The sequence below is a fragment of the Lissotriton vulgaris genome, chromosome 1_1, assembly GCF_964263255.1.
Source record: "Lissotriton vulgaris chromosome 1_1, aLisVul1.2, whole genome shotgun sequence".
Lineage (NCBI taxonomy): Eukaryota > Metazoa > Chordata > Amphibia > Caudata > Salamandridae > Lissotriton > Lissotriton vulgaris.
The window spans coordinates 84,139,115-84,200,840 of NC_141685.1; the positions used below are offsets into that span (position 1 = coordinate 84,139,115).

At 51.6% G+C, this 61,726-nt stretch overlaps 1 non-coding gene across 1 annotated transcript; it reads right to left on the reverse strand.

Annotated features, from left to right (window-relative positions):
- Positions 1 to 40,263: 40,263 nt before the first annotated feature.
- On the reverse strand, positions 40,264 to 40,358 carry TRNAI-UAU (transfer RNA isoleucine (anticodon UAU)). Its single transcript has 2 exons — positions 40,321 to 40,358; positions 40,264 to 40,299 (listed from the first exon to the last, which is right to left on the reverse strand). It is a non-coding gene; the product is annotated as a tRNA-Ile (tRNA).
- Between the last annotated feature and the right edge of the window lie 21,368 nt (positions 40,359 to 61,726).

Below are 61,726 nucleotides of genomic sequence, written 5' to 3' on the forward strand. Positions count from 1 at the left end.
CACACATGTCCGAGGCCATCGCCTGAGCCAGGAGATACCATTTACTGCCCTTATTGTATGAAGTCACTCCTCTTCAAAGGATCCTCTATTGGTCTTAGCCACCCCACCCCCTGGGCTATGATCAGGCGTACACATCCTACGAAACACTCAGCTGCGTGATTGCCCTCCCCTCTTATCAGCAGGTCAAGGGTCCCCATTGTGAATGTATGTGGGGTAGGATCACCACGAGGATTATAGGGATGTCTTTCTTTTGCGTCATACAGTCCTGATTGTGTTATCGAGTGTTCTGTAAGGTATAAAAGCAAGAGTCTCAGCTCACTTGTTAGAGCACCTCCCGAAAGACACTGTGTTTCGTGTCCGAAATGACTGGCTCTCCTCATGAGAATTAAACTCTGTTCTTGATTCCTGCTTCCAGCGCCCGTCTCTTTATTTGGTAATTATTCAACATGGGAACTAAGAGGCGGTTTGCGCCAGCGGCCTGGGCATCGATAGGATTATGGGCTCGTTTTCCACAGGGTTGTAAACTTTTGTGTACCATGTTGTCCTATGGGTAAAAACTGTATAAAAGGAGCGATCCACAGAACCAATTTGAAGCAGTCTCCCCAAGTTGCACGTGGTGCACTTGTCGTGACATCTGTGTTCCCTGCAGCAAATAAACCTTGAATCGTTGACGCCAAAGGAAGTGTCTCTGTGATTCGTACGCCGGAGCAGGTTACCCACGAAGGTTTCAGGTGTTGTGCCCTGGCACCGCTGGGTCTTAAAGAACCCAGTCCTTCAGTTGGCGCCCAACGTGGGGCTGCATCAGTGGTACCGGTCCAAGCCCGACGATCGTGAGGAACTTCGTGTGAAATCTCCAAGGGAAAGTGCACTCCGCTTCATCGATCCTGTTGTCGAAACAAGTGGCCCGAAGACTTTTCCCGCGAAGATTCCCGCCTCCTGACGGCTGCGACGGACTGCTGCCCTGACTGTAGACCTGTTTTGGCGCCTGGCGTAGACCTTGGTAGAGCGAGACGATTGACGGGCCTTCCTGGTGACGCCATCGATCTTTGAGTTAAGTATTTGTGGGTCGCTCCCAGAGTTCTTGGTTGTTGACACTTTAGCGAGTGTTTTCGTTGTTAACGCTGTGTGAGTGTTTTTGTCGGTGACACTTTGCTAGCGTACTCTGTTGTGTTGTTTGACGACTGCAGCCGCCAAAAACCGAGGGTTTTGTTCTTTGCTGGGACTTGGTAAATCCCGTAACCCTTGAAGTTTGTGAAACTCGGCTAGAGTGCAAGATGCCTGGTCGCAGTACTTTGTTTAGTTGTTTCAGACCTTGTGGTACGGATTCCCGACTGGAGGACTCGTGTCCGATACCTCCGGTTGGAACTCCCATTTATGAGCTCTATAGTAAGCATGGGCTAGGCCCAATTACCTTTAACGATTATTGGATTAAATATACGAAGAAGGACGGCGACCTTCGATGGCCACCTCATGGTAGCTTCGAGGCCCCGATCTTGGATAATCTAGAGATTAAATTGTTTGAGAGAAAGTCAAGGCCGGCCATGTTTGATGCCTTTCGGTTGTGGCGTAAAGAAGCCCGACAGAAAGAAATCAGACAGACTAAACGTAATCAGCGAGATAATGTTGCTACCATAGTGAAGAAAGCAGAGCAATTTCAGCGTGATAAGGAGGTTAAGGATAAGGAAGTGTTTGAGAGACTACAGCGTATGACCGTAGATAAATGTTATCCCGCTTTGCCTACGGAGTCGGAAAAGAAGGAAGAGCCAGTTGAGGATTCTTTAATGTCTTATCTTATGAAGTCACCACCTCCGTACGTACAGGGTACCGCAGCACCTGTGGTCCCTGCCGTACCTATTCTCCCGCCTATTCTTCCACTGCCTGTTCCTCAACCTGCACCTGCCCTTCCGACTGTTCCTGCTCCTTTGCCTGTTGCTATCCCTACTGCTCCTCCACTTCCACATACTCCTGCTCCCGCTATTGCTTCTGCTACTGCTCCTGTTTTGTTAACTCCTGCTGTTGCTACTGTTTCTACTCCTTCTCTTGTTAGTCCTGTGTCCTATGCTTCTCCCTCTACTCGTAGTCGTAATTCTCCTCTTGCGGCTAGCTTCTTTCATTCGCTTGGACCTGTTCATGGGTCCGCTGGTTCCGATGGTCCTCAGAGACGTAGTCAGCTTCCTGGAAACAGAGAACGCGTTGCGCTATATAATATGGCGATGGGTTGGATGGTAAATCCTCTTAGAAGTCCACCCCGTGTTGTCCTCGATACATTTTGTCAATTCAATATACCAACCCAGAGATATGTGTTTAATGAAATGTGTAAGTTCCTTTATGATCAGATAGCGGCCGATGCGCCTGACGAGGTGCTCACCGCTCTGTCTGATCTTCAGCTTCAGTTCGCAAATGGGCTGATAGTGGATACCAACGTTCGACGTGCTGTTGAGCGGTTGCTATCTTTTCGTCCCGCTCCGATACCTCATGCATTGTTTGTTGAGGATATTGAAAAACAACCAGACGACTCTGGCCAATATCCCATGCGAGAAGTTCCGCCGGTTTGGATACCAGCTGATCCTGCTGCTAACCCTGCGACAGTGGCGCATTTCCAGAGAGTGTGGATACATCTCCCATGGAAACGATCGGAAGTGTTGCAGGTGAAGCAATCTTTGCCTGATCCACGCAAAAATCCTACAGGGTATTATAAGGAATTATCGCAGCTCGTAGATGCTACGGTAATGAATCTTGCCGATATCGATATGTTATTCGGCAATGTCGTACCGCAACCGGTATGGGCTAAGATTCGGCAGGAAAATCATCCGAATGAATTAGGCGGTGATTGGGCTGCCATTGTAGCGGCAGATGCCGGACAAGTAGCTGCTACTAAACCCGACCAGTTGATTACTGCTCTTCCTCAAAGAATAATAACATTAATGAAAACTCTTATGCCAGCTATGAGGGTAAACTGGGACAAATTGTCAGCTTGTAAGCAGAAGAAAGATGAGAGTGTTTCCGACTTCTTTACGAGGTTTGAGGAAGCATTCATTGATCATAGTGGACAGGATATGGGTACTGAGGGTGGTCAAAGATTGTTTGTGGATAAATTTGTTTCGAATTTATTGCCCGATTTGAGCAATAAGTTAAAGAATTCGGAAAGTGCATGGGCCGTTTCTACCTCAGCTCAGATATTGGCTACGGCACAATACTATGAGAATAGAGAGAAAGAAGAGAATGACCGTGCTGATAAAAAGACGAAAGAGCTCAAAACTAAAGTGTTGTTGCAACAAGCGTATCCTCCGCGTTCAAATCAGAATGCGTCCCAACAGAATAGAACGCAGTCGCAATCGAATCAATCGCAGCCGCGTAATGACTCCTCCTCCCAAAGATCCTCGTTAGGGTACAATCAATGTGCTTATTGTAGACAGGAGGGACACATTAAATTCAATTGCCCTGTTTTGAATGAACGTAACAATGGTAACTCATCTAGAGGAGGTCGTGGTGGTTCGCAGCAGGCATCACGTGGTAGAGGTCGTGGTACTCAGAATGATCGCTCAGATAACTCATCCAATTCTAATAATTGTTTCGATCAACGTGGATCGTCGCAAGGGCGATCTGCGCAGTATAATGTAGACGATTATTACGTCGATCAGGGAACTGACGACAGTAATTACTAGGACAGCCAAAGACAAGGAGAGGGAGTGGTATCAGTTCCGGTTGATCAGAGAGGGCCTTACGTCGCAGTTGCTACATCGGGCGTCGTTGAGCCTTTTCTGTTGGACACTGGTGCAGCGAGAAGTTCTATCATGCATTCGAAACTCCCTGGCGCACCTTTGTCTGGCTTAACAAATGTTTCCGTTGGATTCTCTGGCGCCCCTGTTAGCAATCCAGTTTCGCGCCCTTTACCCCTTAAAATTGGGCCACGTGAGCTAGAAGCTCCGTTGATTTTGACTACGGGTTGTGGTGAAAATCTTTTGGGCCTGGATTTGCTTAAACGTTTGTACGCGACTTTGTATTGTTCTCCTGCGGGTGTAAAGCTTACGTTAGGAGAGAGGGTTGTCTCTCCTATGTATTTGTCTCTCGATAAGCTTCCACCGGAATTGAGTTCTCTTCCTGCGTCTTTGTGGGCAACGGGTCCAAATGACGTGGGCCTACTTGATATCTCCCCTTATGTTGTACAATTGAAATCTAACGTGCGTTTGCCACGTATTCCCCAATATCGTATCTCCCTTGATGGTGAACGAGCACTGTTAGCGATCATCTATGATTTGATCGAGAAAGACGTTATTGAAGAGACTCGGGGAAACGTGTGCAACAGCCCTGTGTTGCCCATTCTTAAACGTACTGATCCTTCAAAACCACCTGTTTATCGTTTTGTTATCGATTTACGGGAGGTGAATAAAATTGTGGTTCCTCAATTTCCCGTTGTGCCTGACATCACAGCGCTACTGACTCTGATTCCAGCTTCTGCATCATGGTTTTCGGTGATTGACTTGAAAAATGCGTTTTTCAGCATCCCGATTGCCGAGGAGAGCAGAGACCTTTTCGGTTTCTCTCTTGGTGGACGCAGCTTCCGGTTCAAACGCGCTCCTCAGGGCTACTGTGAAAGTCCATCTATTTACAGCCAAGCCTTGAAGGGTCAACTGGATGCGTTTAGGTTGCCGGTCGGTGCGGCCTTAATCCAATATGTCGACGACTTATTGGTGGCTGCTGATACTCAGGACATTTGCAAAATTGCTACGGTGTCGTTGCTGCAACATCTCTGTGAGCTGAATCATAAGGTGTCCCCTTCTAAACTCCAATATTGTTGTCAAGAAGTAACCTATCTAGGTCACTTATTGTCAAAGGAGGGAAGGAGGTTGACCCCAGAGAGAATTGCAGCAATTGCGCGAATGGCTGTGCCAAAAACCCAAAGAGATGTGCGTGCCTTTCTAGGTATCACGTCGTACTGCAGGCAATGGATTCCTAATTTTTCATTGCTAGCGAAACCATTGGTGGCTCTTACGTGCAAGGATGTTTCAACTCCTTTACCATGGACGGAAGAATGTCAGAAAAGTTTTTCTGAACTGCGTGATTCATTGTGTTCGGCTCCTGTGTTAGGTACCCCTGACTACAGTAAGCCGTTTACGTTATATGTTCACGAGAGGGAAGGTTGTGCTTTGAGTGTCTTAACGCAACCTTTTGGTGGTAAGCAACGTCCATGTGCATATTTCTCCTCGACCTTGGACCCAGTAGCTAGAGCATTGCCGAGTTGTTTACGAGCAACAGCGGCAGCTGCGGTCTCCATCCGACAATCAGCAGGATTGGTCATGGATAATATGCTTACGGTGATGGTTCCGCATGCAGTCGATACTCTTTTGAATCGAAAGAAAACTCAGCACTTGACGAGTGCGAGGTTGTCTGGGTACGAGTTGACGCTCTTGGCAAGCCACATTCAGATAAAACGTTGTAATGTTCTGAACCCGGCAACTTTGTTACCAATTAGTACAGAGTCAGATGAAGTAGCAGAGCATGATTGCTACTTGAGGACTGAAGAAGAAACAAAAGGTCGAGTGGACCTTAAAAACACCCCATTGGAAGATCCGGATGGTACATTGTATGTGGATGGGTCATGTTTTAAGTTGCCGAATGGCGATGTGACTACTGCTTATGCCGTTGTAACGTTGAATACTGTTGTTGAGACTGCGAGGTTGAATCAGAATTCTGCCCAAGCTGCAGAATTGATTGCTCTCACTAGAGCATGTGTGTTAGCGAAAGGGAAACGTGTGAATGTGTTTACTGACAGCCAATACGCATTTGGCGTCGCTCACAGTTTTGGACGATTGTGGAGAGAGAGAGGTTTCTTGACGTCGCACGGTACGAAGATTCAGCATGGCCAGCTTGTGAATGACCTTTTGGATGCATTGACGTTGCCTAAACAAGTAGCGATTGTTAAATGTAGTGCGCATCGTAAGGTGACGGATGATGTTGGTCGTGGTAATGCGTTTGCGGATGAGACTGCTAAGGAGACTGCCCGGAACCTTAGCACTCGGATGTATGTGACGAGTTCGGTTAGGTGGCCTACAGAATCGAGCATGTGTGAGGACACTATCGAGAGTGTGAAAGCAATTCAGAATGAGGCCACCGACACTGAAAAGACGAAGTGGAAAGAAAGCACGGGAAAGTTGGATGCGAATGGTTGTTGGATTGATTTGTCGGATCAGAAAAGATGGATGTTGCCTGATGCGTATGTGCTGGCCGTTGTGACAATGGCGCATGGATTAGCACATATTAGCGTGAAAGGTATTTGTAAATTGTTGTCTCCGGTGTGGAAGAATGATGGCATTACGAAATGTGCTGAACGCTTGGTAAAGAATTGTATGGTGTGCATGATGTACAATCCTGGCAAAGGAACCCCAACTCCTCCTGGCAGTTTTGCTCCCCCTTCATGTCCCTTTGAGGTGATTCAATTGGACTTCATCCATATGGAGCGATGCAATAACCTGAAATACGTTTTAGTTGTGGTTTGCGCATTCTCCCGATGGATCGAGGCCTATCCTCTCAAAGACAATACTGCTTTGTCTACTGCGAAAATCCTACTGAAGGAATATTTTCCTCGGTATGGAATGCCTAGAGTCGTGTGGTCAGATAACGGAAGTGAGTTTGTGGGTAGTGTGATGAAGAGTGTGTGTAAGGGCCTTGGAATTAATCAAGAATTCCACAGCGCCAATCATCCCCAGTCAGCTGGATTGGTTGAAGGGTACAACGGCACCCTTAAACTAAAGCTAGCGAAGATTCAGGCTACGACTGGTCTTTCGTGGCCTGACGCTTTACCTTTAGCATTACTGTCAACTAGGGCGACTGTACACTCCCGAGTAGGGCTTAGTCCCTATGAAATAGTGTTCGGCCGTCCTGCGAATGTGTGGGGGGTTCCTAGGCCAGGAATGTTCTGTGATCTTGAGTACCCAATGTTGATCGATTATCTACATGACTTGACTGCTAAACTGAGGTTAATGCACCAACAGGTTTACGACGCATTGCCGACGCAGACGGAGGGTCCAGGCCACCAGCTCCAGCCCGGAGATTGGGTGGTGACGAGAAATTTTTCACGCAAGAATAACCTGGACCCGAGATTTACCGGACCGTATCAAGTGCTCCTGGCCACGAGGACTGCCGTTCGTCTCGAGGGACGTAAGAATTGGGTGCATGCCACGCACACCAAAAAGGTCCCTATTCCTTTGCCGGCAGACCCGTGGGTAAGGAGAGGCATTGCATCATCTGAAACAGAAACATTGCCGGCGTTTGTACCTTTTAGCGACGCACAGCCTGTTGGAGAATCCTCAGCGCAACAGAAAGACACTGTTGAACAATTAGCATCGAAAGACTCAAGACCAGAACACTCAACTGATCAGCAGGACGCTGTCTCTTCAACGGATCCTTTGTTTGACGAGCAGACACGTCCTGGGAAAACCCGATACTTTTTGCGATCTCGCACTAAGGACAAATAAAAAGATCCTGTTTTTCTGTATTGACAATTGCATTATCCCATTTTCCGTGATCAGTTTTGAACATTCATATTACTGTGATTATTTTGTACATATATTGAGCTTCATTCCTTATACTTTTGCTTTTACAGCTGAGAGACTTTGTTTTTACATACATACATATTGTGCATTGAAGGCCGTAGGGCCGCGCGCGTACTTCCTTCTGGATAGTAGGTCTTGACGCTAGGTTAAAGGCCGTCGGTTCCTGGGAACTCCTAGGGATTGACTATTGCTACACAGAACGAAGTGCGTCAAGAAACGTTGCGGACGGTCATAGGGAATGGCATTCTCGAAGCTGAATGATTTGGAGGGAGCTCAGGTTCACCGATTCAAGCTGCAGCAACTCAGTCGTACCAAATGTTTTATATTCCAACTGTTTGTATTGTTCTTGACTGCTTCTGCATTATTGGCGGGTGGGGTGTATTATACGATGTCTTACTTCTTACCTTCTGCTACACCTACTCCTACTCCTGACCCTAAACTTACCTCTACTGTTTCTCCCCATTCCTTTCATATGTTACCTGAACACGAGCAGGCTAGACGTGTAGAATTTCGCAACAATTCCTTTATTCAGCTCCTTCATCAGCATCAGTTAGTGGTTAACACTACTAATTGTTGGGTGTGTGGGTTGATGCCACATACTACGGATAAGGGAATTCCATATCTGGTGTTACCGTATAGTTCCCAAGGGTCAGCTCGAGCATTTCAAACAATGTTTCGAAGCGCACTGGGTTTCCACCCCATTCGAGAACCACGTTCCCCCTACTCTGGTCCTACCTCGTATCAAAAACCTTTGTCGATAGCAATAGAGGATTTAGATAGCGATATCTATGATCCCTCGCTTATTCCCGAAGAAGAGATACAAGCCTATAGGGTCCTAAGTAGAGGTGAATATAGTGCGTTCACTAGCGAAAAGCAGCTTAAAAGCTCGCCTCCGATATGGGTCGTACCCCACACTGGTAATTTTTGTCTCATGGGTCGTGGCCGAAGATCGCAAGCCCGACTAGGAGCAAGTGCTTGCACTGAAAATTACATTTTGCCGATGTTCTCGTCCCCTGTGTTTCTGGCTGCCAAGGGTACATACTTTATCTGTTATGATCGTGCATACGCATGGTTGCCCGCTGACTTCATGGGCTCATGTTTCATTGCAAATTTGTTGCCTCCGACGTTCACTGTAGATGCTGATTATCATAAGACTAGAATTGTGCGAGGCGTAATTAGCGAAGAGGATACTGCCGGTCAAGAGGCAGGAGACTTTTTCAAGGGTTTCCTCCTGTTTTGGGGACCTATGGTTAATAGTAGGAACCTGAGACAGTTGACTCGAGTGGTAGAATCGACAGCTAATATTACTGCCAGTGCCCTTGGTAATATCACCACAGAACTTCAGGCGGATAGACTTATGACGTTACAAAACCGTATGGTTTTAGATGTCATTTTAGCAGATCGTGGTGGGGTATGTAAGGTGATCCATTCGAGCTGCTGCATTTTTATTCCAGATAATGCTCCTACTGTCTATCAAGCCATCTCGAGGTTGCATAAGATCTCCGAATCCATACACGTGGATATAGGGGATTGGACGCTACTTGGGTGGTTTTGGGGCCTGATGTCGACTTGGGGTTGGAAGATTCTGATGATCATCGGAGTCGTTGTGGTGTTCCTGTTCACGTGTTGCCTTTGTGTGCAGTGTGGTCCTGCCTTATGTGGCCTCTGTGCTACAACGTGTATGAGACAACCACCTGTTACCAAGGGGACTCGGTTGGACAGAGCTATGCTACAGCAACATCTCGATGGTCTGATGAATATCGAATATGATTCCGACTAGTGCTTGCCTACATGAGGGCAAAAGGAGCGTCTGAGGTTCCGTGACAATTGTAAGTGGTGTTTTCGACTCGCACGAATATGGTCGAGTCTGGTATCTATGAACCGCAAATGACGAGTTTAGTAAGTGTGCGCAGTTTCGCTGTGCTAACTTAAACCGTTCGTTTGTTATGTGGGTTTTTCATCTGTACCCACGTGTTCCATCTTAGATACGGCATCCATTTTGTCTCTTGCCCTCAAGTAGCCAGCGAACGGACGTTGTCCGCTTCGCGACCCTGGGACTCCCAAGATATTTGCGGAAGACACATGTTCTTTGTAAGTGTCTTTATGACGAGGGGGATGCTACTGTAAAGCAGATGGCGCCGCTCGAGGCTCATCTTGCCGCACGGACTTATTGTCTCAGCCGTGCATCTCATTAGGCACGTCCCTTTGATGCCTGTATCTCGTGTTTCCCGATACCTCCCCTTTTACACCCTTTCCGATCTCCCCACTGTCTCCGTCTTCCTCTACACCTGTCTTTGTTCCTATTTTGATCTGTTTTACTGCTGATTGGAATTCGCTAATGGTGGGAAGATGGGTTTTTACAGTTGGGAACCACCAAATGTTTCCGCACTTATGTTCCTGACCTCATGTGTTTCAAAGTGACCAAAGCGACCCCTCTGGGGGATAATGGTGGGAACCGGGTTGTAAACTTTTGTGTACCATGTTGTCCCATGGGTAAAAACTGTATAAAAGGAGCGATCCACAGAACCAATTTGAAGCAGTCTCCCCAAGTTGCACGTGGTGCACTTGTCGTGACATCTGTGTTCCCTGCAGCAAATAAAACTTGAATCGTTGACGCCGAAGGAAGTGTCCCGTGTCTCTGTGATTCGTACGCCGGAGCAGGTTACCCACGAAGGTTTCAGGTGTTGTGCCCTGGCACCGCTGGGTCTTAAAGAACCCAGTCCTTCACCACAATACCTCTTCGCTCACACAATTCCCTCTTCTAGATCCTACATCTTTGGCCACTCTGGCCTCCCGCACTAAGTCTGGATCCCCAGACGATTGCTGTCCCCCTTCCATACTCCGGGACATCTGCCATTCTCTACCCGACTGCATCCTCCCCCTGCTAAACTCTTCTCTTTCCTCCGGTACGGTGCCTAGCTCCTTCAAGGAGGCCGTGCTGGTGCCTCTTCTGAAGAAACCTGGGGCTGACCCCGCCGTCCCGGCTAACTACTGCCCCATTTCCCTCTTGCCCTTCTTTTCTAAACTCCTGGAAGCCCACGTCACCGCCTGCCTCTCACAGTTTATCGAGAGCTCCAACTTTCTCGAGGCTAACCAGGCCGGCTTTAGACCCGGCCACTCTACGGAGACAGTGATCTTGGCCGTGCTGGACGCCCTGAGAGACGGCGTCGACAAGGGTACCCCCCAGGCCTTGGTACTATTAGACCTGTCAGCCGCCTTCGACACGGTGGATCATAACATCCTTCTCCACCGTGTCGAGCAAGCTGGCATCCAAGGCCTGGCGCTGGCTTGGGTCAAATCCTTCTTGACCGGGAGGTCCCAGACCCTTAGTCTGGGCACTTTCAGGGCTCCTAGGGAGCACTCGCCCTGTGGGGTCCCTCAGGGTTCCTCTTTATCCTCTCTTCTCTTTAACCTTTATCTTCGACCCCTTCTTTGTTCTCTGAGGCAGTGGGACGTCACCGTTTTCAACTATGCGGACGACCTGCAACTCATCTTTTCTCTCAACTCCCCTTCCGCTATTCCCAACTTCCAGGCAGCCATGTCCCACATTCTCCAGTGGATGGGCCAGAACCAGCTAAAACTGAACCCCGGTAAGACGGAGCTCCTCCTTCCCGGTAGGAGTGCCACCTTTTGGGGGCCGCACTTCTGGCCGGCAGAACTTGGCCCCTCTCCCACCCCCGTGGCCTCGGTGAAGAGTCTGGGGGTCACCATTGACTCCGGTCTATCCCTTGGGCCTCAGGTGGGGATGGTGGTCTCTTCCTGCATTTACCAGCTACGCAGGATCAGGAAAGTGGCTTACCTCCTTACACCAGACGCCCTCCTGCAAGTCATCATGGCCCTCGTCCTCTCCCGCTTAGATTTTTCGAACGCTATCTATTACGGTCTGCCTAAAACATCTTTGGCTAGACTGCAAGCGGTTCAAAATCAAGCGGCGAGACTGGCCCTTGGGATCTCGAAGTGGCAATCCGCCAGGCCTCTTCTTTCCAAACTGCACTGGCTCCCTGTCACTTCGAGGGCGGCCTTTAAGATCGGCTGCCTCACCTTTAAGTCGCTAGCTGGGCCCTGTCCCGCCTTCCTGAAATCTCTCATCAGGCCCTACTGCCCATCCCGGAACCTGAGATCCTCCCATCTTCACTTCTTGATCATCCCCTCTTTTAAACTCTGCAGATCTGGTGGCCGGAGATTTGCTTATCTGGCCCCCAAACTTTGGAACTCTTTTCCTCTCTCTCCTAAAACCTCCAACTCTCTGACTCTCTTTCGTAAATCTTTAAAAACCTGGCTCTTCCCCCAATCTAACTAAGTCGCCCTGTCCCCTCTGCATCCAACTAGCGCCAGGAAACCCACGGTGTCAGTACGCTCTATAAGCACCCCTTACAATACAATACACACAGCTGTTCCTTAGGCTAAACAGGGATTCTGACAATTCCATCAGCCGTCTGAGGGTGTGCTTGACAGCCATTTACTTCCTGATGACTATCAAATGTATAAATATGGATAGAGTTAACACGGAAGTTCTTCTTATTGCTAGAGGACTCTCAACAGGAAAGCCAGAGCTTTGTCCCACACCAGTTGAGCCTGAATAGGTTAAAAACCTTGGAAGTACATTTGACAGCGATGTCTGATTTCTTCCTCAAATTCAAAAACGTTTGGTCTTCTTGAGTTTTACAACAGGATTACTGGAATGATTCAACAAAATTACTACCCAATCCTAAAAGAGTTGAGGGGGTAAGAGCTTCTTTTTCTCTCTTGGCTGGACTACCTACCTCAGCTTATGAAAGGATGCACGGGGAAGACAGCTACACGTTCAAAATATGCTGGCAAGGATAGAGTTAGGGTGCAGAACTATCATCCTGTCCTATCACTGCTTCCTTGATGAAAAACAGGTGAACTTTAAACTCCTCTGTCTCGATCATCAGACGTCTTACAAAGTACAAAGGTGGTCCAACCTCCTGGCCTGACATGTTAGTGCCCGGACACTACTCCTACACGACTTCAAAGACCCATCGCCTGGGTCATAAATGATATTCCTCACTTCCAGAGGGCTGGCTGGGGGTGGAGAACCTTCAGTGACCTGAGGCCTCACCTATTGTCCTCTCTTCCAGAGGGCTGGATGAGGGTGGAGGACTGTCAGTGAACTGAGGCTTCACCTATTGTCCTCTCTTCCAAGGGGCTGGATGGGGATTAAGGACCTTGAGGCATCACCTATTGTCCTCTCTTCCAGAGGGCTGGATACAGGTGGAGGCCCTTCAGTGATCTGAGGTTTCACCTATTGTCTTCACTTCCAAAGGGATGGATGCAGGTGGAGGACCTTCAGTAACCTGAGGCATCACCTATTGCCCTCGCTTACAGAGGGCTGGATGAGGGTGAAGGACCTTCAGTGACCTGAAGCTGCACCTACTGTCCTCGCTTACAGAGGGCTGGATGAGGGTGGAGGACCATCAGTGATCTGAGGCATCACCTATTGTCCTCGCTTCCAGAGGGCTGGATGGGGCTTGAGAACCTTCAGTGACCTGAGGCCTCACCTATTGTCCTCGCTTCCAGAGGGCTAGATGGGGGTGGAGGACCTTCAGTGATATGAGGCATCACCTATTGTCCTCGCTTCCAGAGGGCTGGAAGGGGGTGGAGGACCTTCAGTGACCTGAGGCCTCACCTATTGTCCTCGCTTACAGAGGGTTGGATGAGGGTGAAGGACCTGCAGTGATATGAGGTTTCACCTATTGCCCTCGCTTACAGAGGGCTGGATGGGGTGGAGGACCTTCAGTGATATGAGGCATCACCTATTGTCCTCGCTTCCAGAGGGCTGGATGGGGGTGGAGGACCTTCAGTGATATGAGGCCTCACCTATTGTCCTCGCTTTCAGAGGGCTGGATGAGGGTGAAGGACCTTCAGTGACCTGAGGCATCACCTATTGTCCTCGCTTCCAGAGGGCTGGATGAGGGTGAAGGACCTTCAGTGACCTGAGGCATCACCTATTGTCCTCGCTTCCAGAGGGCTGGATGAGGGTGAAGGACCTTCAGTGACCTGAGGCATCACCTATTGTCCTCGCTTCCAGAGGGCTGGATGAGGGTGAAGGACCTTCAGTGACCTGAGGCCTCACCTATTGCCCTCGCTTACAGAGGGCTGGATGAGGGTGAAGGACCTTCAGTGACCTGAGGCATCACCTATTGCCCTCGCTTACAGAGGGCTGGATGAGGGTGGAGGACCTTCAGTGACCTGAGGCCTCACCTATTGTCCTCGCTTCCAGAGGGCTGAATGGGGGTGGAGGACCTTCAGCGAGTGCAGCCATCACAAACTGAATTTTCTTCTTTTTGTCCCTCGACTCAACCCTTCCCTCATTAAAGTCATAGTGGCTTCAGGAGCGACTTGTCAACATACTTATTCTGCTGATGTGATGTTCTGTTAACTTGTACTTTGTCTGCCTGTTTTAATTCTAAAAGTCTATTCTTGGTTCCCCCACTGCCATGACCACTGTGTCAAACGTACGCTCTGCTGGTAACGTGTTACTACAGCTCCAGGGCCCTGGATCAAGTTTGTTGAGAAGACCCCGTCTTCTCATCCAGCAAGGACATCGCCTTCAGCCACGCCACCGGACTCCACTGGACGGACCACAGCTGCGTCCACTTCAGCTTCGCAAGGACCACGATCCACCACCACCAGCAACAGGCTGCACGCAGGAACTGGAACAAGATCACAGCCGACCAGCTCGCGTCCTCCCTGAGCATGAACCCTCCCACCAGCACAACAAACCCTAGCCAGGCGGCCACCAACCTCACGAAGTGGATCAGCGACTGCGCAGACGAGCTCGCCCCCCTGAGGACCCCGCCCAGCAGACCCGGCAGCAAGAAAGCCCCATGGTTCACCGACGAACTCAAGAGCTCCAAGAAGAACTGCCGAGCCCTCGAGAGAACCTGGCGCAGAGACCCAACACCAAACAACATGACTGCCCTCAAGCTCGCCACCCGAAAACACCACCAACTCATCCGCGCCACCAAGAAAACTGCATTCAAGGAACGACTGGACAACAACGCACACAACAGCAAAGAACTCTTCAACATCGTCAAAGAGCTCTCCAACCCCAACGCCGGAAACAACGACATCACCCCTTCGCCAGACCTCTGCAACTCCCTCGCCTCCTACTTCCACAACAAGATCGCGGACATACACAACAGCTTCAGCACTCAACCGACGAACACCACGACCGAACCACCGCCCCCCACCACCACCCTCCGCGCCTGGACTCCGATCAGCAACGAAGACACCATCCGCACGATGAACTCCATCCACTCCGGATCTCCGAACGACCCCTGCCCCCACCACGTCTTCAACAAGGCCGACGCTGTCATCGCACCCCACCTGCGGGACATCATCAACACCTCCTTCGACACCGCTACCTTCCCGGAGAGCTGGAAGCACGCCGAACTCAGCGCTCTACTCAAGAAGCCATCGGCTGACCCCACCGACCTCAAAAACTACCGCCCCATCTCGCTGCTCCCGTTTTCTGCTAAAGTCATCGAGAAGACCGTCAACAAGCAGCTGGCCGCCTTCCTCGAGACCAACGGATCCCTCGACCCCTCGCAGTCTGGCTTCTGGGCCAACCACAGCACTGAGACCGCCCTGATCGCAGTCACCGATGACATCCGAGCGCTGCTCGACAACGGAGAAACAGCGGCCCTCATCCTCCTCGACCTCTCCGCGGCCTTCGACACTGTCTGCCATCGTACCCTAGTACAACGCCTCAGCAACGTCGGAGTCCAGGAGAAGGCACTGGAGTGGATCATCTCCTTCCTCGCTGGAAGGACACAGAGGGTCCGCCTCCCTCCGTTCAGATCTGAAGCCACCGAAGTCATCAGCGGTGTCCCTCAAGGCTCCTCGCTCAGTCTAACCCTCTTCAACATCTACATGAGCCCCCTCGCAGACATCACACGCCAGCACCACCTCAACATCATCTCCTACGCCGACGACACCCAGCTGATCCTCTCCCTTACCAACGACCTCGCCACTGCCAGAGCCAACCTTCACGAAGGGATGAAAGAGGTAGCCGAATGGATGAAGAACAGCCGCCTGAAACTGAACTCAGATAAGACGGAAGTCCTCATCCTGGGATCCTCACCCGCTGCTTGGGACGACTCCTGGTGGCCCCCCGCCCTAGGCAGCGCACCCAAACCAACAGACCACGCACGCAACCTGGGCTTCATCCTGGACTCCTCCCTCTCCATGACCAGACAAGTCAACGCGGTCTCCTCGTCGTGCTTCAACATCCTGCGCATGCTACGTAAGATCTTCCGGTGGATCCCCACCGAGACCAGGAAGACGGTCACCCAGGCTAAGTATGGGCGGAAAATCCGTTCCGCTCGCGGATTTTGCGGATTTTCGGTAAATTCGCAATCCGCGAGATTCGCGAATTTCCCGCAAAATCCACAAATCCGCGAGCAGCGGATTTTATGGCTTGCTCACACTGTTCGCGTGAGTTCGCGGCTTCCCAGTTCAACTTCGCGCCCCGCGAATAAGCGTTAAATTGCAGAAATACAATCTTAGCAAAACTGAAACTACTTACCAGGTTCAAAAGTTCAAGCTCATCATTAGTAGCCATTTCCTATAGTGCTTCCTGAGGGGCCCCTCCAGAGTTCAGTTGCCTACTTGCAACTATTATGTGACCCTGCTCTGACCCTCAGAATAGTTACACATATGCCACCAAGGTCCTGAATTACAGCTAAGGGAGACAAGCAGGAGCCAGGCTGGAAGTTCAAATCCAGTGACACATTAATCAGCCCCTAATTCATTATTGTCAGTTGGGGCAGGGCAGGTGTTGTAACTAATTTTGCAACAATGAAAGCACTTAGCAAGTGCAAAAGATCACTAATCAGGAAGCACTAAGGAAGCAGGTGACAGCTAAAAAAATATTCTGTGACACATTAATCAGCCCCAAATTAATTCAGGTCACTTGAGGCAGGGAAGGTGTGCTTTGCTTTGCCACAATAATGTACACTGGACAACCAGAGGGTGCTGTGATGAAACAGAGGGTGGCATGGGTGAGCCAGAGGGTGGCATGGGAAAACCAGAGAGTGGCAGTGGTGACAGAGGGTGGCAGTGATGAAGAAGAGTGTCCCAAACAGGCTGGACACGTAGAAACAACAAGTTCGCAAAACTTGCGACCCGACAGGTAAGTTCGCGTTTGCGAAATTGTAAAAAAACCCTCGCGACCTGGCAGAAACCCGCGCGAACACAAAAAATAAATCCGCAAATTCGCGAGAATTCACGGATTTTGCGGATTGCGAGTTCGCAAATCCGCAAAATTCGCGAACGCGAGATTCGCAAAATTCGCCCATGCTTAACCCAGGCCCTCGTCACCAGCCGTCTGGACTACGGCAACACCCTCTACGCCGGAACCACCACCGAACTCCAGAAGAGACTCCAGCGGATCCAGAACGCCTCAGCACGACTCATCCTGGACATCCCCCGTCGCAGCCACATCTCCGGACACCTGAGGGATCTGCATTGGCTCCCGGTCAACAAGAGAATCACCTTCCGTCTCCTCACCCATGCACACAAAGCCCTACACAGCCAAGGCCCAGGATACCTCAACAGCCGCCTCAACTTCTACGCTCCCAAACGCCAGCTTCGATCGACCAGCCACGCACTCGCCGCCGTCCCCCGCATCCGTAGAGCCACCACAGGGGGAAGGTCCTTCTCCTACCTCGCCGCCAAGACATGGAACTCCCTCCCCACCCACCTCCGCCTGACCCAGGACCACCTCGCCTTCAGGAAGCAACTCAAGACCTGGTTGTTAGAGCAGTAGCAGATCTCCCCCCCCCCAGCGCCTTGAGACCCTCTGGGTAAGTAGTGCGCTATATAAATGCAATGATTGATTTTGTCCCTCGACTCAACCCTTCCCTCATTAAAGTCATAGTGGCTTCAGGAACGACTTCACAACATACTTATTCCGCTGATGTGATGTTCTGTTAACTTCTACTTTGTCTGCCTGTTTTAATTCTGTCAGTCTATTCCTGGTTCCCCCACTGCTATGATCACTGTGTCAAACTTACGCTCTGCTGGTAACGTGTTACTACAGCTCCAGGGCCCTGGATCAAGTTTGTTGTTGCTTTGGTGACTGTGGCCAGCTGGGCTTGAAGGATCGTGTGGTTTGTGGGTCTCTCACTGCGTTGAGGCCACCGCCAGCAAGGACTTCTGTCAGCGGTGCCTTGTGCAGATCTTCCTTCCAGGCAGTTCAAAGGTCGGGTGAGGTACAACTGGCCTAGGTCAACTTCTTTATTGCAATTCTACTGGTCAAGCCTCAGGGCTCAAGCTGTGAGATGAAGAACAATCTGGATTTTCTAAGCTCCGTGGAAAATTGAGGCAGTTCTACCGTATCCACCACATACTGCAAGACTCCAAGAGCTGAAGCTAGAAATACAATTCCAAGGATGAATCCAACCACTCTTTCTGAACATCCCCTTGAAAATGGCAACTAGTGAACATACTGACTGTACCAGCACAGTGCAGAGAGCTTTTCAAGAACCTCGAGGTACATTGATTTTCTCTATCTGTTGTAACAGAAGATTTTGATCCTTGGTAACATCAATGCTCTTTGGCCAAGGTCATACATTTTGCAATAAGAATCGAATTAATCCTGTCCAGACATACACCCTCAAGTCAATATTGCATGAAGCTTGGCGGTCTTAGTCCTCGGCAAGCCCTCTGCAAATTGCTGAAATTTTCTTAGACCTCCTGGACAGCTGTGCCAACACACAGACCAACTAAACACCCTCCAGGAGCTACCAATCGATCTACCAGCACTTGTAGTCCAATCCAGACTCCAATCTTTAAAACCATCTACCAGCATCCCGACTCAAATCTTTCAACGTTCTCTGTTACCATCTTTGGAACTGCCTGTCTCTGAGATTCGTGGAAGCTCCATGCTCAAAGTTAGATCGTAAAATCCCAATAGACTGGAAGACAAGAAAAAACAATGACACACCGCACAGAACTGTATATTATTCAACCATTTTTTCATACCATGTACCATAGTCTTACTTCTGTTACATTTGTCGTCTCCGGCACACCTACAACGCGTATGTTGTTACGCCGACTGCGCGCCTCCAACTCCTCATTCTTAGCGGCTATTACCCTCAGGATATTGTCCATCCTCGCCAGCTGAGTGGTATGAGTGGCCGCGGTGTCGTCGTGATCCGAGATGCGCTGCTCCGCCGCGGTCAGGCGTTCCTCATGAACATCAAGTTTTTGCACCACCGCGTCCATGCGAGAGGATAGTTTGTCCACTTTATCCACAATGGTAGCAAATCCCTGCCGCATTTCTTGCATCATCTGCTGGAAATCCGGGGCAGTTGGCTGTGGACTAGCTTCAGCGACAGGCGGGGGGGGAGCGGGAGCTCCCAGCCTCCTGCATCAGGCGAGCGCCCCTCCTAGAAGCCGCAGAGTCAAATGAAAGTTTAGGTTGCTTATTGTCCGGCTTCCCCATGGTCAAGCCCACAGCGCCAGTAGCAGTTCCCAGTCGCAAGGAGATGTAGGGGGATCCCCGGGTATAAGTCCACGGACTCCAGCCGACGTTATGCGTCCAATGTAGCCCCCCAGCAGAGCAAAATCCAGAATTAGGGCGCAGTATACCCACGTAGTAGCACCAGCACCCTACAAGAGTCACAGCATGCTGCCTAGGGGGCAGTCACAGCGACAGCAGGCAAGGGGAGTCCGAAAGGACACAGCAGTGGCCCACCACAGCACACCACAGATCAATGATTGTAGCGCCGCGCACAAAGCGCTATCGAGTCAACACGCAGGTATCAGCTTCTATGTCTTCCCCCAAGGAGCAGAGCAGTACAATCCACAGCAGCGTGGCACACAGAGACACAGTAGGGGGGCACCAGTAGCCAGCGCAGTCAGACGGGCCCCGCCAAATCCAACATGGCGAGCTCCAGTAATCAGCAACTGTTGTGAGGATAACGGCGCCAGATGGTAGAGAAAGCGGCCCCCCAGCAGCGCGATCAGCCAGTACCTCCACAAGCTGCCTCCCCAGCTACAGTCAATCCCCGCTCGTATCCTGCAGGGGCCAGGTGGTCAGGAGATCAGCACAGGCGGGGGCACGAGCAGGCATGCATGCCCCGCCACTCCCTACCGTGTAATGGCTTTGCCTTGAGGCCGTAGGCGGATCGGCGCCCCCGCCGCAGTACCTCCACTGCAGCTCAGGGCGAATCCCACGACAACGCTGCACAGTCCCCGTCACCGGGTTCGAGCCACACACAAGGCCGCCAGCCAAGTCCAGGCGGAGAGTATCGAAGAGTGCCCGAGGGGGGAGGGGATGAGGCCTCCACCCCACGTGTGAGGCAGCGGTCTAAAGTGGACCGAGACGCCGGGCAGCAGAGCCCCAGACTTCCAGGGCGCTCAGCGGTGAATCTTCCGGACCCTGTAAAAACGGACAGGAACCTCAGATCAGCTCGGGAAGCGGACCGAGTGCAGTCCACAGCCCACCAGACAATAATCCAGGGTTAGAGTGGCGAATGGTGACGTTGAAAAGGATAAATGACCGGATGAAAGCTCCGGGCTGCAGGAGCCTCACCGCAGTGCGGCCATGCTGCTGTGCGCCCTCTAGCGCCCTCCGAGGACGGTTTAAGTTTGCCAATTATTTTGAGGACTTCTAGCTCTGTGACAGGGAGGAAGTTGAGCAAGGATGCATTGTTTTTTAGTTGTGAGTCAGGGGAGTTGGTAGCCGGAGCAGTGGTATGAGGGAGGTCAGTGGAGTGATTGGGGGGTGTAGAGAAGAGGGAGGGTGAGAGGGGTCGTATGGGGGTGGGTTGGAGGGTAGTTTTGTGGGAGGTAAGGATTGATTAATTTTGGCAATTTTTTCAGAGAAGAAATGGGCAATTTCGTTGCATCTGGCCGAGGAGGATGTCATATTAGGAGGAGCTGGGGATGTTTGCTTAGGTATTATATTGAAGAGTTCCCTGGGTCTGTTTTTGGCACAATCTAGTTGTGTGTGGAAGAAGGATGCCTTTTGCTTGAAGATGTGCTTTTTGTACGTGGATCTAGAACGTCTAAGTTGAGCCAGATGGACGGGAGAGGGTTGGTGTTTCCAGGTTCTTTCAGCTAGTCTGAGTGCCCGTCTTTCATTATTTAACTCAGTATTAAACCAAGAGTTAGAGGGGATGTTTCTTTGGGTTTTGAGTTTAGGTGGAGCCAGTTCGTCTGGGGGGATACCTTTTAGGTCTGTTAACTTTAGAGGTGGGGAGGCTTGCCGATGTATCTAGGTATGAGGTGAACAGTATAAGGTGGTGGTCAGACCAGTCAGTGGGGATGATATTGGTCACGGATGTCAGATCGTCATTGGACAGAATGACGTCAAGTATGGAACCTTTGGAGTGTGTTGGGGACGAGCAAAGTTGTTTGAGTTCGCTGATCTCAAGGAGAGTAGTGAGGAGGGAGATAGTGGGGTCATTGGTATCATTCCAATGGAGGTTAAAATCCTCAAGAAAGATATTTTTTGATTTGGATAAAGCAGATTTTGTTAGGAGCTCAGATAGGTCCTCAATAAAGGGTTGTGGTGCACCTGGGGGCGATAAAAGCTGTGTAGGCGAATTGGGAGGGAGTTTAGGGTTGATAGTTCTGCTTCTAGGTATTCGCAGGAGAAGCCTGGGTTAGTAACAAGGGATAAATGGAAATTATTTTTGAAGATAATGGCGAGACCACCCCCCACTCTGATTGGTCTGTCTTTTTTAAGGATAGAGTATCCAGGAGTGGAGAGTATGTCAAGTATGCTCGTTGAGTGGTCATTTAGCCAGGTTCCTGTGAGGAATGCGATATCAATGGATTCACTCAAGATTGTTTCCGAGATTTCCGTGGCGTGTACGACAGCAGATCGGCAGTTTACAAGCATGCACTTCAAAGGTGTGTGGTTGCATAAGGGGGAAGGGCATGAGGGGATCAACGTGAGTTGGGGCAGTAGTCTGGGGGAAGAGGGGGAGGAAGGGGTTCTATTTGTACCTATAATAACCGGGATGTGGGGGTGGGAAAGTGGGGGATTTGTGGTTGGTACATTAGGGGGTAGGAGTTGCATAGGTCGGCAGTGTCAGACGGGGAGAGATGGTTAGAGGAGCGGCGAGGTCTGTGTGCATCGCGGTGGAGAGGGATTGATCTCCAAATGTTGTGTGTGGTGTGACGGATTTTTGAGGGATGGTGGGAAGGGGATTTATGGTGGTGGAGGGTTTTGGCACGGAGGAAGATGAAATCTTTCCTGAGTCAGGTCAGTTCGGTGGTTACGTTAACAAGGTCACGTTCAATGTTTTGTAGGCTTTGGGCAATTAAGGAGAGGTGAGATGTCGAGGAGGCGCGGTCTGAGTTATTTGTGGAGGGTAGATTTGTGTGTGAGTGGGGAGATGGGGTAATAGACGTGTGGTGGAGGCAATGTGGCTGAGAGTTTTGTGGGGTTCGATGGTCACGTTAGATCGGTCAGGTTTGGAGTTGTGTGGGTTCTGAGACATGTAGTTCAGGGGAGGGATGGAGGGGGCGTAGGAGAAAAAAGGAATATATCCTGGGTAAAGGGGGTGGTCTTGAATATTTCCAGAAGGTAGCGAGTTGAGTGGGTGGTGAGATTGGGTGGTAGGTGAAGAGCGAGGGGAGATGGAGTTGTTAAGTGTCAGTAGAAGGGTTATGCTGTTGGGGGGGCAAGAGTTTCAGGTGAAACGGGAGATTGAGGGGAGAGGGCGGTGGAGTACGTGAGTAGTTGGGCCAGGGGGAGGGCGTTTGGCGGGTCAAGGGGAGGTGGGGTCGTGGGAGGGGAGTGGTGAATGGGTGATTGAGAGTGGGTAGGTGAGGAGTGATGGGAGACAGAGCTGTTTAGTGTCAGTGGAGGGGTTGGGTTGTTTGGAGGCATAGAGTTTCCGGTGAAGGAGGTGATTGAGGGGAGGGTGCAGAGGAGTACACGAGAGGTTGGGCCAGGGAGGAGGGCTTTTGGCGGGTCGAGGGTAGGTGGGGTCATGGGAGCGGAGAGGTAGGTGGGTGATTGGGAGTGGGGGCAATCGTTTCTCAAGGAGGAGTTCGAAGTGAGGGAGTTCAAGGAGATAGAGGGAGAGGGAGATAAGAGAGAGGGATATAGGAGGGCGATGTGAGGTAAGTGATTGGGGATGGATGATGTCATTTTCAGTAGAGAGGTCCCAGGAGGGAGATAGTGAGGTCCATTGTTGGGTGTCAGTGTTACTTGGGTAGTAAAGAGTGGAGGTGGAGCAGGGGGGGAGGTGTTAGGGGTGCTATTCGTATGGGGAGGTGGAGTGTTAGGTGCCGAGTGCTTGAGGAGGAGGGACATAGTGCAGAAGTGGAGTTCGAAGATGGCAAGATGGGATGGCTTGTATGAGGACGTTACCTGTTTTGTAGATGGAGATATTAACATTACCAAGAAAAGCTGGGGAGGGAGTTGTGGATAGTTTGGATGCATGTGGAATGTTGGTTATTTTTGAGAGTGGGAGGTGTTGAAGGAAGATGCTCTTCCATTTGGAGGGGCGTTTGGAGTAAAAAATGTAGTTGGTGATAATGGGGGAGGGGGAGGTGAGGCTGATGTAGTTGTCGGACCCAGGACTCTCTTAATCTGAACTCACTACACATGTAGTGTCTATTTTGAACATATGGCTGTTTCTGGGAGGGGGGGGGGGTTACTGCATCTCAGAGTGAAGCTCTTATTTCAGTTATTATACCAAAGCAGGGCACGGATGCTGGGCGTCATACGGACCCATGACTCTCTTAACTCTGGATGGAAGGCTGTATTTGAAGGCTCTCGCTGCTGGCTCCGGAAGCCAGAAACTGAAGCGGTATTGGTAATAGGGGAGGACAGGGTCCTTTGAAAGTAATAGGGACTAACACAGGGATGGTGGGGAAGGCAGCACCCGATCCGGCCCAGCTGCAAGGGGCACGGAAACAAGATCGCAGAGAGCCTGGACATCCCCGGGGTATTCCATGTTCTGCAGGGGCCGCAAGGATGGAACGAAAAAATGGTTCTGTTGGGAGTACACCAATTTCTGTGTTTTCCTATACTTAGAATAAATCATACATACACATTGAATATGAAGTATACAATGACACACAACTACAATCTTGGTTTGACTGATATCTCTTATTATTGATACCAGTCCGGTCAAGAACTATTGTTTTTGTTTAAACATTAGGACCCACGTTTTGAGGGTCATTGGGCAACCCCTTATAACTAATGGCAAGGATGGAAGCCGGCAGACCAGTGAGCTCTCCTGCTACGGTAGAGAGCGCAGTGTGCCAACAGCGGGACAGCCTTCTTCAAGCTGCAGCTCGAGGCAGGGAACCGCGGGACACCCAACTCTTGATTTATAAAGCGGCCCAACGAAAAGCGTCGGTGACCGCCAGCCATCAGTCAACAAACCAGGAAGGACTCTAATGGACTTCTTTACTTTTTCGTTTGTCCTGGCTGCCATTTTGCTGCTGTTCTCTGCTGCTTTTCTCTGGACCCCGAACCGCCATCTTGTCCATTCACTCGCCCTTTACCCTTTTCCCTCGTTTCCCCCTTGATGATCCTCTGATTTGCCTTTTCTCCATACCCTTGTATCCCTTCCACCCTTGGTGCTGTGACTGCGTGGTTCCCCCCCTCCGACCCCACTTAATGGAACTCTGCTCTCCTGTTTTGTTTTGTTTTTGGGGGGGGGGGGGGGGGGGGCTTGACCTGTTATGTTATGTTATGTTATGTTACCTGTTTTGTAGAGCGCAACAGCTGCCCCAGCGACGGGGCGTCCCGGCGCTAGAACCGTAACACAATCTACTGGATATGAAAGAGGGACCTACGGGGAGGGGAACAGATGAGTTTTGATCGCTCTTCGGAAAGCTAGCAGATTATCCATGCAGCGGATGTGGAGAGGGAGGGAGTTCCACAACTTGGCCCCCAGAAGTTCGAAAGAGCGTCCTCCGATGCGACAGAACTTCGTATGGGGTATCAAGGCTAGGTGTTGCCCCATAGACCGGAGGTTCCGTTTGGGTTTATAGGGGGTCAGCAAAGGACGGAGGAGCTCTGGCCCTTGATTCTTCAAGATTTTAAAGGCAAATAAGAGGGCCTTGAACTGGATACGGGCTTCTATGGGCAGCCAATGAAGTCTGTAAATAGTCGCTCTTACTGAGCACCTTCTTGGAAGACCTACTATCGCTCTAGCCGCCGAGTTCTGGATTCGTTGGAATCTTTTTATCTCGGCTTTATTAGCTCCCAGCAACAGGACGCTCGCATAGTCCAGTCTTGACAAGATAGTAGACTGCACTATGAGTTGTCGTGTCTTGGAGTCGAAGTAGCCTAAGATGGGGTATAGGCTTCTCAGTAGTCCAATACAGGTTGCGGCAACTTTTTTTGACCTGAGCATATCTACTATTTGTATATCTTTGTATATAGAGATAACTCTAATCACTAGTATATGCAGTAGACCTTTGTACTCGCTACCATTCCTATGTGACTCTTAGAGTATATCCATTTGTATCTCTTCCTTGAATGACTTTACATTGTGTACATTTGCATTTTTTTTCGTGTGCATCCTTTTTGTTATGCTTGTAATCCTAAGTCTTTATGTTTTGAAACTGGTTCTTTTGTAAAGCGCTCTGACACCTTCGGGTAAAGTTCGCGCTACAGAAAATCGCATTAAATAAATAAAAAATAAATTTAAAAAACTCGAGGGTGATGGAGTCTGACCCCTCCCGGCCCCCCTCCAGCCCCGCACGTACCCGCCTCAGCTGCAAGCCTGCATGAACGTGTTGGCGTGCGCCTCGCGCGCCGCTCGTCTCTGGGGTCAGCTGTTGACGTGGGACTCGCGCGCCCCTCGTCTCTGGGGTCAGCTGGCCACGTGCGCCCCTCGTCTCTGGGGTCAGCTGGCCTCGCGCGTCCCTCATCTCTGGGGTCAGCCTGCCTCGCGCGCCCCTCGTCTCTGGGTCTGGGGTCAGAGGTGGACAGCTGCGCTTCCTCGTGCTCCGCTCCTTCCGGGTTCTTCTCTTCCTTGTTCCAGTGACGTGTGCTTGTTCTCCCCATTGATAGGTCTATCGGTCATGACGTGATATCCAGGCAGGCAGCTCTCAGGGTCAGGCTGCGGGTCGCGCGCTCTGGTGGGGGCCACCGGTACCACAGGCCGCGCTGGGGGCTCCGTAGCGGCGCCAATCGCCTCGGCAGGGTGAATGCCGGGCTTGGACCCGCCATCCTAGGAACCGGCGCCTCCGTGGATCCACAGCCGCGCCATCCCCCGTCCGATGCCTCCCTGCGCCCACGTGTGCGCCGCTCAGTGCTGCCCTCTGTAGTAATCAGGGATGATACCAGTATGATGAAGTCAATGTAGCTTTATTGTGGTAAAGATAATACAGGTAGATTGATATCCATAAGCTCCATCAAAGTCTTAGATAAGTCCCATCACAGTCCTACCGGGAGCAGCCTGCTAGCTGCTCAGCCCCATCCATCCAACTGTCACTCTCACCAGTCACTCAAGCCTTCCACACATAGCTCACACACCAAACATTCAATTTAGAACACTCACACAGGCTGAGCAGCTAGGGAGAGGAATAACAAGAGATATATAGTAAGAGGAGAATACTACACCCTCCCATTGCGGGGCTGCTACCCGTCCCACCTCCCCCTTGTAAAGGCGGCGCCGCCGCAGCTCCCTCCCCCGACCCCTGAGTGCCCCGACCAGCGGCCCCTCCCTCTTGCCCCCCACACTGTGTCTCCAAATACCCTGCCATGGAGACACACCGACCGCCCGGGGTCACAGTGACAGGAGGCGCCGAGGTCCAAACCCCAGTCCCTGCCCCAGAGCCTTCTCCACCCCCTGTTGTAGCCCTGCACCCCCGGCCCGAGGAGCCGGCCTGCGGTGGGGGGAGGATACTGTCCTGTCTGCCGAGGATCACCGCCTCACACGCAGAGCTCCAGTTACTTCTTTGCTACAGTCTGTATAGTTCCTTCACGTTTTGTTTTTTGTTTCCACCTCCGTTCGTGGTGACACATTATCTTTGCTAGCATTCTCACAAACCTAAATAAACTCTGTTGCTGTCTACGTGTCCTTAATAGTGACGGCCCAGCCACAAACAGCATCTCACCTCCCCTTCACTTTGACGGTACTTCATCCCTCCCAAGGCCCACTGCTCCCCGGACCATCCCCACCCCCTCACCTCACACTCTGCAGCACCTCTTCTCTTGTGAAAATTCCCCGGAGAAAGAGGGGCCTGTGCCAGGCACCTCCCTGCCGAATTCCGGAGATTACATTTATGGATGAGCTGACCCAGCCCTTCCTGCCTCCCTTCTCTTGTCCCCACCCTGTCCTGTTTGGGGTCTGACCCAGCGCTAGTATCTGCTGCTCCAGCTTTTCCCTGCCTCCCTTCTATTGTTCCTACCCAGCATACATGCCAATAGATCCGATTCAGGCGGGACACTACCGATTTTTTAAGCCAAAAATGGCTGTATTTGAGCTGTCTCCCGTCTGAAATTGCATTTTCTACAATAGAAGTCAATGGGGAATTTTCATTCTCCCGATTTTTTATTGTAAATCTCCCACATCCCTAACCTAAAATGTTGGCATGTATGCTACCCAGTCCTCTACGGGGTGTGACCCAGCGCTGTTATCTGCTGGTACATCCCTTCCCTGCCTCCCTTCTCTTGTCCCCACCCAGTCCTGTCCGGGGTCTGAACCAGTGCTGTTATCTGCTGGTGCAGCCCTTCCCTGCCTCCATTCCCTTGTCTCCTCCCAGTCCTGTCCGGGGTCTGACCCAGCGCTGTTATCTGTTGGTGCAGCCCTTCCCTGCCTCCCTTTCCTTGTCCCCACCCAGTCCTGTCCGGGGTCTGAACCAGTGCTGTTATCTGCTGCTCCAGCCCTTCCCTGCCTCCCTTTCCTTGTCCCTACCCTGTCCTGTTCGGGGTCTGACCCACCGCTGTTATCTGCTGCTCCAGCCCTTCCCTGCCTCCATTCCCTTGTCTCCTCCCAGTCCTGTCTGGGGTCAGCCCCAGCGCTGTTATCTGCTGCCCCAGCCCTTCCCTGCCTCCATTCCCTTGTCTCCTCCCAGTCCTGTCTGGGGTCAGCCCCAGCGCTGTTATCTGCTGCCCCTGCCCTTCCCTGCCTCCATTCCCTTGTCCCCTCCCAGTCCTGTCCGGGGTCAGCCCCAGCTCTTCCTACCTCAATTCTCTTGTCCCCTCCCAGTCCTGTCCGGGGTCAGCCCCAGCCCTTCCCTGCCTCCCTTCTCTTGTCCCCTCCCAGTCCTGTCCGGGGTCTAACCCAGCGCTGTTATCTGCTGCCCCTGCCCTTCTCTGCCCCCAGTCTCTTGTCCCCACCCAGTCCTGTCCGGGGTCTGAACCAGTGCTGTTATCTGCTGATGCAGCCCTTCCCTGCCTCTATTCCCTTGTCCCCTTCCAGTCCTGTCCGGGGTCAGCCCCAGCCCTTCCCTGCCTCTATTCCCTTGTCCCCTCCCAGTCCTGTCCGGGGTCTAACCCAGCGCTGTTATATGCTGCCCCAGCCCTTCCCTTGTCCACACCCTATCCTGTCCGGGGTCTAACCCAGCGCTGTTATATGCTGCCCCAGCCCTTCCCTTGTCCACACCCTATCCTGTCCGGGGTCTGACCCAGCGCTGTTATATGCTGCCCCAGCCCTTCCCATGTCCCCACCCAGTCCTGTCCGGGGTCTGACCCAGCCCTTCCTGCCTCCCTACTCTTGTCCCCACCGAGTCCTGTCGGGGGTTTGATCCAGCGCTGTGATCTGCTGGTGCAGCCCTTCCCTGCCTCCATTCTCTTGTCCACACCCAGTCCTGTACGGGGTCTGTCCCAGCGCTGTTATCTGCCGGGGCAGCCCTACCCTGCCTCCTTTGTACCCACTCAGTCCTGTCCGGGGTCTGACCCAGTGCTGGTATCTGCTGGCGTTATGTTATAAGATCTTTTATAGCACACGATTCACCCTGGGGAATCTCGGCGCTGCCTAGGAAAAAAAATAAATAGCTGAGAGTCAAGTCAGCGGCTATTTTAAAACAGGAAGGCTTTTAGTTGTTTCCTGAAGGTACAATAAGTCAGAGTTTCCCGCAGGGCCATAGGCAGTCTGTTCCAGTACTTTGGAGCAAGGTACGAAAAGGCTTTACCCCCAGAGCGCTCAAGCGTATGCGAGGGATCTTTAGCAGTCCTAATGAACCAAATCTCAGATTTGTACACTGGTACGTGTTTTACCAGTTTCTTTCGGAGATAGTAAGGCCCTCTGCCATTTAGAGCATTACAAGTAAGGCAGCATATTTTAAACACGACATTTACAATGCAATGGTCTCGGCATTGTTAAAGTTATGGCATTGTCATTTACAATGCCAATAGCTTATTCGCTCGCAAATGCGAGACCTATTGTATTTGCACCCACACGGAGCCACACACACACAAAGCCACCCACACACACGCACACAAAGCCACCCACACAGACACACACACAGAGCCACACACACACACACACTGAGCCACACACACACAGACACAGAGCCACGCACACGCACACAGAGCCACACACACACACACACACAGAGCCACACACACAGCCACACATACAAACACACAGAGAGCCACACACACAGAGCCACACACACACACACACAGAGCCACACACACAGCCACACAAACACAGAGAGCCACACACACAGAGCCACACACACACACACCCACAGAGCCACACACACACACAGAAAGCCACACACACAGAGCCACACACACACAGAGAGAGCCACACACACACAGAGCCACACACACAGAGCCACACACACACAGAGCCACACACACACACAGAGACACACACACACACAGAGAGACACACACACACACAGAGCCATTCCCTGTAGATAATATACAGGGCAGTGAAGCCCTTGGCTTCACTCTTCAGCTCTCATCCTCCCAGGCTTGTACTGGTATCCTTGTTTACAGACCACCAGGCTCGGTGGGGCCGTTTTTAGAAGAACTGCAGGCAGCCCTATCGACCCCATGCCTTAGGTCCAATCATTGCATTCTATTAGGTGACTTAAATATTCATATGGACAACAGCTCAGATCCGGACACTCAAAAACTGTTAGATATTACTTCCGTGCTTGGCCTATCTCCTTATGTGGCAGGACCGTCTCATAATAAAGGCCACACGTTGGACCAGATCTTCTCTACTCTTCCTATCTGTGTTGACCCTCCCATGCCAGTTTTGTGGTCAGATCATTTTCTCATCACTTTTTCCATCCCTGTCATGGCTTCATCACGGTCCAAACCTGTTGGGTCGTTAAAGCATCTCTCTAAATCTTTCCATCTTCTTACTAGAGAGATGCTATCAAAGGCTTTAACTAACTTCCCTTGTCCCACCTCTGACAATGTAGAGGATTACACTGCTCTCTTTCATAACTGGCTCACAGATCGTCTAGAGAGCTTGGTTCCGGCCAAGAAACAAAATTCTGCCGATAAGAGAACATCTGCCCCTTGGTTTACCCCTCATTTAAAAAAAGCACGACAAGATCTTAAGAAAGCAGAAAGAGCATGGAGGCGATCTTATGATCATACTGAGAGGCTAAATTTCAAGACGCTGACTCGAGCCTACCATAAATCCATTTGGGAAGGTAAAAAATCCTATCTGGAATCTAGAATAAATGAAGTGGAGCATTCTTGCAAGGAAATTTTCAGGGTGGTAAAAGATTTCACTTCTCCTTCTGCTTATACTCCGACCCATGCTCACTCTGAAGCTTGGCTGAAGGAATTGGCTGTCTATTTTGTACAGAAAATTACCACTATTCAAGAATCTCTCCAGGCCACTTTTCAGCAGCATACGATGAGTCTGGGGTGTCCCTTGCCAGACCATGGTCCCTTCCTGTGTGATTTTCCCCCATTAGATCATGAGAGTTCTCTTGATATCTTGGCAAGTCTTAAATCCGGATCTCCACAGGATCCTTGCCCTGCCAAGTGTCTAGCAAATATGGCACCTGTTCTAAATGACCTGGTAAATCCCATCTTGAATCTGTCGCTCTCTTCCGGGGTAGTTCCCAAAGCTTGGAAGAGCGCCATGATCCTGCCACTCATTAAAAAACCAGCGCTCGACCCTTCAGTCCATGCGAATTATAGACCCATCTCCCTACTCCCTGCTCTGGCGAAAGTGACTGAGAGGTTTGTTCACAGATCTATTTCTAATTTCATTGAGGAAAAGGGTCTGTTGCATAGCACTCAATCTGGCTTCCGTGCAAATTTCAGCACGGAGTCGGAGTTGCTCTTCTTTGGCTGTACCTCTGAGCCTGATTGGAAACCCTGGTGGTCGCAAGATATGTTTCCTCCCACTAGTTCGTCTTTGAAAGCCAAAAATTTGGGAGTTATGATTGACAACGAGCTATCTTTCGGACCGCATATTTCATCTCTTACTGGGAAATGTTTCGGCATCCTTCGGATGCTTCGTAAATTCCTCCCTCTAGTCTCTATCCAGCACAGAAAAATCATTGTCCAGGCACTGATTGGCTCTAGGCTGGATTATGCTAATGTTTTGTTTCTGGGACTTCCCAAATATCTGGTCAGGCGTCTGCAAATCGCCCAGAATTCTGCAGCCCGAGCCATCTTTGATCTTCCAAGAAAAGCCAGAGCCACTGATCTTCTCTCAACACTACACTGGCTTCCAATTGCTAAAAGGATTCTGTTTAAAACTTTGACCACGACTTTCAAGGCCCTACATGGCATAGGCCCCAAATATATTTCCAAACGATTGCCCTGGTATAACCCCCCCAGATCTCTCAGATCTTCGTCCCTATCAAAAATGAGTGTTCCCATTATCAAGCGCGCTAGAGCAGGAGGACGGTCTTTTCGCTACTTAGCTCCTCATGCTTGGAATGACCTCCCAATCTCTTTGAGACAGACTTCTAGCCTTCTGTCCTTCCGAAAGGACCTTAAGACATGGCTTTTCCCTTAATTTGATGCTGCTTCCTGTGTCTGCACGTCCTCTTAGTGTTATGTTCTCCCTTCTTCGGTTGGGTTTCCTTCGATAAAGCGCCGGGATACTCCGTGGAGTGGCCGTGCGCTATAGAAGTATAAAAATAACATAACATAACATAACACACACACACAGAGCCACACAAACACCTCTCTGCCCAGTAACGCCCTAGGGAACAGAGGCACGAAAAACCGGATCACAAGCAGGGCACAGAGGCAAAAGCAGGGCACAGAGGCACAAAAACCGGATCACAAGCAGGGCACAGAGGCACAAAAACTGGATCACAAGCAGGGCACAGAGGCACAAAAACCGGATCACAATCAGCGCACAGAGGCAAAAGCAGGGCACAGTGGCACAAAAACCGGATCACAAGCAAGCACAATCGAGGGGCGGGGGGGGGGGGGGGGGGGGGGGCAGGAGAGCAACACAAAAACCGGATCACAAGCAGGGCACAGAGGCACAAGCAGGGAACAGAGGCACAAAAACTGGATCACAAGCAGGGCACAGAGGCACAAAAACTGGATCACAAGCAGGGCACAGAGGCACAAAAACCGGATCACAAGCAGGGCACAGAGGCACAAAAACCGGATCACAATCAGCGCACAGAGGCACAAAAACCGGATCACAAGCAGGGCACAGAGGCACAAAAACCGGATCACAATCAGCGCACAGAGGCAAAAGCAGGGCACAGAGGCACAAAAACCGGATCACAAGCAAGCACAATCGAGGGACGGGGGGGGGGCAGGAGAGCAACACAAAAACCGGATCACAAGCAGGGCACAGAGGCACAAGCAGGGAACAGAGGCACAAGCAGGGAACAGAGGCACAAGCAGGGCACAGAGGTAAAAAAAATGGATCACAAGCAATCAGGGAGGGGGGGCAGGACAGCAAGCACAACCAACGGCGATGTGGAGTTGAGTGGCGATGTGGAGTTGAGTGGCAAAGTGGAGTTGAGCGGTGATGTGGAGTTGAGCGGTGGTGTGGAGTTGAGCGGTGGTGTGGAGTTGAGCCTCCAGTCAGCAAGCTTTCATAACCCTTAGCCACTGGCATGGCCTCCAGTTGGTTTAGGGCAGGCACACGTCAACGCAAGGGTTCATTTGAATAAGCCCACCATATAACATAACATGCATATTTGTAGAAAGTGGCATATTGCATGTTTGTTTTAAGCCAGCTCAGGTGTACTCATTTTAGCAAACTCGCAAGGTTGAGAGGATGAATCGACTCTCTGGAATTTTTTCCTGGGGCCAGCAGTTCAACCACAGTTGCCGGCTGTGAAAGTGAGTGCGCATTTCATCCAATAACCGCACATGGCCGTGCATAATGAGCACAGGAGGAGAGACAGTTCCACCAATACAGTCGGGTGGGAGATGAAGGCCCAGAGAACACTTTTTACAAATGCTGAGTTGTATAACTCAACCTGACTTTTCTCTATTAAACTGTCAAAACGTTAGACTCCTTGGTCTTGAGGAGGGGCTGGAAGGGCAAGACCCAAGAGGTTTTGTCATTAAGCTGTTGAAGGGGGCATTTCCAGAGGTACCATGGCAATGGGAGCTAGAAGTACAGAGGGCTCACAGATTCCCATTGTCGCTGAAGAAAAGGCGGGACGGGGGAGCAGATACACTCCCAAGGGCTATGCTGGTGTTTTTTGGGAACTTCCTAGCAAGACAAGAACTGATAGAGAAGGCCAGACCGGATGCCATGAAATCGGTCAATGGTATATCATTTTTTGCAAGACCGGACTTCTGCCACACGACAGTGGAGAGACGATGGCATCTTAGGCAACTAATTGCAGCATTTAAGGTACAAGGGGCAGAGGCATACCTAATGTTTCCGGCAAAACTAAAAGTGATAGTGGCTGGGCGCGTAAGAATGTTTTTTTATGAGATAAAGGCGGGGGAATATTTGGCAGAACTTACGGAACATGGGAAATACAGAAATAAGTAAATTGTAAAATGTAAAATGCATTGGAGAAAGGCACAAGAGAAATGAGGGAGTTTGATGGGTAGGGTAGGGCGGGCTCCTAGCCTGGGTCTAGGAGGGGTCGGGAAGGTTTAGTGTAGAGGGAAGGCGGGGAGGAGAGGGGGGCGACACTACAACGCACAATAGCCACACATATGTCATGGTTGACCTATTTGCCTGTGCTAGGGGGGTGGGCCTGTGGATGGGGAGGGGGGCGAGAGGGGGAGTGGGGGAAATGGGGGGAGGTGATGGGGTTGGAGTCGCACAGTACAGATTTTGAGAAAAGATAAAAAAGAGAGACAGCAGTTAGACAAGTACAAAGCAGGAGCTGGAAAGGCGGTAAAATTAAATATGAAGAAATGGCAGTTAGGATAGTCACACTCAATACTTGCGGGTTAAACAACGGGGAGAAAAGGCAAAAACTTACCGCTATGCTGCGCTTTTGGAGAACTGACATAGCCTGTTTACAGGAGACACACGTGGCCAGCATAGACAAGTTCGTGTTGGAGCAACTGCGGTTCGAAGTGCTTGCCTGTACAGGGCAGGAAGTTAGAAAGGTGCTGCAAAAGTTAAAAAGAAAAAGGAGGATCAAGACGGGAGATGGGTATTGCTGGATTTGGAAACGATGGCTGGGAGATTTACACTTATCTCACTGTATGGGTCAACTGAAGATGAACCAGATCGGTTTGAATTTATAGATAGGGAATTAGCACTGTGGCCAGAACCTGTGGTATGCTGTGGGGATCTCAATATTAATGGATTAGATGGTTTAATCGATAGGGATGGGGGTAGTTATCAGGGCAGGAAGAGGAAGGCATGCAAAGTGGTACAAAATTTGATCCGGCATAATGCTCTGGTCGATATGTGGCCGGAGAGGAATCCAATAGGCACAGGCAGCACTTACTATTCAGCCCCACACAAATCGGTAGCTAGGCTGGATTACTTCCTTATCTCAAGCTCATTGGTGGGTGGTGCAGCAATAGAGCGACTCCCCAGGATAGTGTCGGACCATAACCTGCTGGTTTTAAGCTTGGCAGTGGCTAAAAATAGGGACAAGACGATTAACGTATGGACATTTGAACGGGGGTTGCAAAGGAAAAGGAGTATGTCACAAGGATGCAAGGGTGGGTAACTCAGTTTTGGGACATCAATAGATATTCGGCCTCTGCGGACATGGTATGGGATGCCTTCAAAGCAGGAGTGAGGGGAGAGACACTAAGCTATACGATGTTAAGAAGGAAGAAGGAAAAGGAGAGGATGGATGCGAGGATTAGAATGCTTGTCCACTTAGAGGAGGATTTGTTGGTAGCGATAGGCAGGCAGGAACCAATTGAGCAGATTCTGTTGGATCTAGAGGTTCAGAAGGCAGAGGCGGGCGTAAGTCTGGCTCAAAAGGCAGCAGGGAACTTCCCAGCAAAAAAAGAAAAATGCTATGAATACAACCAGAGGGTGGGCCACCTGTTGGCAATCAGGACCAGGCAAACATTAGCAGCAGGGGAAATAAAAGAAATTAGGGATTGTACAGGGACCATAGTCAATAAGGTGGAGGAGGTACAGGAGGCTTTCAGGAGGTTTTATGAATCACTATATGAACAGGACTCAAATAACAGAGAGGGAGAGGTCATAGAATACCTGTCAAAGATACCGCATGTAGGCCTAAGTGTAGAAGATAGGGAAAAGCTAGAACATCTGTTGATGATACAGGAGGTAAGAGAGGCGACCTTCAGTCTCCCCACACGCAAGGCAACTGGCCAAGATCAAATCCCGGCAGAATTTTATAGGACCTTTTGGGACGTGATAGGTATGGATCTGTGGGCAATCTGCTGCTTGGCACAGGGAGGAAGGGTAGTCCCACAGTCATGGGCAGGGACAGACATAATTGTATTACTAAAAAAAGGACAAGCCTCCAACAGAGCCGGGCTCTTATAGGCCGATTACGCTGCTGAATGCAGACGCTAAAATATTTTTAAAGTCACTGGCTAAAAGGCTGAGTACGGTCATTGAGGGGTTGGTGTCACCGGCACAGCATGGCTTTATTCCAGGCAAAGGGACTACCCAACATACAAGACAGATGATTACTATCCTAGATGCAGCCGAGGTCGCAGGAGACCCTGTTGCGGCTATCTTTTTAGATGCCGAGAAGGCCTTCGACAGGGTCTCCTGGGTCTATCTGTGGAAGGCCTTGGAATGGGCGGGGATTGGCAACGGATTTATAAAAGCAATACAGGCACTCTATATACACCCTTCCGCCAGGATAAGAATTAATAAATCCTATACGAAGCCAGTCCGGATTAGGCGGGGGACAAGGCAGGGATGCCCGGCCTCTCCCTTATTGTTTGCTATTTATTTGGATCCTTTTTTAAGAATGCTTGCTCATAACGATAGGATTCCCCCAGTTAGGCTGCAAGATCAGGAATACAAACTGTTCGCCTATGCGGACGATGTGGCCATTACAACACCAGCACCGGGGGAGGCACTGGCTGAAATAGAGCAAGAGGCAGGGAAGTTCGGGGTGTTTTCTGGCTACCTTATAAACAGTGGTAAGACACAGGTAGTGAAGAATAGGTTCACGCCACTTCAGGATACAAGGGTAGTGGCGGAAGCAATGTCCTATTACATATGGTAATCTTCATTACTCCGGGTCCCGTAGTCCTCGACACCTTCATAATAAACAAGTGGAGATGTCCATCTCCCGACAGAAAAAAACAACAAGAGGCATGCTGGGACACTAATACTGCCCCTCCCCCCGGGAGTACATAAGCAGTACTTACCCAGCAGACCTCCTGTACTAACAAGCCCAGACAGGAAGGCCGGCCGCCCGGGAGGGAGGGAGGGGCGTATGAAGGCGTCGAGGACTACGGGACCCGGAGTAATGAAGATTACCATATGTAAAAGGACATTACCCCCAGGTCCCTCCGTCCTCGACACCTTCATAATAAACAAGTGGAGAATACCAAAGCAGAAACCCGGCCTTCCGCAAGAACAGAAGCACACCCAGGAAACCACAACAAAGCAGTCACCCAAGGGAGCACCGAGAAGGAGGAAAGGAAGACCGCAGGCAACATCCGGCCCGCAACCCCGAACAAGACAGCAGGGACAAGGACCGGGGAGAAAGAAACAAGGCCAGGGCTCCAAAGAAAGGAGGCCGCCAACCCGAAAAACAGGCAACCGGTACCGGGACCAGGACCAGGACACCAACACCAGCCAAAACAACCCACCGGAGAAGACCGCCCAGGCCAGAACCAGCAGGAAGGACACACAGGGCCAGGCAGAGCCACCAGGAAGACGAGACAACCCGGAAGAAGCCAAAGAAGGAACGGCCAACAGAGCGCAGGCACAAGCACCCAGCCCAAAAAGGAAGGAGAAGCACAGGCCAGAAACACGGCCAAACTCGCAAAAGAAAGGACACGAGCCCAAGAGAACCGAGGAGGAAACCCCCCCCGAGAAGGCCCAGGAGGCAACAAGCACCCAGGAGCCGAACAGGACCGAAAACCCGACCCAAAAGACAGGGACAGGACGGAACCCCAGTACCCAGCCGAAAGCCCACCAAACAAGGAGAGGCCAACAAGACCGGAAACCAGCAACAAAGACACAACCAGGTCGGGAACAGAGAAACCGACCACAAGCCCTGAAAACCCCAACCCCAAAGGGATGGAACACAAGGCAGGAGGGGAGCACAGAGCAACCGGGAAACCCCAGCAGCCGTCCAACGAGGCACAGAGGGCAGCACAAAGAAGGCGCCCAAAAGACAAAGGACCGACCAGGAACCCCACACACAGGCCAGCAGCAAGGGCAGGAGCAGCGGGAAAAAGAAAGCCCAGGGAGCACAGCACCCAGACCAACACCACAAGGCCCCAACCCAGCAACGCCGGAGAGGAGCCAAGCAAACCGCAAAAATTGAGGACAACAAACGCCAACAGAACCGGGAAGCCAGGACCAGAGTCAAGCCACCCGACCACGCAGGAGGAACAGCAGGCCCAAGCAAACCCCCGAAGGAGAGCAGAGGACCAAGCAGCAGGAAACCACAGACAACCCGCAGCCAGGAGGGAGGGACTCGCAGAGGCACGAGCACCACAGAACCACACCCCAACCAAGGAGGGAGGGGCACCCAAACAGACCCATACCGGGAACAAAGCCTGTGAAACATGGGAGGAAGAAGCGAGCCAGGACCACAGAACCAGGAAACGACCCGGAAAAGGTCGGATAAAACCCCCCGAGCAGGCCGAATAGGGACAGCACATCCAGAAACCCAGGAGGCACAGCCCGAGGCCACACACAACCAGCAAGAAGCCGGCAGAACCGGAGCCACAGAACCCCACACAGGCCCACAACACCGGGAAAACAAACCCGGGAAGAGAACCAACAGCAGGAGAAGGCCCAGAAGGAACCCCAAGGAAGCGGCCCCAACGCAGAACACTCCGCCAGGACCCAAAGGGAGACCAGCAAGGAGGCAGAGCCCAAAAAGGAGCCCAACAGGCCGGAGTGGAACGCCCCAGCCAAAAACCACATCCAGGCACCCACCAAGGGGACCAGACGAGAATAGAAAAATCCAGGGAGCAAACACCCCCGCGAGCAGAAGGACCAAGAAGCCAACAGTACCCAGCAGCCCCAGGAGGCCATGCAGGTACCAACCCGGCCCGACCAGGCACACCCACCGAGCAGACAGCGGAGCATGGGGACAGCACACCACACTGGAGAACAGGTGACACGACAGGACACGGCAGCAGCCAGGAATAAACCAGGCAGGCACCAACGTCCGAAACAGGAGGGGCGGCCAGGAAACACCAGAAGCAAACCAAAGGTAAGCACGGGGAGAGCCAGAGCAGAAGCAACCAGTCCAGGCACACAGAAGGCCCCAGGACAAACACCCAAAGCCCCAGGCCGGAGCAAAGGGAAGCCCAGAGCACCAGGAAGACCCAGACGGGCGCCCAAGCAGCCATCAACCAGGCCAGACCCAGCAAAACAGCAGGGAACAGAGGAGGACAGGCGCAGGCAAGGCGGAACAGAACAGAACAGCCGAACCCAAGGCAGCACAAGCCAACCAAGCACAGGTAGAGGGGACAAAGCACCCAAAACAGACGAGCAGTAGAGGGCAAGGCACAAGCAAGCAGGTAGGGAGAACCCAATAACAGAGAAAACCCCAGGAGCAAGTGAAAAAAGGCAGAGCAAGCAAAAGGATCCAGCCCCCACAGAGGCGACAGGAACCCACGCCAACCCCGGAGGGGAAAACCCCCAAGCGTACAGCGGCCAAGAGCAGGGGCACCCCCAAACGAGAAGCCCCGTGACACGCCCGCCCCTGAGAACAGACCAGAGCCGGGGAGGGCAGGCGGCAAGGCAGCAGGCCAGGAACAGAAACGTGACCCCGCAGACAAAAAGAGGAGCACAGGAACCACAGCGCCCGACCGACCAGCACCCACCAGACACCCATGCACCGCGGGAGGAGGGGGGGGGAGCACCAGAGAACACCAGTGCGTCTGAGCTACACAAGCACACATAAGCACCAGCCACTGAGTACACACAGGAAGCAAGCAGCGCGGGCACCGGTGGCAGCAGCACGACAACCCAAAAAAGAAGAGGGGACGAAGCACAGCGCCAAACGCAAGCCCCCCAAGCAGGAGGCCCTGGCACAAACCACGGCACCACCAGGAGACAATGACGCCGGAATACGGCACATCCAGAAGGACAGCCAGCCACCACATCCAGGACCAGCCCACGAGACTCACAGAAGAAGAAAAGGGGGCGAAACAGCCAGAGCGGGGGCCAAAAGCACAAGGCCGGCATCCGCACAGGGAAAAACATCACAGACCCAGAGAAGGGCGCAGGCAAAGCCAAAGCCCAGCACAAGCAGCCAACGATATCCCCGAACACCGACAGGCGAGGGACAGGGAAAGCAACACAGCACCTCAGCGCCCGAGACCACCAGCCATAAGTCCATCCAGCAGCACGCAAAAAGAAAGCAACCCAGGGACGCCAACCCTCGCAACCCAACCGGCCAAGCACGGAAAGGCCAGGGGCACACGGACGAGTCACACAGGGACCCCAACCAGGCATCCCTAGCGTTGCGGAGAATAAGCAAGCTACCGCTCAGAGTCGCAGAGTGGAACTCTATCACAGGAATAGGCACCGAGGCGAAAGTATCAGGTTCGTTGAAGATGGAGCCCAAGACCGGCCGAGGCGGGGAATCGAATCCCGGTCCCTGGCTAGACCTCTGCAACATGGTCCGCCGACCCAACCATTGAGCCACACATCACCACGAAGAAAGAAAGAACTGCCACGTGTGTGTCCAGAAGAGAATGCATCGTTACCAGTGGTAAACACAAGAATGAACCGAGAAGGAGAAGAGGCAGAGAGGACCCGCAGGAACCCGAAAATATCCACAGCCACCGAGTCTGAAGCCCGGTTTCCAGCAAGAACGGGACATCCCATCCACAGAAGGAAAGCCACCAAAGCTCCGGGCGTGCCACAAACAGAGGGGAAAACCGGAGCCCAGCGGACACCCAGCAGAAGCAGCCACAGCCGAGGGGCAGCGCCAGCCCCGTTCCCGAGGCAGCCCGGGAGCAGGGCGGGGGTCGCAGAGGCACAGAGCCGGGCCGGCGACTGGAAAGGGATCAGGAACGTGGCAACTCGGGGACTCGAACCCTAACAGGAGATCGGCATACCGAAGCTAGCATGTAAACTCGCAGTGCAGCAGCAGAAAGAGCACGAGTGCGAGGGTCGGTGAAAAGTTTTAAAAGAAGTAAAGACTATCTAGCAAGAGCCGCCTTTATTCTGAGTCAAATCTTTACTCTTAGTGAAATGGTTCATGAAAACCAATCAGCTGCTCCAGGTGAGGCACGAACTCACAACCTCGGCATGGCTCAGTGCAAGTACTGCTGTATAAGTACCGCGCGCTAACCGATTGCGCCACTGGAGCTCACTTGCAAGAACTGTACGCGGCACATAGCGCTACAGAAAACAGAAAGCACATGCAAAGCACTGGGAGAAAGTGATCCGCCCAGAAACACAGCACGCCCAGCGCCATCGCCGAGACATGAACACTGCACCCCAAGCAAAGGCGGCAGACACATGCCAGAATGAAAGAAAACCCCGCAAGCGGGACTCACCCAGAGCGGGGGCCAACCCCAGGAACAAGGCCCCCACTCCACCATCTCCACAGCCAGGAACAGCAGGAGCCCATCGAGGGAGGCACGTCTCCCCGGCCAAGCTCGGGGAGACGAGTCCGTGACCCGGAAGCATCTTCCCTGGAACTCCAGCCCCAGCCGCAAAGGACCGGCAGGTGCACGAAGTGCACAGCAGAACACCGGCTCCAAAACAGACCGACTCCCAGCAAGCCCGGCAGGCCAGGAGGCAGTCCAGGGAACCCCGCGCCCACACAGCCAGGCAGCAGGGCGGGGGGAGAAGAGAAGCACCGCCACTCAAGCCCAGCAGGAGCAGCACCAGCACACCATCCAATCTGTCGACAGACAGAAAAAAAGAACAGGAGGGCTGCTGGGTAAGTACTGCTTATGTACTCCCGGGGGGAGGGGCAGTATTAGTGTCCGAGCATGCCTCTTGTTGTTTTTTTCTGTCGGGAGATGGACATCTCCACTTGTTTATTATGAAGGTGTCGAGGACGGAGGGACCTGGGGGTAATGTATCTGGGGGTCAGGGTGACAGCGGAGTTGGACAAATTGATTGAGATCAACATGGAGCCACTTTTAGGGAAGGTCAAGAGAAATATGGAGAGAATTAACAATTTACATTTGACACTAATGGGGTGAATCAACCTGATCAAAATGGTTATGTTCCCGAAATTTTTATATATCTTTAGAGCGATCCCCCTTTATTTTGACGGTATATGGTTTAACAGAATAGAAACAATTTTGAATAAGTTAATCTGGGCACAGGGGAAGACACGTAGAGCCTATCGTTTCCTGACACTACCAAGGGAGAAAGGGGGATGGGGGGCGCCCGATTTTAGGTTGTATTATTGGGCAGTTGCGCTGCAATACTCTCAAGGACTACTAGGTGGCAGTATTCAGAATGAGGAGAGAGAGGGAATGTTTACGAAACAATATTGGGGAAGGAAGCAGAGAATGCCCTTCTAACACAGTGGACTATGCCTACTACAAACACACCAGGTTCAAGACCCTAAGTGCAATATATAAAGTCTGGAAGGCCGTGGGGAAAAAGTTAGGAATTGGTAGATTCAACAGATACCTGAGGCTGTAGACAAATAATGATCTTCCCGCTGATGTCTTCAGGGACTTGTTATGAGGGATTGGGATGGTAAGGGGATTAAGAAATTGGAGACCTGTTGGATGTACAAGGGGTGTTTTTGCAGTTCCAGGATATTCAAACGAGATTTAAGATACCCGGTAATAATTTTTTTAAATACCTTCAGGTGAGGAAGAAGAAGGGTGGGCCAATAGGGTTGTCCCATAGTAGGATCATGGACTACCTGGAGAATAGCATTCGCGGCACGATCAAGTATTTGTATGCAGTGCTCTACGCACTAAAAACAGATGATAGAGAAAAGTATGCCAATAAGTGGGTGGTTCAAGTGGGAGCGCACCCTGAGGGCTTCCAAGCTTCATTGGACTTAGGACGTTCGGTGTTGTGCTCGGCGACGTTACAAACTCAGCACTATAAAACAGTCTATTCGCTGTATCATACACCGGCCAGAATTGCCCAGTGGGGGGGAAGCACCGGAATAACATGCCCACGGTGTAATTCAAGCAGCGCCAACATTACACATATGTTTGCACAATGCCCACAACTCTATACACTAAAACAGTCGAATGAAGAATCTCTGGAGGGCTCTCTGGGGCTGAAGATTAAATTATCGGATGAATTGATAATGTTAGGAGTAAGGTCAGGGGATAATAATGAATGGCCAGAATTTTTGTTTATGGTCATGGCAGTCTTTAGGATTATTATTGCAAGAGCCTGGCTAGATAAGATGGCACCTACGTTTCAGTCATGGATAGCAAGATTGCTCTCCACATATAACATGTAGAAAGCCATCTATGAGAGAAAAGGCAGAAAGGCAAGAGTATTGGGGGTAGGATCTGGTTTCATATGGACAATGGAAGAATAGGGGCAAATAGGAGAAATAATTAGTTTTTTTCTTTCAGGTTTCATAGATTTGTGTGTTATATTTTATTTTTCGTGCTGCTGTTTCTCTTATCTGTTGTGCTGTATGGTGTGTATTATCTGTACTGTAAAAATGTATTGGATTAATTAGGAAAATGCGGGGGGGGTAAAAACTCAATAAAAATATTTTTAAAAAAAAATAAACTGTCAATTGTGTCTTGTGGAAATTATTGCCATTACCTGTAATTGCCACTGCACGCTTTCTCCTACCTCGTGTGTGTGTGTGTTTTTTTTGTTTTAAATATGAAACACTCCAGTTACTGCATGCTCAAACTGAGCCTTTTTGGATAAACATCTTTAGGAAAATCAGAGAAAATGCGACGCGTAAATAAAACACAAGAAAATATAAAATGATAAAATACATACTTCTTTAAAATGAAAGCATTAAGCAAGAGGAAACGATGTATGAAAATATATAGCTTTAATCTTGAGACATAAAAACACTTTTGGTACAGAACAGACGTGGCGCTGGGGAAAAATATAATACATTGTTTTCAGTGTAACACTACCTACCTCGCTTTTTACAGAGAAACTTGATGTGCCACCCATACACAAAAGAGTGTACCCAGCTCTCAAAACGAGACGCTGACATTTCATCATCACGTCAACTCTGTGGTCTCCTCTTCCTTCTTGGTGCTAAGAAAGATCAAAAAGCTGCTCCCATACTTACCAGCAGATGCAGGCAAAACCCTAATATCCACTTTGGTTTTTTCCAAATTGGATTATTGCAACTCCCTCCTGCTTAATGCCCAAGATCAGGTCTTGAATAAATTACAATCCATTCAAAATGCTGCAGCCAGGGCTTTACTTTCCATTCCAAAGCATCATTCCATCTCTGCGGGAATTCGGCAATTGCATTGGCTACGCGTGAAGAGTCGCATTAAATTTAAGGTGCTCTGCACCGCGTATAAGGCCATGCACAATTTAGGACCTTATTATCTGAGGAAGGCACTTGCAATCTACACTCCCAATCGACCTCTTCGGTCATCCTCGATCTGCCTCTTACCAGTTACCCGCACCAGGACAGTATCTTGGGGAGATAGACGGTTCCAAGTGGCTGTGGCAAGGCTTTGGAATACTCTGCCTCTTGTCATTAAGAACAGCCCTACACTCTTGATCTTCCGAAAACAATTGAAGACCTGGCTCTTTAATCAATGATCTCCTTCAGCGTGCAATATCCCATTTGACAATCCTAAGCGCGAGACACCTTAGGGTATATGCGCGCTATACAAATTGAATAAACATAAACATAAACACACATGAGACATCTCTGATAAACCCATTGCTCTGCAGAGAATGCATTATCGCGACAATCTGTCACAAGGGAAGGGGTACCGGCCCAGCGTGAAGCCAGCAAAGTGGGATCTGATCAAACAGAAACTGGCTCTCGGCATTGCGTGGGCGGAGGTCGCATTCCGTTGAGGTGTGAAGCAGGCAGGCGGCTCGGGAAGCAAATGGAAAGGGCAGCTACACTACAGTACTAGTCTAGGGAAATGCAAAGCAGAAGAATACAGGCAGTCACAAGAACTGCTTTAATAAAAATGTAAAATAGCACGTTGAAAAGATGGTTAAACACCAGAGCTGCTTACTTTGGAGCTGGGGATCCAGGTTCGAGTCTCGGCGTCGGCTCAACATCATGTGACTCTGGTCAAATCACTTAATCTCCCAGTGCCTACCAAAAAGGAGTGTGGCCTTGTTTAATGTAACTGGTGGTCGTGTAAAGCGCTCCAATACCTTCGGGTCGAGTTCGCGCTATATATAACTGCATAAAAAAAACCAAATAATAAAGATGAGGGTTTTTGCATAGGTCAAAAATATTTTAGAGAAACCCTGACGTGCATTTGCACCAATGTAAACTCACTTCCGTGTGCATGACGCTCAGCGGCGCGCTATATAAAACTGCATAAAAAAACCCAAATAAAACTGCATATAAAAACCCAAATAATAAAGATGAGGGTTTTTGCATAGGTCAAACATATTTTAGAGAAACCCTGACGTGCATTTGCACCAATGTAAACTCACTTCCGTGTGCATGACGCTCACCGGCGCGCTATATAAAACTGCATAAAAAACCCCAAATAAAACTGCATATAAAAACCCAAATAATAAAGATGAGGGTTTTTGCATAGGTCAAAAATATTTTAGAGAAACCCTGACGTGCATTTGCACCAATGTAAACTCACTTCCGTGTGCATGACGCTCACCGCCGGTCTGGGTAGGAGGACATGCCTTGGCATAAACATAAGATTGGAGAAGGTACTACAAGATTTGGGTAATCACTGTGTCACTGAGTAATCGTGCCCTTTGCGGAACTGCGTGCTCACTGCGTAGTGCGAGAGGGCGGGAGGCAGCATGTACTGGTAGATCCGTCCTAGTTAGAAAGGCAGAGCTTGAGGTTAAAAGTGCTAGAAGATGTTTCCGAGTTCAAGCAATGACGCCTGTGCCTCCCATCCGGTGCCAGAAGGTGAGCTGGATTGGCATGAGGTGATTATAATGCGCAGAGCGTCAAAATGTTGATAACATCTGTGCCGCAGTGCTAGTGCATTATCCTCCCTGCGGAAGGTCACAGTGAGGGATCAAAAGAAAAAGTCCAAAGTACTGGGCTGCAAACCGTGCCTGGCACAGGAAGGATGAACGTTATGAGTGCCCTCCTAATCAAATAGCAGAACATTATCCCAGGAATCCCAATGGGGACCCAAGGGGACTTGGTGTCAACCGATGTCCCCCTGGGGTTGTTCGCGCGATTGGAACAATCCACGCGCTGGGGATTGGCAGCTGGGTTTTAGGCTCGCGAGCGGGAGGCGGTTGTCGGGAGGTAGCGTAGGCAAGAAGGCGGCGCTGCTGAGGGCTGTTTTTTCGAGTGACATTGAGCAGCCCTCACAATTTTATTTATTTTAAAATGGCCAAGTTTGGAGAGCTTTCAGCTGGGGGCGCCATGAGCGACGCAGCCCTCATTGAGACGACACGCTTGTTGGTGGCAGAGCAGAGGAGCATGACGGGACCTGAGGTGACTGCACTGGGGCCTTCACAGGTTCGGCGGCCGAAGAGGATGGCTGCGGAAGGAGTGACAGAGGCGGTTGCGGCATGTCGGCCCATTCGGGGTTGTTTTTTGAGTTCTTCATTGCCCCCACATGCAGGCAAGTATGGCGCGCGCAGGGGAAGGGCTACCCGGAGGAGCGCAGTGACAAGGAGCTGTCCTTCGCCCTCTGCAGACGCTGGGAGGAGGCTGGGGGTGTTTCCAGTTTTGCGCGGTCGCTCCGGGAGGCTGTCAGGGGGCAAGAGAGGAGAGATCCAAAATAATATTTATGGCCTGTTCAGGGCTGTGTAGTGTGGAGTTGCCTGGCGCTCCTTTATTTTCTCAGAAGGCCGGTCGGTCTTTGAAGCAGAGTCAGCCAGTGTGGGGGTTTGGTGACGTATGGCCGCCAATTTTGGCGCAAATTTCCATACCTTTGGTTGATATAGCCCCCCCCCCTCCCCCCCCCCCCTGTGACGCCAGTAGTGGTTTCTGCTCCTCCCGTGGATTATTCAGTGGATGGTGATGAGGTGGAGGAGACAGCCCCTTCTGGAAATCAGCCATTTTCACCTGGGGACTGCTTTGAGTATGGGTGCGAGGATGGCCAGGTTGTGGATTTACCTACCGCAATGTCTCAGACGCGGAGAGCTCCATAGAAGGCTTGCGGACTGGCAAAGCGCGTGCATATGCGTCAAGCTGCGTTTTGTGATTTAATTGACTTGGGCATAGGCGTGGACTCGCCGTTATTTAGCGTAGAGGCTGGTTGGTTGGGGGTTGATCTGATGCAGGATTCAGAGAAGCATGGGATGTGCCGGCAGATGTAGCGCCTGTTTTCTCTGTGTCTCGCACATCTTTTTCTCATCCACAGGTTTCACTTGATGCAGAGTTGGGTCCGCGGAAAAACAGTGGGTATGGGTGGAGCACTCTGCCCCTGCGGTCTCCGGAGCGGGTATTAGTGAGCAGGTTTCTTCTTCTTTGGCTGGTAAGTTCAAGGCTCCTGTCACGGGCGGACGGAAGTTGGCGCGACAATCAAGCGTCACGGCAGCATCTGGTGTTGCTGGAGGATTCCGGGCGGACCATGTGCGGGTGTCTGACAAGCTCTCTTTACTGCACGGATCAGGTGCGGATTTTGGTAACACGGCCGGGTTGCCCGTACGGTTGCCTGTGTCCAATTGGAAAACATTTGATGGGGGAATTGGGGATGGCATGAGACCAGGTACAAGCACAGACATTGTTGATATTACTGTGTCAGGGGATACCTAAGATTTTGCTTTGGAAGATGCTTATGATGATGCGGTGTTGGAAGATGCTTTGGAGGAGGAGGGTGTTTTCTTTTTTGCAGGTTCGGGGACGCCCAGCAAGGGGCAAGGGTGCAAATAAGTCTTCTAGTCTTTTACAGGGGTCAAGGACGGACTCTTTTACGGTTCACGAGCGGAACTCAGGACTGCAACGTCGGGATGATCCTCAGGACTTCTCTCCAAGCGGGCGGCCCAGTTAACTTCAGGTGAGCCACATTGGTTGGCTGCTTGGTCTGTGCCACTTGTGGGTACACAGGGTGATGTGGGAGGGACGTTGTTGGGTACGGACTCAGGTTTCATTGCAAAAGGGGGTAGTAGGCTGGGTTTGTCGCAGGCACCTGTTCGTTCAGTTTTGGCAGGTAGTCGTGCAGTTTCAGATGAGAGGTTTTCCCTGACAGTCTTCTCAGAGCGACAAGACTGTTTTTACCTAGTGAATCTGTCTCTGGTGATAGATACCAGAAGCTGCCTTTTATGGGTTTGGCCATGCCGTTGGGTATACACCTTTCTGACAAGACTAAACAGCGTATTTGGCAACATGTATTTGTGAATGTTTTTAAACTTTTGCATAGGGACATTAAGCCAAGGAAGGTTTCAAGGAGGAGGAGTGGTAGATGGCCCGACGCCCGCGGGCCGCTCGCTCCATAGAGAACTGGACAGCTGCATTTTTAACTTATGCTAGTGTGTATAGTGAAAAATATCAAGATAGGGCGGTGTCTTTGTTTAAATATATAGATACCATCCGCAAGGCATACTTGCAGTTCGGGGGTTATGCATGGTTGAACTATGATGAGGAGTTTAGGGCACGGGTGGGGTGGTTTAAGGATAAACCCTGGGGGGGGTGGATCAGGAACTTTGGCTACAATGGATGTTGGCTTCGCAGCTTAATGCTACTCTTCATACAGCAAGTGGTTTGCCTATTACTTATCGGCCCTTTCTGCAGCGTCCTGCCCAAACTGGGGCGGGTTTTGGTTGGGAGGGGACAACTGCCAATCTCAGGTGCCTGTTGGAACTTTAACAGAAGTTCTTGCATTAGACAGTTCTGCAGGTTTAAGCATGAGTGCTAACAATGTGGAGGGAAACATGCCGTTACTCAGTGTTTTGCACAACGGCCATATGGAGGTCAAGGGAGTTTCCAAAGGGGTGGGTTGCAGTTCCAGCAGTTATGCCAAAGGGTTCCTACGCCATTTAGGTTGCAGGCTTTGTTACCTTGGTTGGAGTGCTACCCTGATTATGAAGCAGCATCAAAGGTTTTTTTTTTTTTTGGAGGGTTTCAGAATTGGTTATCAAGGGTCACGTTCTTCTGGTTGGTCTGATAATTTGAGATCCAACAGGGAGCCCCCTCATATTGTTCATAAGAAGTTGCTGGGTGAGTTACAAGCCAGTAGGATTGCAGGACCGTTTCCTAAGTGCCCCTTGGTCAATTTGATTGTGTCTCCTTTGGGGTTGGTATCCAAAAAAGCTGGCTGGTGAGTACAGATTAATTAATCATTTGTCTTGGCCTGAAGGTCATTCTGTTAATGACTATATTTCCACTTAAGATTCCAACATTTCGTATGCGTCGGGTGATAATGCACTTCGGATGGTGAGACTGGCTGGAGTTGGAAGATCTCAGAATTTGGTTAAGATTTTTGGAGGATTTCAGTGGTGTTTTTATCTTTCTTCTGGAGGACAACACAATTTGGCAGATACAGGTTTTTTCGGATGCTTTTGGTGTGAATGGTTTTGGCCTATTCTGGGAAGGGCGTTGGTGTGCGGAGCCTTGGCCGCCTACTTGGTTACAGCAAGGTCGCAGTATTGCCTTTTTGGAATTGTTTCCCTTGGTGGTGGCTCTGGTAGTTTGGGGGAAGGAGATGCGTGACAGATCTATGCTGTTTCACATAGACAATTTGGCTGTTGTTCACCTTATCAATAATCAGAAGGCGAAGGATCTGCGGGTGCTTCAGCTGTTACGTTATTTTGTGCTTCAGACACTTAAGTACAACATTGTTTTCAGGGCACGGCATATTCCGGGGATCAACAACTCAATTGCTGATGCTTTGTCTCGTTACAATTGGCAGAAATTCCAAGAGTTGGCACCAAGAGCGGATCTTTTCAAAATTGCCATTCCGCAAGACATCTGGTTCCTGGGGGACTAAGAATCACCAACTTGGTCTTTTATGGTCAGCTGTTTTTGGGGCGGGGTCTGGTTACGGATGTTCTATTGAGGCGAATGTTGAACGGTTTCAGGAAGGAGTGTTCTCACTTGTCTCAATTGAGGGAACCTATTACTTTTGACCTTTTGCGTATGTTACTGGGTCATTTACCTACATTTTGCTATGATTCATGGGAGGTTTTACGTTTTAGGTTTTGCATGCTTTGGTTGTTTTTGGGCGCATTTAGGGTTTCTGAGTTGTTGGGTCTAAAAGGGCATTTGGGTATCCAGTACAGTGACATCCGGTATCAGGATGGGGTTTTTGCATTTATGGTTACAGAGTTCCAAAACGGATCAATAGGGTGAGGGAACTTGGGTTTCTTTACAGGCCAGTGGTGTGGTCGGGTGTTGTCTGGTTGAGGAGTGGTTTTCTTTGCTTCGTCCTCATGCCTTGGCACATGGGCCTATATTTCTTCACCGTGCAGGAGACAACATTACCAGTTTTCAGCTTTTGTCAGCCTTGAGAAAAGCATTGTCACTGGCTGAGAGGAACACCTTACTTTTTGGGACACATTCTTTTCGTATTGGGGCTGCTACTGAGGCTTACAAACTGGGTTTGGGTGGGGAGGGTATCAAGCGGATTGGTAGGTGGAAATCGGACTGCTGTGCGCGTTATGTTAGGTTGTAATGTTCTATTGCTGTTAAGTTTTTGTTCTAATACCCAATTTTTTCTGCCTAGGTCGTATTTTACTATTCCTTGTCACGAAAAAAAAAAAAAAAATCCACATGGCTGGTGGGACACTCATTTCTCAAATGGGCAGCGTCATTTGCAGAACGACAGATATATGGCAGAGCGCTGGATCTTCCTAGCAAGAGTCACAAACATTTATGGAAAGGTCAAGGTGGGATGAAATGGTCTAATTTGTTTACCATCTTATCACATTTATCATCTGTGAGAGGAATTCCGGACTTGATTATCATTCACTTAGGTGAAAATGACCTAGTACAGCTTTCAGGTTTATCCCTGTTGAAACAAAGGAAGCTCGATTTGGCAGTTTTGAAAAATAATTGGGCGGGTACTACTGTGGCGTGGATGGAATTCGTCTATCATTTTCATTGGTTGGGGCACGACATCAGACTGCAATGGAAAAGGCTCGTAGAAAGATAAACAGGGCCATGAAGTGTTATTGCAGGGCCATGGGTCTTAAGGTTTTGTGCCATGAGCACTTCACAGGTAAGGAGATGGATTTGTTTCATGAGGATGGGGTTCATCTTTCTGAGTTGGGGAATGCCTATTATTTATTGGAGGTGAGGGATTTTTTGTCTGGTTTTTGGGGTCACAATCTTTGGTGTGTGGCTAAACGTGAAGTTTAATTCTTTGTTTGTTTCCTAGCTGGGGGTAGGGGGGGTGGGGACCAGGAAAACTCTTTGGTTTTCCTGGGTGGCGCTTTTTGGAGGGATGGGATGGTCTGGAGCGGGCTCACCCTTCCCTATGGGTTGGGGGGGGAGCGGAGAAAACTGGAAGGGTGAAAGAAACCATTGGCATTGTTCTGTTCATTGGGGAATTTGCTGATATAAGTTTTTGTGGGGAAGTTTGAAAATGTTAATAATAAAGAACATTCATAATGTTGTGCTAATGAAAACATTATTTCTGTTATGGCTATACTGTTTTACCTGTCTTAATAAAGTGACCTTTTCTGCTAAGAAGTTATCATGGTGGTTTGTTCCTGTTGCGCGATGGGGACCCAGGGGGACTTGGTGTCAACCGATGTCCCCCTGGGGTTGTTCGCGCGATTGGAACAATCCACGCGCTGGGGATTGGCAGCTGGGTTTTAGGCTCGCGAGCGGGAGGCGGTTGTCGGGAGGTAGCGTAGGCGGGAAGGCGGCGCTGCTGAGGGCTGTTTTTTCGAGTGACATTGACCCACCCTCCCTCCCCTTTTTTGTAAGTATTAATTCAGTTTGTTGTATAGTTACTTTTGCAACGTCACTATAAGACAGGTGACAGTGCCATGTGTTTTTTGTTCTTTTTGGGGGCGCTTTTTGGGGGATGGGATGGTCTGGAGCGGGCTCATCCTTCCCTATGGGTTGGGGGGGGAGCGGAGAAAACTGGAAGGGTGAAAGAAACCATTGGCATTGTTCTGTTCATTGGGGAATTTGCTGATATAAGTTTTTGTGGGGAAGTTTGAAAATGTTAATAATAAAGAACATTCATAATGTTGTGCTAATGAAAACATTATTTCTGTTATGGCTATACTGTTTTACCTGTCTTAATAAAGTGACCTTTTCTGCTAAGAAGTTATCACGGTGGTTTGTTCCTGTTGCGCGAACTGAGCCACAGTTGCTCCAGCCATTACATGGATGAAAAAATGCTCACATGCCTCTGGTGGAATGGCGGTTTCTCAAAATACAGTTTCCGGGTGTAAGAGTACTCCTGTCCTGATTCTGCGAAAGAAGATGTGAAAGTTTGGTCTACCTGAATCGGCCCCCCTGCACTTCGTGAGCTTCCTGGGAGCCCCAAGAGGCGCTTAGAACTTCGCAGCGCAAACTTTCTTTAGAGTCACCTTGCACCCGCTTTTCTTTCCATCTCACCATTTTTACCAAGAGAAGCCAGGATTCTCCAATTTCCAGGGTTGACAGATCTTTTAACAAAGTCGACAACATACCCCGTATCTGTACATTGCACACTCCAAATCCACATGTTTAACCACGCGATATGCCCCTTTGCTTTAGCACCGTTGATTAACCCATACCAATATAATAAACAACTGGAAACAGGATGTAACTTTATTTTCTCTTCCTGTCTCACAGTTGCATGCATATTAAATGAATACGTTCGTAATTACGCCTGTCCAAGGTACCTTCATGTGGAACCCGAACAATCACTCACACCATTCCTCAGTACATAACGAGAACGACTATCAGCTGACCCGTACTTAACGAGAGTTCCTCACACAGTGTACTGTACACAGGCCTATTATATGCTTCCTACGTCGCTGACCTTATTTTATCAGAAACATTCAGTGGTGCAGTCAAAACAGTATAACGTGGCGTGCAGTAGAAGCACAGTCTTCATTAAAAGTGTTTCACATTAGAAGAGGGACACACGTGACGTCATACCCACGGTGACGGCGCCGCAGTGCATTTGTACGCATAATAAAACACCTGCAAATAGATGTAGTCAGAACGACCTGGCACAGAGTGTTTTGGGGAACTTCATTATGCTGTTTGGGAAAGATAGGACAAACTTTTCTGAAGTCCAGCAGTTTCTGAAGCAACCCTCAGAGCCCTCACGCGCCAGCACACCAAGTACCCGGAATTGTTTGGGTTCCTGGCCGCGCGCCGGTGTGACAGAGACGACAAGTTAATACTCACATTTCAAGGGGGATTTTCGTCTTATTGCCAGGCAGCGAGGAGCCCGCCACTTGCCACTGGCACATCAGATGCCGTCCGGAGCACTGACACAGCTGCTTGCACGGGTCAACCGGTAGTAAATTTGCAGGGTTGAAGCAAACAAAGAAGAGGAGCAGGCAGGACACATCAAAAGTCCCCATTGTGAGGTGGCTTGGAGGGTTTCAGTTAGCGCAGTCAGCTAGTGACATTGGCTTTGCTGTATTTAAGTTGGGCAGTCGGCGGGGTGAGGAAGAAGAGAGCAGAGAGGTGACGCGGCCAGCCGCGCGAGCAGGCAGCGTGTGATTTCTCCTCGGCTCTAATCAAATAGATGCTCAATTCGAAGTTCCCGAAGAGCTCCTCCCGTCTTTACCTCTGATGAACTGCCTATTTATTTTTAACCCATTGAATTATTGTCATATGCGTTGCCTCCTTCATATTTCAACTTAAGTTCACTAAAAGTAGCCAATCGCTTGACCTTTCTTTCATACTGTACTGGACACACGTTTGTTATTTGTTTGTTTAGAAAACAGTGCACGGTGAATGAGGATTTGGGGGGGCAGCCGACCAGCGGGAGGCGCCCACCCGGGGGAATTTGGGGCAGCAAGGGGGGGGGAAGGTGAGCACTGAGGGCTCCCGTAGTTTAGTAGCATTGGGCGGTTTTGGGCTGGTTGGGCTCCTTTCTGGTCACCTTGGGCTGTTTTGGTTAAAACCGGACATTTTGTGGGGTCAGGCACCATTTCAGGTGCAGTGACACGGCAGCCGGAGGGTGAATTTAGATCGTTGTCGTTTCGTTCGCTGTGTGGCGGCGGGTGTCAGGCGGCGTGAGCGGAGGTCGTGTGAGGCGCGGTTATTGGGTGCTGAGCTGCGGGGATCGAGATGGCGGCGGAACGGGATCCCAGAGTTGCGGAGGCGTTGAGGCTCTTAGAGGAGGCTGGCCGTCTGGATATCGTGCGGCCGGAAATTCAGGTGAGGCCGCCGCGGCGCGCTGCCAACGGCAGCCAACGGCGCCGCGGCAGCCGTGTGGGCGTGCGAGCCTCCGCGGTCGCGACCGCGGGCGGCTCGGAGAGGTGGGAGGGGGGGCGGGAGGGGGAGCGGTGGCGGGAAGGCCGGTAATGGCAGCGGAGAGGCGGCGCCGCGGAAGGAGGCGAAGAGAGGGTCGGCGAAGGCGAAGAAGCGTGGCGCGAAGGAGGCGCTGGGGTTTGTAGAGGGGCGGGAGGGAAGGAGTGTGGTGGGGGAGGAGCGGGACGCGAGGCAGGAAGCGGGAGGGCAGGGAGGGGGGGCAGGCCACGAGGAGCAGGCCGGGCCGGTTGTTGAGGAGACTGGGGGTCCGCGGGGGGCAGCAGGTGGCGCGGAGGGACCAGGGGGGGTGACTGACCAGGGGGGGAGGCCCCACGATGGGCAGAGCGTTGTGCAGGCAGGGCGGGAGGGGGAGGCGGGGGGGGGTGGATCACCCCTGTTAATTGAGGAGACCGATGTGGAGGAGTTGGGTGGGGGGGGGAAGGTAGGGGGGTGGGGGGGCGGACACGGAGCTGGATTGGAGCTCGTCGGAGGAGGAGGAGGAGGAGGAGGGTGGGGGCCTTGGGGGGCCGAGTGGGGTTCCAACACCGGGGGGAGGGCTGCGGGGACAGGGGGGGGGTCAGGGGGCGGGGGCTAGGGGTGGCGTGACGAGCAGGTGGGGTGGGGGTGAGGGAGAGCACGGTGGGGGGGCGGCAGGGTGGGGGGGGGGGCCTGGGGGGCGGAGAGCACGGGCGGGGGTGCCGGTGGCGGGTTTGGCGCGGCGGGGGTCTGGGGGGGGGCACAGGGGAGGAGCGGGCCTGGTTGGGGGGCGGGCGAGTGGGGGGGTCCGGGGGATGGGAAATGGAGGGTGGTTGGGGCATGCGGGGCGGAGGGGTCTCTTCCCGTCGCGGCGGTCACTCGGCGGGGTGGGGGCGGGGGGCGCCAGTGGGGTGGGGGAGTGGGGGGCCAGGGGGCTCCGTGGGGAGGGGAAGGCGGTAGTTTTCACCCCGGTATGCTGGACTCCACCTTTTTTCCTTGGCAGGAGCTGTTTGCGAGGCGCTCGGGTGAGCAGCATGCGGCTCCACACCACCGAGAGGATGGGCCGGCTCTGTCTTGTGCGGGCGGTCGAGCTCCCACGAGGGACCTAACACTGGAGCGCGGTAGCAGGCGGCAGGAGCCTTCTCCGCCGACCCCTCCCCGAAGGGTTGTTACGGCCGCCGGGGGCAGGGGAATGAGAATGGAAGCATTTACTGATGTGACGGATGCGTGTGCGAGTGGAAGGCGTGGGAGTGTGGATTTGGGTGAATTGATGAGGAGGTGTCGGGACAGTGCGGGTTTGAGCCGGGTGGATCCCCCAGGGGGGGCCCGGGAATGTGTGGAGGTAGCTGATGGTGAGTCAGCAGAGGAGGGGGAGATTCTGGGGGACGGGGGGCAGAGTAATGTTGTTCGCAGTGTTTTCCAGGTGCTGGCGAGGCAGGAAGTGCCTAGAGTGACGGCCCCCCCAGCTTCACTGGTTAGGCGGCGGGATCCGGAAAGGACGCCGACCTTGACGCCAGGTAAGGCGGGTGACGGAGCGGGGAGTGGCAAACGGCGCTGTGTGCAGGTCTCGGTGGGGACGGGGGGAGAAGGGGAGGACGGCTGGCGGCTGGTGCGGGGGCGGTACGTGCAGGACGCGGGAGTGGGCACGGACGGTGCGGCAGACGCGGCGGCAGGCGCGCAGGCGGGGTCGGAGGCGATCGCCGGTAAAAGCGCGACCACTGGGGGGAAGGAGAGCTGCGTGGTGCCGGTGCGTAAGTTACCGTACATGGGGCTATCGAAGCCGCTGGGCGCGCACCTGTCGTTGGCGACGAAGGAGAAGATATGGAAGGGCGAGTATATAGACATATTGAAGCTTCTCCACAGGGAGTTGACGTCCAAGGAAGGGTCAAAGGAGGAGGAGCAGGAGTTGGCCAGGCGCCCGAAAGTGCCGTTGACGCTGGACAACTGGTCAGCCGCGTTTCTTATTTACGCAAGTGTGTACTGCGAGAAGTTCCCTGACCGCTCAGTGGCGCTCTTTAAATACATGGATGTGGTGCGGAGGGCGCAGGTGACATACGGAGGTTTCGCGTGGTCGCACTATGACAAGGAGTTCCGGGCGCGCATGGCCGCGGACCCGGAGGCGGTGTGGGGAGAGCTGGATGCGGACCTGTACCAGCAGACGATGGGCGGGGCCAAGTTTGGCCACACCATCTATACGGCCAGCGGTTTGCCGCTCGGGCCGCCCCCCTTTGCCGCGCGCCCCACCCGAGGGGGGGTGGGGCGGGGTGAGTCCACCAGTCAAGCCGCGGTCGGGGCCTGTTGGGACTTCAATAGAGGTTCGTGCGGACGGGCGGCGTGCCGTTTTAGGCATGAGTGCTCGACGTGCGGAAGGCGGCACCCAGCGCTGCGGTGTTGGGGGTCCGGGGGCCCGCCGGGCCAGCAGCCCGGGCATGGAGGCGCCCAGGGCGGGGGGGGGCAGGGGGGAGGGAGGGGTAGTGTCAGGGGGGGGGAGCAGGCGCTATGGGCAAAGGCTCGTACGCCGGTTAGGTTGGATCGGATGGAGCCCTGGTTGGCGTCATATCCGCGGGCGGAGGATGCAGAGGTGCTGCGTAGCGGTTTTCGGGAAGGGTTTCGACTGGGCTATGAGGGCCCCCGGATTGCTCGCTGGGCGGACAATCTGAAGTCGGTGAACACGCACAAAGGTATCGTGCGGGAGAAGTTGTTCAAGGAGGTCAGAGAAGGGAGGATGGCGGGCCCATTTTCTGAGCCGCCGATGCCTGACTTGATCATCTCCCCCATTGGGGTGGTGCCCAAGAAGGAGGAGGGGCAGTTCCGGTTGATACAACATCTGTCATGGCCGGAGGGGGAGTCGGTCAATGCCTACATCGCGTCGGACCTGGCGTCGGTAACCTACTCGTCGGTTGACGTGGCGCGGAGGCTGGTTACGGCAGCAGGGAGGGGTGCATTGATGGCGAAATGCGATGTCAAGTCGGCTTTCCGGCTCCTTCCGGTGCACCCGGCAGATCACCAGCTGCTGGGGATTCAGTTTGAGGGCCTCATCTTTGTGGATAAGGCGCTGCCGATGGGGTGTTCCATCTCCTGCTCGCTCTTTGAGCGATTCAGTTCCTTCCTGCAGTGGGTCTTTTCCAGGCGCACAGGCTCGGAGTCAGTGACACACTACCTGGATGATTTTTTCCTGGTGGGACGGCCCGGTACGATGGACTGCCAGCGGCTGCTGGACGGTTTGGCCGGGTTGATGGGGGATTTTGGTGTTCCCCTCGCGCCAGAGAAGACATACGGTCCCAGTACGGTGTTGTCCTTTCTCGGTATCGAGCTCGACTCGGTCGCCATGGAAGCACGCCTACCGGACGATAAGAAATCGGCCATGCTGGGGCTGGTGGCGGACATGCTGGCTAAAAGGAAGGTTTTCGTGCGGGAGGTGCAGGTGTTGTTGGGACACTTGAATTTTGCTTGTAGAGTGGTGCGGGCGGGTCGAACTTTCTGCCGGCGGCTGGGAGTGGCATTGTCCGGGTTGGCGTTGCCTCACCACCACGTGCGGCTGTCAGCGGGAATGAAGGAGGATCTGCGCATGTGGCGGGCGTTTTTGGAGCGGTTCAACGGAGTGCCCATGGCGCCGGCGGAGGATTGGGAGTGGGATGTCACCATGTATTCGGATGCGGCGGGCTTAGGCGGCTTCGGTTTGTACTGGGACGGAAGATGGTGCGCAGAACAGTGGCCGGCGCATTGGCAGGCGGGGGGCCGGAGCATAGCGTTTTTGGAGTTGTTCCCGTTGGTGGTGGCGGTCACGGTTTGGGCCGGGGAGCTGGCGCACAAGTGCGTGTTGTTTCGGGTGGACAACATGGCAGTGGTGCAGGTGGTGAATAGGCAGTCAGCCAGGGACCCGCAAGTGTTGAAGTTGATGAGGGTTTTTGTGCTGCGCTGCTTAGAGAACGATATCCTGTTTCAGGCGCGCCACGTCCCGGGGGTGGACAATGACATTGCGGATGCTTTGTCTCGTTCCCAGTGGGAGAGGTTCCATGGGCTAGCCACGGCGGCGGACGAGGTCAGGACGCAGGTGCCGAGAGCGATGTGGTCGGTGGGCGAGCCCGGGTCGTTCAGCTGGTGAGGAGGTCCGTTGCAGCATCCACGTGGAGGTCATACGAACAGGCGTGGGAGGAATTCATCAGGTCTGGCGCGGTAAGGCAAGGGGACCGGTGGCAGCGCGAGGAACAGGTGGTGCGGTTTATGCTGGCGTTCATGGACAAGGGATTGTCGCGGGTCACTATTGCGGGTAAGTTGTCGGCGGTGGCATTCATGGGGAAGTTGTGGTGGGGTTTCTCTCCGTCGGCGGGGGAGTTGGGGTCCCGGCTGCTGGAGGGGTGGGAGAGGGAGAGGATCGCGGCGGCGCGGTTGAGGCGTCCGATCACGGTGGCCTTGTTGGAAGCCATCATTGGCGCGCTGGCAGTGGTGTGCAGGGATGAAGGTGAGACGGTGCGATTCGCGACCTTGATGTCTTGGCTGTTCTATGGAGCGTTTCGAGTGTCTGAGCTTTTGGGTACGAAGGGGGTGCCAGGAGTGTTGTGGGAGGATGTGGACTTGCGGTCGCGTGAGGTGGCGGTGCGGCTGCGGCGTTCGAAGACTGATCAGAGGGGGGTTGGAACTTGGGTGGTCCTGGGCCCGGGGGTGCGGGAGGGAGTGTGTCCCGCGGCGTGGGGTAGGAAGTTGGTGGCTGTCCGGATGGAGGGAGTGGGGGAGGTGTTTGGCCGGGGCGGTGGGGGCGGAGTGACGGCGGCGCAGGCTTTGTGGGTGCTGCGGCGCGCCCTGCGGGGCTTGGGTGAGGACCCCTTAGCTTTTGGGACTCACTCCTTCAGGATTGGTGCGGCGACAGAGGCGGCGCGTAGAGGTTGGGGGAAGGAGGAAATACAGAGGCTGGGACGGTGGAAGTCGGACTGCTACCGGACGTATGTGAGGCTGCGTGAGGTTGAGGGGGTGTCGTTACTGTAATTCCGAATTCTGATATATGTCTCTTTGCAGGTGCTGTGGCGGGGCCAGAGGTGGCTGTGTTGAATTTGTATTTGGTGGGACACTCATTTGTCAAGCGGGCCGAACAGGCGGAGTGGGAAAAGCATCATGCACTCAATTTGGGATTGGATGGAGGACTATATCGTTGTCATTGGAGGGGAAAAGGGGGCATGCGTTGGCATGAATTGTTGCCTTTGTTGAATTCAGTGGTTCGGGGGGGTGTGTGTCCGGATGTGGTTGTGATTCATTTGGGGGAGAACGACCTTGTGCAGTGCAAAGGGTTGGCTTTGGTTAAACAAATGAAGAGGGACCTCAGGGAGGTCAAGAAGCAGTGGGCGGGGTGTCATGTGATCTGGTCCGAGCTGATTCCCAGGCGGGTGTGGAGGGGAGCTGAGCGCCCCGGGGCGATTGACAGGGCACGGAGGAAGATTAACCGTGTGATGGGGGATTTCTGTGCACGTGAAGGGGTGGGGAGAGTGCTTCATCCGGAGTTACGCTATGGGGCGGTGTATTTTTTCAGGGAGGATGGGGTCCACCTCTCCAGGTATGGCATGGAACTGTATATTGTACAGTTGAAGGAGGCGCTGGACGGGGCTTTGGGGGTGCTCAGGTATTCCAGGAGGCAGGAGTCCTAAGGGGGGGGTCGGAAGCCGAATCGGCTTCCGAGTGGCATGTTTTCCTAAGGAAAGGGGGGTAAGCACAGGAGGCCTGGGTCTGTATGGACAGATGGGGAAGCGGAGGTCAGGAAGGTCAATGAGGTCATTGCAGTTGGGGGTAGGTTGATGAGCGGATGTGGACACTTTGTTGCATTGTTGGGGATACATTTAGGGGTGGGGGTGGGGGGGGGCGTTAGGCAGTTGCTATTTAGCGAGCTTTAGTTTTGTTCGGCACAGGCCAGGCGGGTGTTTTATGTAGGTGCACCTGATTCCAAATAAAGCGGCCTTTATCACACTAAGTTGGTGTCCGTGTCAGTGCTTCCCCCCCCACCTACTGGTGTGCCCCAAATGCATCTTCTGCGCAGCTCGAACGAGGCGTGTGTCTACATATTGTGTTTTTTGAGTAATCAGTCCCTTGAGTTGCATCCGACTACATCTTGAACGCTAACTGTATTAAACAAGGAAGGGAAGGATGGCGCATGCATACGGAAACAGTGCGGGGATGTACATGGGAAGCAAACCATGCGGGGCAGAGATGCTCCTTTGTGGCCTAATGAGGTGTCACGTCAGTGTCCCTGGGAGCGCTAAGTGTTAGTGGCAGCAATCTCCATATAAAACAAGCACTGGGGGGAGCAGAGTCGGGGCAGCGGAAGCCTTTAGCCGGGGAAGCCTTTAGCCGGGGACAGATGGCTCATGAAGCAGGGGGCGGGGCTGCAAAGCCTTTGAAGTGCCAAATGCTGCTGGCAGGGAGAAGGATCAAGGAAAGCTCGTGCACTGTTGGGAATCCTCCTTGAGGACAGCCAATCAGCTGCCTGGATTAGCCTTTGGGGAAAGAAGCAGATCAGCGACATGAGGGCCCACCCCTGATCTATTTCTGCGAAATAGAAAGGGACGAGCCCTAAAAAACTATAGATAAATCCTATATGTACAGTCATTCATCACAAATAATATTCAATTAATCTATGTACCATACTATGTGCAATATTATCCGTTCACCTTTGTCGATGTTAGTCCCTATCTTATGCCTATTAGAGGTCCAGAGTAAAAATACTGTAAATTTGCAAAAATTCATGTAAAATCTAAAGTTTAAGCTTAACTATAGACCAGCTAGAGTACCTCAAAAAGTTCTATAAAGTGCTCAAAGTGCTAAACAAAATTAAAATGTAAAACAAAAACATAAAATACAATACAACAATTATAAATTTCTTTTGCTACTTTTGGAGGTCTTTTTTTCATTTCATTTCCAATCAATTTACATCAGATCTTTATACATAAAAAACCTTAATATTATGGAGCTATGTGCTGTTATATTATATACACTTATTTGCAGTTTACAAAACATCTATTTTACATATCTAGCTACAACTCACAGGGTTATAAAAGACAGTGTAGATCTTCAGTATTATTCAATCCATTGGGACTTTTACTGTCTAACGCAGCCCACAGGTACACGCCAGAACATATACAGCAAATTCAGTGCGGCACCCATAACTACCCTTAATAGCCATGCGTGTGTCAGAGAAAGGTGTTGTATAGTAGGTTGTATTTATACAGAATTTGCAGGCCCTGCATGAGGAACATTTAAAAAAACCTGTTCTTTGTGTTAACCATGTCCCTGCAATTTTAATTTCTGGGCTCGACCTGACCAAATCATCCCGCATTGATTTAGCCCTCCTGAATGTGATGGTGGGTGACTCATCTATCCTGCTGGATAGTACCCCATCCGTGAATACTATAGGCCAATTTTTACGTATTATAGCCTTGATTTTCCTTTCTTGCCTACTGAAAGTGGTTATTAGGCGAGGGGTCTTTTTCTTATACGCGACCTCTGCTGTTTTTAAACTTAATGAGTCACGTGATCGTTCCCCAGCCCTTGCCATGGCTCTGGAGAGAATATCATCTGAATATCCCCGATTTTTTAACCTAACCATCATTTCTGTGGCACAGCTATCAAAGTACTCCAGTGAACTGCACATTCGTTTTAATCTTAGCAGTTCACCCAGTGGAATGCTCTGAATCAAATGCCGGGGATGGTTGATATATATATATATATATACACACAGCCCTGGGGGATGGGGTCCCCAGGGGCGACTATGGCTCAGGGAGGCAGGCCATGTAGACCTACTCCCCTTTCAAATACAAGGGGTCCTGGGGTCCCCATGGCCTAATAAAGCACGAACAGTGGTCCCCCCCCTTAAAAAAAAAACATAGCCCTGGGTGTTGGGGTCTCCAGGGCCTTAATTGATTGATTGATTTGAAAATTTGTAGAGCACACGAATGCCCAAGGGCATCTTGGCACTAAGTCGATGTAGAAAAACAGAACTGCCGATGATATAATGCTCTAACTTGGAGGTAAAAAGCCAGGCTTTTACAGCTTTCCTGAATGATAGTAGCGAGGGGCTATTTTTTATTGTAATAGGAAAAAGGTTCCAGGTCTTGGAAGTCTGCAACAGGAAGCTTCTCCCCCCCACCTGACCTGCTTGAATTTCGGGACCTGAATCAATGTTGCCTGACCAGATCTCAGGCTCCTGGCTGGCTCATACCGTTTCAGATGAGATTTAAAAAGTGTGGTCCTACACCGTGGAGGGCCTTATAGGCTAGGCAAACTGACTTAAACCTTAT